The sequence below is a fragment of the Tenrec ecaudatus genome, chromosome 10 (genome assembly GCF_050624435.1).
Source record: "Tenrec ecaudatus isolate mTenEca1 chromosome 10, mTenEca1.hap1, whole genome shotgun sequence".
Classification (NCBI taxonomy): domain Eukaryota; kingdom Metazoa; phylum Chordata; class Mammalia; order Afrosoricida; family Tenrecidae; genus Tenrec; species Tenrec ecaudatus.
Genome location: NC_134539.1, coordinates 15,132,171 through 15,204,259, shown reverse-complemented (window position 1 = coordinate 15,204,259; position 72,089 = coordinate 15,132,171).

The window sequence follows — 72,089 nt, the reverse complement described above, 5'->3', positions numbered from 1 at the left end:
TCATAAATTCTACTTGACGGGGAAAGCCCAAGCAAGACGGAGCCGTACAATTCTACATCTGTTTTCCTTCCCAGATAGGCATGTTTTAGTAAAACAGAGGGAGGGGGAAAACATTTTATTGAGACAGCTAAAAATAAACAAGCATGAGAAGAATAAACTCGTGTGTGTGTGTGTGTGTGTGTGTGTGTGCCCGCGCACGGGGCGCGTGCGTGAAGGGCAGCCACATGCGTTCAGTGCAGTTCTTTAAAGGAGGGGTCTTCATGTCTTTTATGCCTGGCGATTTTGTGAGCAGCTTCAACCAAGAGACGGAGTCATGTAAGCAATTCAAACGGGCTGCTTATGATCCCACCAATGGCCTTGTTTCCAAATACCACTAAGAATGTATTAAGGCTATATTTCACAAATAGCACCGTTCCATAAATGACTGTTGACAATGTTATATGTTTCCGTCTTAACTACTGATGAGCAGGAATTCCCTGCAGCTCTCTGGGAGACTTCTCAGAAGTTCACTGTCAGTTGTTTGGAACTTCTGGGGAGCGAGTGTAGGCACCAGACAAGATCTTTCTCCTCTCAAGTTCTTAAGTCTAATCCTTTGATCCTATCTGAACCCGGCTGGGACAATTTGTAAGTGTACCGTAATCACGGAGGGTGATTAATTAAATATTAATCCATAAAATTAATTTTAAAAAAACCTCACACACACAAAACAACTCATTGTCAGCTGATGTGACTGGAAATTTTGCTCTCCTCGACTAATTCGGTCAAAATCAGCAGGCGCACAAACAGCGAAACAAAGCTAGATCTCATTGCCGGACGCAAAAGGTGATTCTCAGTGGTACACCAATTAGTCTGCTCAGAGTGGTAACGTGCTCTTTATTTTGTCTTAAGATCAAATGATCAGTGTAAGACATGACAAGATAATAATAATTTTTAAATTATCCAGAGTTCACGAGGGAGGGGTTGGGGCAGAGAGAGAGGGGGATAATGAGGAGCTGATACCAAGGGCTCATGTAGGAAGCAAATGTTTTGAGAATGATGATGGCAACACATGTACAAATGTACTTGACGCGATGGATGGATGTACGGATTGTGATAAGAGCTCCCAATAGAATTATTTTTTAAAAAATCAAACGATCTTCACTTTGGGGCAGGAGTTGGTGTGTGAAAGTATGGGACAGGTACTCTCTATAATTTTAGTATTTGGTTGATGGCAACATTTGTAAGTCACCAAGGAGCATTTAATTTGACTATTGTAACAATGAAATTTTGTTCTCATACTAATTTCAATTAAATGACCTAACAAGAAATGGTGAGTTGTATTCGCAGAGGCTGCTTTCACATCAAACGGTTCCCATAAGTCTTTGAGGAGTTGAGGGGAGCCGGATTTACAGTGGACCATCTTTAACTGCCGATCCTAAACTTAATACATGGCCTTACAGATGATGAAGCCGATATATGTTACAGCCTGAGTTTTATTTTACTTGACCAGAAATGACAATGTATCTAAGCAGTCTCATAAATAGATGAAAAACACACCCAAGGAAATTCCCACCTGACCTGATGGCCATGCAATCCCATGTTAATCTACCAGCCATGCAAAGACATATCAGAAAATCAAAATTCAATATTTACTTAATTAAAAATTCTATTTGATTTCCTCGGTAGAAGTGTAACTGAAACCAGTAGACACCATAGAGATAATAACCATGTCAGCTTGATGCCTGAAGATATTATGTCTATCCAGTGAATCTAGATCTAGACTGAGCAGTTGTGAAACGTACGTGTCATCCAACAAATATTTTGTAAGGATAGATTATATGCCAGGCACAGTTTTAGGAACAGGGAAGAGCAAGACTATCTCCACATATCCATGCCCTGGGGCTACCTGTGGGAGACACCTATCAGATGTACGTGACTTCTGAATTCTCCAGCATGTATATGTGTAGCTAGCACACTGGTAGATGTGTCCCTCAGAGTCAGAGGCAGTTAAGACACCGAAAAAATATTCTTCCTTACTCTCTCAGGTGAATGCTAATGTGCCATCATAACACCACCTGTAACATTTCACATGTGGATAAAGAATAATACTTTACATAGCTGTTCATGAGTCAATATCAACATGAGCAATGATGGGGATGCTTGCATAAATATATATAAATATATATGAGTTTAAGATACACATAATTTAAAGTATATAGATGACTTCCACCTCGGTAAGTAATGTTAATTATTTCAATACTTTTTGGTATCTCCATTTTCTTTCCATCGGCAGAGTGCATGTTTTAATTACACATCTTCTCGATCTCTGATCTTTAAGGACGCGTCTTTGCTTGTAATACCCTTGTAGCAGATGCAAATACAGATATACTGCAAGTGGGGAGTGGGGACTGGTAAAATACAATGATGTTTTTCTGAGACACTTTCTTCTACGGAAACTCTTCCTTTCTTTCCTCGCCCTTCATTTTTATATACCTGCTTGCACAGCGAATGTAACATATAAACTTGGGATGAGGAAACCTATCTCTTAGATCCTATCTTCATAAACAATGATTAGATGGTTATTAATTTAATCAGCGGCTAAGGAAACACAAGTGCCTGCCTATCCTCTTCTCCAGAGTCCCTTTGTGAAAGCGAAGGGTCATGTTCTCAAGGAGCGCTATCTCTCCCATCGATGGGAAAGCCGGTGTTGATTTTCCAGTTTAGAGAGGAGTTAACAAAGGGGGAGGGCTGATAGCGCACAGGCAGCCAAACGGCCTGCATGGTTCTCTAGCACCGTTACGTGATGTCAATCACTCCCTTTGGGGGGATATATAGATATTTTAAAAATTTTTTTAATTCCCTGAGATTGTGGTTACGTGACTTGGTCTACACTGAGATTTATAATATATATTCTTTCAAGAGGCTGAGAAAGTGAAATTGGATCCAGGAAAATATACCAATAAAAACATACACGTCCGATGAAAGTGCAAAACCAGGTGCAGACCTCGAGTGCAAACGGGCTTTTCTCAAGGTCTGTGAGGCAGGAGGGTATGTCGCTCTGCCCTCCTTCTGTCTACTGACCTCAAGCCTTTCAAGCTTTACTGCATTGTAAGTGCTGAGCGCAGAGCTGGAAAAGTCGAAAGGACCCAATAACTGTTGGCCGTGGCAATAATTGTTATTTTCCCTGGCAATTGGCATGCTTTGTAACGGGAGCGATTTCGGGTATCGCTTCCCGGGAGGCTTTCATAAGCGCTTCCTAACTGTTCTGACACAAATTTGAACTTCCCATTTCTCTTTAAGAAGACTTTCTTCAGAGGGCATTTTAGAAAACTCTCCCATACTGTGTTCGGTTGTGAGGTTTTCATAGAATGGATAGGCTTATGAACAAGGGGCTGGGTGCTGCAGATTCGGTGACCTCTGGCACATGAACGTGCTTCTCTGTGGGCTGTTCCAGCAGCTGGACCGTGCAGATAAACGGGCTCATTACTTACCGCCCCAACCTGTCTAAGGAGTGAGATCAAGGCGGAGGTAGGGGGCCACGATGGGGTTAAATACACACCAGGGACCAACGGGGACCAGGGGCTGGTTCCAGTCAAGACTGTTTACACAGACTCAAAGCTCAACACTTAGTATGTACTCACGAATTCTTTTGTCATTGTTGTTGTTGGGGTTTTTTTTTTCCGATGGGGCAGAATAACGATTTATTTTTATACTACATTGTTATGCCTCAACGATTGAACGGTAAGGGGAAAGGGTAGGGCCGTGAGGAAGGAGAGGCATGGTACCCCACAAGCTTGATAGGGAACAGAACACATCCTCCGTCCAGTAGAGTCCAGGCTTGCCTTGTACATTGGGGCATTGGCAGGTTTGGATGGGTAGGGCGGGGTTCGTCTTCTTCAGCTCCACCTGCTTTTTCTCGATGAAGTCCCTAAGGCCCTGGCCACCGCGGGTGAGCGCTGACATAAGGGGATGCGACACCCCCCACCCCCCAAGTGCCAGCTTTGCCCTCACGCTTAGAGCAGCAGAGGCCACTGCCATCCTTACCCATAGGGAGGCTCTTCTCTGTTGTTAGGATCGCTAGGTGGGTCCATTTCGATTCCCGGCATTCTGCACGGATGCAGAGTAGAATAACTGGGGCGGTGGAGGGGGCGGCTCTGGGTGCATTTGAACCCCAACCTTTCAAATATCCATTACTGACTTAGCATCGTGTGCGGGGAGAGTGACCCTAGCCTTTTCCATGGGCCTTTAGAACGATACTGACTTTTTTTTTTAAAACTATACTGACTTTTAAAAAACAATCTTTCAGAGAAGTTTGGGGTTTATAGAAATTGAACCGAAGGGACAGCGAGTTCCCATCCATTCTCGTCTTCCATCCCCACATCCCCCAGACTTTTCCCTAAGTGTGCAGCATCCTGCTGGGGTATGTTCATTGTCATTGATGAGCCAGTATTGATGCTTTATTATGAACGAATGTGTATGGCTCCCCTCAGGATTCCCTTTTTGCATCAGACAGTTGGTGAGTGTTTGAAAAATGCTTCATGCCCCGTGTCCAGAGCTGCAGTGTCATCCAGACGATTCATGAGTCCAAATTTCCTTTCTGCTCATGTAGTCAGTTCTAACCCTCACCCTCCACCACCACCCCACTGACATTTTGAATTCATGTAAAAATTTTTTGATAGATAATGGATATATATTACACAAATCTTAAAAAAATCACATGGGTCGTGACCCCTTTGGAGGTTGAACGACCCCTTCACAGGGGTTGCCTGATTCATAACAGTAGCCAAAGTACAGTGATGAAGTAGCAATAAAAATAATTTTGTGGTTGGGTAGGGGGATGTCACCACCACACGAGGAACCATATTAGAGTCGTGGCATTAGGAAGATGAGAACCACCTCTCTAGAATGTGCTCTGCTTCCTCCTCCGCAGACGCAATGGGCTATTTTGTCCCTATCACCTGGTTATGGCTAATTATTTGTGGCCAAGACAAGGTGTTATTTATTTGGCTGTGCCTACGCTCCCTCTCCTGCCTCTCCAGCTTCACCAATTGCCTTGTACAGAGGCTCGGCTCTCTCGGTCGCTGGAATTGGCCAGGTCATTTGCTCTAGATCAGGGCTGAGAATTGGAGAATTGGGAACTGTAGCTCTGGGCTTGGAGGTGGTTGAATTCTTTAGAAATGTGATTCCATTCATCTTTCCTCAAAACAATTAGACTCGCTATAGTCATAAGCCATCTGGGGGAAATTTGGGGGGAAAGAAATTGGCAAGCAAAGCATTTCCATTTTCAGGTTTTGATGGTATCTGTTTACCTCATGGGGCTCTTGTGAGGCTCCACAAAGATAATGCGGGGTAAATGATTTGAAAACTGTAAAGCACAAAACAAATCTAAGGCATACAAATTATTAACTGGTGGTGTGAAATTCGCTGAGGAGAAGAACAGCTTCCCAGGGTCCCATTCGGGTCCAGGGCTGTGATAGAGCGGCAAACACCCACCCGGCAAGACAGAAGGGTGTGCTGGCTCTCTCAAACATCGTGTGACGTGCTTTCAAATTCGAGCGATGAGCTCAGAACCATTCATCCTTCGGGTCACACTGACTACTAACTCACCCACATCCCATGCGGTTGCAGTGAACACCATCCCCACCAGCTCCTGTGCGTGAAGTGGGAAGGCACGGAATTTGAAAAGTTGCCTCAATGTCATCCGTATCATCTTGGCGTGGAACCCAGCATTTGTCCTCAAGGTCATGGTTGTTTGGACTGTTGAGTTGGCTCTGATAGTTACCCCAGGCGTGCACAACAGCACACAGCACCGCTTCGTCCTGTGCCCTTGACACCATCACCGACTCGAGCCCATCGTGATGGCTACTAGTCGATTCGTCCTGGTGAGCGTGGTCTTTGTCCCTGACCTTCTGCTTTCCCATACATGACGTCCTTCTTCAGGGACCGCTTCCTCCGGAACATGTGCAAAGTTGGGTACAAAGCATCTCCCCATCCTTGCTTACAGCCCCACGCTTGCTTTCTCCCACTTCAAAGAAGCCATTGGTAGCCAATTTGCCCACTGGAAAACTTCATTGGATTTCTTAACTGCAGCTTCCAGGAATGTTGATCATGGATACAAGTAAAACAAAGTTCTCGACCGCTTTGGTCTTTTCTCCATTTGTCAGGAGGTTCTTGCTGGTCCAGTTGGGAGGCTTTCCCTGTTCTTTATATTGAGGCACAGTCCTCCTGAAGCCTATAGGGCGTGATCTCCATCAGTAAGTTTCCCAGGGCCTCTTCTCTGTCAACAAACAAGGTTGTGTCATTCATTCATTGAAGATGGCTATTGAGTCTTCCTCCAGTTGGATGCCCCGTTCCTCATAGAGACCAGCTTCTCCGTTTATTTGCTCAGCATACAGCTTGAATCAATATTGTAAAAGGATCCAACCTTGGCATGTTTCCTGATTTGAAACAATGTGGGATCCCCATGTTCTACTCACATGACTGACTCTTGGTCCATGTAAAGGCTCCATGTGAACACAATTATGGTTTGGAAGCCCCATTCTTCCCAAAGTTATCCGTGATTTGTTGTGATATGTGTCTGCGTCCATACCTAGTTTATCTTCCTGGTGTATGCATGCCTTTGCATCAGAAATAAAACAGGAATTGAAATAAGCTTATCCTTTCATTTGTACCACAAAAGACTCATATTGGAATTATTCAGTGGAGTTATGATTTATACTCACACTCATCAGGTGCTAGAGTGGGACACATTTTGTTTATCATATAAGAGACAGCCCACTACATTGTACGTGGGATTTTCTCCCTCTTACTTTCAAGATGATTATGCATAACAAAATCACTGGGAATCGAACTGAAATGCCTTAGCACATTTGGTGATTTTTGTTGTGTATATGTGAACTGCGTATATGTTTGAATTGTGCAAAATAATAAAAAAATTTAAACTCATGGCCACCAAGACTGCACCTCTTTGTGGGAGTAGAAAGCCACACCTCTCTCCCATGGAGCAGCTGGTTGTTTCTAACTGATAACTTTGTAGTTAGTAGCCTGACATGTTGCCACTATTATGACATTTGTTACGGGCAGGTGTAAGATTAATCTTATATTATTTGTTTGTTACTTATATTATGGAACCAAAATTCAATTTCCCAGTCCTGTGGTCTTTTGCACATTAAAGACCGTTATTCAATCATTACAATTGTCAAGTCACAGCAAGGCATCCTCAGGAAAACCCTGTCCAGCTCTGTCCCACTCTGCCACCCATTCCTCGGGGTGGTCGGTCATGCGTGGTCAGAGCCAAGGCAGGGGCTTCCTTGAGTTTTGATGAGACGGAGAATTGGGAGGAGAATCCTGTATTGTGGAGAGACACGGCCAAGGTGGCTTTGGATGCCATGCGCTTTGCTTTTGCTCCGTTTCTCAGGTTCATTTCAGGGGAGCTCGGTCCCCAAGCTAATGTTTTCATTCCAATCCCATCGCCCTTCCCTCCAGGCCCCTGAAATAGACTGGCGAGGCTCAAGGTCTGTGTTGGCGAGCTCTTGCTTGGGGCTGACACCCTTTTCCTCAGCATTGTCCTAAAGTGAATTTGGCACTGTGTTTCAGAGATTCCTAAAAAATTCTGGGGCCCCCTCAGCCAGACAGTATCCTTCTAAGACAAGTGCATTTGAAGAAACCAACTATGGGACAACTGCGGGTGTTTCCCTCCCCCTCGCCCCTGCTTATTTTCAGAGCTTTAATGTCATCTGCTCATAGGCAGGCAGGGGAGGGAAAAGCCAGCTTGCTTCCAAACAGGGTTTCAACCAGGACCAGCGCACTTCCTTCTAGAACAGAGCCTCTGGCTTCCAAGAGCAGCAGGAGAGCTGCAAGGACAAGTTCAGCAGGCTTTCCCTTTAGGCCCCACCCCCAACCCCCCAAAGTACGGGCCATCATCATTCTCAGCAAGCTTCAAGGTTTAATGCTAATGCTGACTGACCACAGGTCTGGTAGAAAAGATGCAACGTGAAATAAACTTGCTTTTCTCCGATTGAAGCTTTGGGATAGATATAGGTAGAACAACAGGAGACTTAAAATAACAACTGTGTGTTGTGGCATGCATTGCATAGCATAATAATTTTTGTAGTCATGTGCAGAGGTAAATATTCTGAATCATAAGTACTTTGCCATTACTGGGAGAATAACGCATGCTCAAACACCTTTCTTTCACTTTCTCTGTAAAATTCCCCCAGCTTGCTCTAGAATGCTCTGTATTCTGGAGGAACCCCGCTGTCCTAGTGGGCTATGAGTTGGGCCGTTAACCTCAAGACCGGTGGTTCAAAACTACCAGCCATTTCCAGGGAGAAAGATGAGGCTTTCTGCTCCCATGAGGAGCTGCAGCCTTGAAAACCCACAGGGGCGGGTCTACAAGGTCTAGTAGGGTCACTGTGAGTAAGAATCGATTCAGTGGCAGTGATTGTGGTTTGGCATTTAGGTAGTCCAACTTGGGGGAGTTCTGCTCTGGCCTGTACGGTCTATGGGGGTCAGGTAGTGACCTGGACTATCAAAAGGACACCCACGCTTTTGTATTTATTTCACAAGTCCAGTAAGACCCGCTAAAGTCCAGTAAACCCGGTATTAAGCAGGAACCATCAGAGAAGGAAAACTCAAGGCTTTCCCATGAATAGAGAGCAACAGAAAAGTAGTAAGTCTGCCCCCAGACCAGTTCTCACAAGTTTCACTGTACAAGGAATACCACTAAATTGCCATTTTATTTTCCCAATAAGCTATTAATTATCCGATGTGGGGCTATTCATTTTACTGGCGCTGAAGATGTTTAAAAAATGGTTCATCACATAATACAGACTGTGTGTTTATGTTGCATGAATGTTCAATCAATTAGTTTACAGGCAAGGAATCTGGAATATTGATGACACATGTTAGCTTTTAGTGGGAAACAAGCCAACCGAGCTCACTGGAGGCATTGATCCTTGGGACATGCACACAGATGTGAACCTTTGACTTCATCCCAAGCCATTTGGCTGCCAAACAGTAGCTTGTAATTATTGTTGTGCCATCGTAAATTAATGAACAGATCAATCAGTCAGCGCTGAAGCAGCAGCGCCTCTATATTTGTCAGCCAGGGACAGACCCCTTCACTGTACCTTCCCCACTCCTGTGCACTTTTTCATCCATTGTAAGCATTCCCTTGTACCAGCTTGGATTTTGCCTAAGCTTTCAAAGGGAGCATGAAACCAGTGGATGTGTTGCTGATAGTTTGATCAATACTCGCTGAACTTCTAGCTGTAGGAATCTGTATAGGCTTTTTTTTTCTGGGTTAAATGAATAACTTGTGAACATCTCAAAGCTTTCCCAAACGTATTTGGCCTACCGCCCCCTTTTCAGAAAAAGGAAAAATTCAGCAGCCCCCCTGCCAGTTGAACACGTTTGCACTGTAGCTCCACATCCAGGCTAAAGTGTAGGTATCTGCTTATGCAGCACCCCTGGGTCATTCCACAGTCCTCCAGGGGGTGCTATTGAACACTTGGGAATCAGTCTAGGCTACCTTAGGCTGCACTTTAGGGGCAGGATGACTGCTACAGTAACATTCCCAACCTTGTCTCCAAACTGTCCTGCTTGATTGGCTTTCTGCTTGGACCCTTATCATCTGTTGTTCGTTGCTATTGCGTTTCCTTTTCCCCAGGCCTCACCAAGTATTGAGCACTCACGGGCCGCTTACTCTACTAGGCATTTGCGTCTTTTACATCATTCAATCTGGCAAAGACACCATAGAGGAGATGTCATTCCCATGTTGTAGTGCAGCAAACTGCAGTGTCGGGGGTTTGAGCAGTCCACGTTGGAAAAGACAGTAATGAAAAAGCCAGGTGGGCAGCCCTTCCGGCCACAGCAGGCTTCATCAAAGACACCGCAGAGCTGCCGAACAGCACCCTGAGCCCATGTTACTAAGTGGAATGGAGGTAATTCTAGCCCAAAGAAAACATATTTTTGACATTTTAGTTAGCTGGCAAAGCTTTGCTCTGGATAAAGCTACCATTTTAGAAATGCTTTATGAAACATTTAAAAATAGCTTCTGGCGACATGTCTCACATCTACTCTCAAGGAATTCAAAAGCCCTCTGGAGCATTCTTAGCCCGCTCACGAAAGCCTCTGTCTCAGATAACTTTGAAATGACTGCTGGGGTTGCAGGATGTTATTGCTTTCTTTAGTTTTACTTCATTTTTTGGCCTAGACTTAAGTGGGTGGGGTGGGCAGTGGAATGGCATAAGGGGCATTGGTGGTTCAGAGGTAGAATCTGTACCTTTGTGCCAGAACCCAGGCTCAATTCCTGGCCAATACACTTCATGTCGAGTCAGTGGGGGATTGTGTATTGCTATGATCATGAACAGGTTTCAGGGAGCTTCAAAATTAAGGACTAGGAAGAAATGCCTGGCTCTCCACATCTGAAAACGAGCTGCTAAAAACCCTCTAGAGCAGCGGTTCTCAACCTGTGAGTCACGACCCTTTTGGGGAGGGGTGTCGAATGACCCTTTCCCAGGGGTCGCCTAAGACCTTTGAAAAACACATTACAATTTACATTACGATTCCTAACAGTAGCCAAATTACAGTTAGGAAGTAGCAATGAAAATAAGTTTATGTTTGGGGGGCAATGAAAATAAGTTTATGTTTGGGGGGGGTGGTCACCACAATATGAGGAACTGTATTAAAGGTTCGCAGCATTAGGAGGTTGAGAACCACTGCCCTAGACTTTCCAGGATCAACTGCTTCCTCTGACATAAGACCGGAAGGACTAGATGGTGCCCAGCTAGTAGTAGAAAATCCCAACCAAAGGAGAAAAGACAGATGAGAATTTCAAGTTCTTGTGGGATCTAGATTTTCTGGAGCCTTCTGGGCTTGATGGACTCCTGAAACTATTGCCCTCGGATAATCTTTGAACTTTAAATCGCAAATATTCCCTGAAGTCTTCATAAAGCCAAGCCGATATATTTATAGCCCTGGGAATCCTATCTAGGTCACTGTGAGTTGGCGTTGACTTGAGATTGAGCTGGTGGTGTCTGTGGGGGGTTGGTGCAGTGAAACTAAAAGAATGCCTGCCTTGAGCTCTATCGAGGGAGCCCTGCTGTTGGTTTGCTGTGTTTTCTTCCCATCCGGTCAGTGTGAAAAACAAAGGAAATACAGTCGTTTCCAATATGAGGGATATCACATCGTCTCCTGACACAAATAGATGGCAGGAATTGATAGAAGGGAAACAAAAATGCATAACACGAGCCTCACTCTAACAAAATGCAGTTCTAACAGTTTTATTAGCACATTGAACAAACTATCTTTGAAAATGAAAGCATTTTTTAACCAAGCAGTTATCTTATGCTGGTCATATCACGATGCTTGTGTGTTTTAAAAACCACGAGTGATGGCATCTTCCCTGGAGATGTTAAATCCACGGAAGGGCTTTGAGACCTTGTGTTGAGAGACTTGTCATCATTTGAGCCTCACCTTTCAAAGGGGTTTTCATGCTTTTTGGAAGAGAACGATATGTTGGTGGCTGTGGTTTTGGCCTGGGGCCTTTGAAGGCCATTCTAGTGGGCTACCCCAAGGACACCTGAGTCCACTGGGAGAAGGATGGGCTGGGTCAAAGGAGGTCATAGTGAGCGGGGTTTGTGTTTATAATGTCCGCTTAGTTCAGACCCGCATCAGAGAAGCCACACCTCCTAGGGTAGGCCCTTGTTTTGTAAATACGATGATGGAATGGGATAAAAGAGTTTGAGGAGGGGAAAAAACTATTATCTTTAATGTTTAATTGCCCACCAAAAACATTTCTAAAAAAATAGCTTTTTTGGTTAAAAAAAAATCAAAGCAGGTGAATAGAATAGGTGTTTTCCTAAAGAGTTTTATTTGTTTGTTCTAGGTACTATGTAAGGCAACAAAAGTCTCATGCGCTCCATGTACATTTATGTGGATAAAGAAACGTTAAAACTTATATTTTCTTTGGAATATGGAGTCTTAATAGTTTTACAAATTTGCATTTTATAATGTAAAGCAGAAAGCTGGGGAGAAACTAAAGTACTAATATGACTGAATATCACCCACTGCCATGGGGTCGATTGTAACTCATAATGATTCTTAATTCTCTGTAATTATTAAAGGGCGCACACAGGCTCCAGTCCTTGTGGAGCAGTGGCTGAGTTTGAGCTGTGGGCCTTGCAGTTAGCAGTGTTTTGGAGAATTTTCAGAGTGTATTGAGAGACAATAATTTATTGGTTGAAAATTAAGCCTTCTAAGGCGAAGAGTGCCTGAGTTCAAATTCCAAATGTGGTACTAAGCAGGTGGAACAACTTGGGAAAATGATGTAACTTCCCTGGCCCCAGGTTCCTTGACTATAATATGAGAACAGTGGGCTCTGCTTGAGGTGCCCTGGTGGTCTAGTGGTTGAGTGTTGGGGTGCTGACTGTAAGGTCAGCAGTTCCAAACCACCAGCTTTGGTTTTTCGGAAACCATGGAGCTTTCTACTCCTGTAAAGAGTGACCGTCTCAGAAACCTACAAGGGCAGTTCTGCCCTGTCCTATAGGGTCTCTATGAGTCCACATCGACTCAATGGCAGCGAGTGAGTTTGAGGGTTTTCTTGGGAAAGTTTGTTTAAAATCATTTCATTGGGGCCTCATACAACTCTTGTCACAATCCACACATCCATTCATTGTATCAAGCACATTTGTACATCTGTTGCCCTCATCATTCTCAAAACATTCGCTTTCTACTTGAGCTCTTGGTATCAGCTCCTCATTTTTAACCCTCCCTCCCCACCCCACTTCCCGGTATCGCCACTCTCACCACTGGCCCTGAAGGGGTCATCTGTCCTGAATTCCCTGTGTTTCCAGTTCCTGTCTGTGCCAGTGTACATCCTCTGATCTAGCCAGATTTGTAAGGTTGAATTGGGATCATGATAGTGGGGGTGGGGGCTAGGGGGTGGTAGGAAGCATTTAGGAACTAGAGGAAAGTTGTATGTTTCATCATTGCTACACTACACCCTGACTGGCTCGTCAACTCCCCATGACCCTTCTGTAAGGGGGTGGATGTCCAGTTATCTACAGATTGGCTTTGGGTCCCCACTCTGCACTGCCCCTCATTCGCAATGATAATGATTTTTTGTTCTTTGATACCTGATCCCTTCGACACCTTGCGGTCACACAGACTGGTGTGCTTCTTCCATGTGGGCTTTGTTGTTTCTGAGCTAGATGGCCACTTGTTTACCTTCAAGCCTTTAAGAACCCAGACGCTATCTCTTTTGATAGCTGGGCACCATCAGCTTTCTTTACCACATTTGCTTATGTACCCATTTGTCTTTAGTGATTGTATCAGGAAGGTGAGCATTATGGAATGCCAGTTTAATAGAACAAAGTGTTCTTGCATTGAGGGAGTACTTGAGTAGAGGCCCAATGTCCATCTGCAACCTTAATACTAAACCTATGTATACAAACATTCCTGGCGTGAGATCCAAGTAGTAAGACAGGTTCCTGATCTGACCCTACCACACCGAGGGAAAGTGGTTTTAAGGATTAAATGATTGAATATACATAGGATACTTTGCCAAATACATAGCAAGCCACTGTGTTGACATTTACTTCTAACTGCAGATAAAGTGATTCGAGATAAATACTTTACAATAAATAGGTTTCAAATGAATGTGATTCCAACTCATATTCACACTTGGACAAAGTAGAACTGCCCAGGGGATTTCCTGCATGTCAATCTTGATGCATGTCTTTCTTTCTATTGTCCTAGCTCTCTCCTGTGAATCCACTGGTGCCTTCCAACTGCCAATCCTGTGGTCGGCAGCCGAGACATTTCACCGCAGGGTCACTGGGTCTCCTTTACAATAGTAAGATTTAAAAATAAGAACCAAAAATACATATACTGTTCAGAAAGCAAATCAAACACAAAAGCCATCTGTAGGAGAAATGATCCCCAATTGTGGAACCAGAGGTGTGAGAACCAATCAAGAGTCACAGAGACTTCGCCAACCTTCATTCAGAGGAAGGGGGTTTGTCCTAGCTTCTGACTGACTGCCCACTGACTCTGTGTACTGCTAATGCCGTAGACCGTATTTCCCCATTCTATACCTGTAGGGCTTCTAACTTAATATCAGCACTTCGAACCATGGGACAAAGAAAAGACTTGGTGCTCCCCTAAAGATTGACAGCCTTGGAAGCCCACAGGGGCAGCTCCACCCTGTCCTGTAGGGGCGCTGTGAGTCCCAGTTGAATTGATGGTGATGGGTTTTGTGTTTGGGGCCATAAACTTCTAGCGCCGTGGTTCTCAACCTGTGGGTCGCGACCCCTTTGGGGGTCAAACGACCCGTTCACAGGAGTCACCCGATTCATCACAGTAGCAAAATTACAGTTGTGAAGTAGCAACGAAAATAATTTTATGATTGGGGGCTCACCGTGACATGAGGAACTGTATGAAAGGGTCATGGCATTGGGAAGGTTGAGAAGCACTGCCCTAGAGAGCAGAGACCTTGTCTTACTTCCATGTCCTCTCCGAATTCTTCCCAGTCCGAATTCTTCCCAGCCCGCAATGCCCTTAGCCAGGAGTCACTCCTTAATACTTGCTGGATGAAGTTGAGCTTCAAATTCCACTTTCTCAGTCCATCCTTGGTGCTTTGAGAGTCTAGGATCCACAATGTCTGAGTCAGACATGACTTGATGGCAGTGAGTCTGGTCTTTTTTGTGTTTGTGCACTGAATGCTCACTGAAAGCCAGCAACGGACAGTTCTGTTGCATGTGCATTAGGACCCACCATGGCCAGTCTCGTTCGTCCACAGTGTACCAGGTGCAATATGCACCAGGTCCCAGCAACCTGGGCCAGGAGCAAAGCACCTTTAAGGCCTTTCCCATTGTGACAGTTACTTGTTCAGCCACTGAGCATGGACTCCACAGAGTCTCGAATTCAGAGAGGGGAGCTGATGGCCTGCGGCCCCAGGGTGTATAGAGAGGGTCAGCGTAGTACACAGCCTCTGCCCCTTCACTTTCTTTCTAATTGGCAAGGAGAAGACAGGGCGGTCTTGCAACTTTTGACTTGGTTTCCCTATTTCTATGGCTTCTTTTCTCTTTGGGATTTTTACCCTTGATCTTCTTAAGTCTAGAAGCTACAGGATGAAACCAGTGAAAGTTGCTGGTGAAGATCGAAAGAGGACCTAGCAGCTATCTCCTCCCAACTCCCCTTTCTCATTTCTACTCTGTTCCTCTTGTCCCGCGACTCTGTCTCCAACCCATCACTGTGTGCTAGATGATAGATCATGAGAACTTGGGAACTGGGGCTTGAACTGATGAGAACTTGGGAAGATGAATTTGAATGGTAGGGAGTTTGGATCAGTAAAATTCATACCAGCAGCGGCCGGATGAATGTGGGAGTATCGACGGAGGCCACACAGGAAAGTGGGAAAAGAAGGGTTCCTCATATCAAAATAAACCCCAAACACCCCGCTCCCAAATCACTGCCATCCAGTCGATTCCAACTCATAGTGACCCCATAAAACAGGTTTAGAACTGCCCCTGCAGTCTCTGAGATGATAGCTCCTTGCAGGAAAAGAACACCTCATTTTTCTCCTGTCCAGCAAACTAGAGTGTGGTAAAGCTGTCCGGGCCTGTAAACCAACCCATCCTTCCTTACATCTCTTGCCCCAAAGATGGGGTCATGAATTCAAAGGTTTTTAGTCTCTATCCCCAAACCGAAAACCAAACTCTCTGTCACTGAGTCTATTACCAACTCCTAGTGACCCTATAGGACAGGGAGTAACTGTCTCTGTGAATTTCTGAGACTGTAACTCTACCAAAACAAAAAGCCTTTTCTTTCTCCAGAGGAGTGGCTGGTGTTGAACTCCTGACATTTTGGTTAGCAGCCGAAGACGTAACCACGAGGCCACCAGGGCTCCTTTTCCATACAAAGCATAGGGGTGGTGACCTTGTAGTTGACATCATTTATCACGATAGGCATCTTTGCAATGCTATGTAGACCCAAACATTCCTTTCCAATCAACAGACTCCTGAATAAATCCATTCCGTCAACAAATTTTCATAGCACCCTCAGAGCAAGTGTTACCTGAACAAGGCAAACAGCGTCCCTCTCCCATGGAGTGCGCATCTCCTAGGGGCAAGGGAGCCCTTGGAGCACAGTATGATGAGTCTTCGATGGGTGAAGTGTTGACTGTCATGGAAGTACATGACAACGGGGGCTTGGGTCATCCTAGAGGCAGGGGGGCTGACACGTGCAAAGGTCCAGTGGCAGGGAATGCCGGGGCCTGACAAGAACATGGGGGAGAAGGGATCATGTGAACACACAGCCCTCTTTTGCTGACTGATATGAAGGCAAAATCACCCTGAACAGGGTCACAGCTTTGTAAAACAACCCGTGCACACACACCACCACCATGACCACATGCCACACATCCACTGCAGGACAAGGATTTCATTATAGGGAAGCTTCACAGACAGAGATCCAGTGACACAGGCCGAGGGGCTAAGTTCAGATGGCTGGCTACTGTGGCGGCCAATCTCTGGCTTGGCCAGCCTCGCAGGCCGGGGCCGGCTGTACTGGGTTACCTGCATAATCTTTATCGGCAGCTCTCCATCTGTGTCACCCAAGGAGCAGGAATTAGGCAGGCCCCTTCTGGAAAGTGGCCCAAAGGCTAGAGAAAGCAGGTACGCCTGGGGGCATGTGAGCCCTCACCCACCCCACCCACCACCCAGTCAGGAGGGAGGAAAGAGCCCCTGAGTTTCAGCCTCACTTGAAGGGCGCCTGCATTCCAGAGAGAGGCTGGTGGGGGAGACACAGAGGTTAGCTGTGGGCATGGAGGGATGATTACATTGTAATGGAACAAATTAAATTAGTATGTGAAATTTTAGATGCCTTCCCTCTGCCCTAGCGGCTCCCAATCTATTTAGGGGTAGTCAGGAAAGGGGGACCCTCACAACAGCTGCTTAGCTGCTGGAGCTCAGCGTGGCAAAGCGTAATTTGTCCGTAATCCCTAATGCCAACAGTTGCTCATTAAGAAACAAAACTAATGTAATCTTGATTATTTGCTCAGATTTCTACTCTATCATGTTTTGTACATCTGGCAGGCTAATGTCATTTTCTTCAGAAACCCAAAGCAATCTGGTGCTCAGACAACACCATGCAGATTTAGGTAAATTCCAGGCACAGATTAGCATAATACTAACTAATCACGAATATCATTTGCATTCATTAGAGTGTTGGGGAGGAAAAAAAATGGTTTCTAAATGGCAGAAAATTGAGAGACAGATTAAGGGCAAGGGCTTGAAAATCCTGTTTGGCCGACGCGCCTCTGTTGCAGATGATTTTTCTCGTGCACAGCCTAATATTTAATGTGGAAGTATTAATTAGAGTATTGGAAAAGATTGCATTTAATGGCAAGGAAACTAAGAGAGATTAAGGGCCGGGCGGATGGGTTTGCTTTTGCTTAATTCAAGTGTGGAGCAGCTAATTTCCCCTGCAATGCCAACGAGCTTCAAGGTATAAAGGGTAGGGTGATTAATTTTTCAGAAAGAACGGAGTTGTCCCCGCCTGCCCCGAGTTCCTTTATTTTCAGATCACAGAGAAGCATTGCTTTCCCGGGTGGGTGACAAATGTGCCGGCGCCTTTGTCTGTGATCAAGGAAGGAGGAGCAGGAGGTCTGATGGCCCCCAAATGAAGGTAAACTCCATAAAGCCCACACACTGGGCAAATTCAAAATCCACAGTAATACATCCCAAATGTTGTATGGATTAAAAAAAAATACCACAAGCCCCCTGCCTCCCCCCACCTCCTGGTGGTTAGCTATTTCCCTCTCCATTTCCCATGGCATTTGGCGTACGCGGAATTGGTTGCAGGCTGTGCGCTGGGGCCGCCCTGCCTGGGTGTGGGTGCTGGCAGTTGTCTGTGAAGCTTGTCTCTCAGCAGCCTGGTGGCTTCCTGAGGGCTCTGAGCAGGTGCTCGCCCAGGGCTCTGGCATCTCCCTCTGACAGATGAGCGAGGGGAAGCGCTCCCTGGGCGGGCGAACAGCCAGCGGAGCAGACATTAGCAATCAGGGCCTTTGAGTGGCCAGGCCAGGCCAGTCCAGCTGCTTGCAGAACCCAGAGCAGTTGGGGTCTCCGACTTTGGCCCCCAGCATCGGACAGGGAGGTGTGCCCTGGAGGCTGACAACCCAGGCAGCAGCTAGGCGTGTGGGAAAGGCAGTTCTCAGGCCCCAGCCTGGACCACACAGAATCTGCCTTTTCACATGATCCCCAGGATACCAGCAAGTGCCTTGATGTTTGAGAAGCGCTGTGGTGGGGTTCACTGAACCCCCCAGACTGACTACCCTGCCAGTGACTTGTTAAAGGCCACACATAGTCCTGGTCTTAAGATTCTGTTTCACGAGGCCCGCGGTCAGTGGGGTTAGGCCTCAGGTAACTGAAAGGAAGGGTTCCCTGAACCACAATAGAGGATTGACTGGCTAGGGCAGTGGTTCTCAGCCTCCCTAAGGCTGCAACCCTTTCATACATTCCTCATGTGGTGCTGACCCCCAGCCATAACATTATTTGCGGTGCTACTTCATCACTATCATTTTGCTACTGTTATGAATTGGGCAACCCCTTGGAAAGGGTCGTTTGACCTCCGAAGAGGTCGCGACCCACAGGTTGAGAACTACTGGGCTAGAAGAAGGAGCCTGGATTCAAAGTTATGTCACCTTCTTACCTCACCTCAGCTACTGAATGGCAAGGTGTCGCGTCACCATAAGCCTTGATTTCCTCATTTCCACCATGAGAAAACGAACACTGTGAAGCTCCACAGAACAGGAGCGAGCTTCCAGAGCCAAACTCAATGCCCTCGACTACAGTCCAGCTCACTGCAACCCTATCGGCCACAGAAGAACCTACCCCGTGCATTTCCAAGGATGACCATTGGTTGGGAGTAAAGAGCTGGGTGGGTTCAAACTGCCAACCTGGCGGTTAGCAAACGTAACCCAAACACCACCAGGGTTCCGAGGGCAAGCTCAGGAGCCTGATCTATGGTATAAAATACTCTCTCAAAGGTAACACAAATAGCAGATGTCAAGCTCGTCGACTGGACCTCCTATATAGAGTGGAGAGGGAGCCAGCACACCGAGGCGTGTTTGGGCAGCGACAGGCTGGGCTAGGGCTCACCTCTGACATTCACAGAAGCGACAACACACCACCAAATGCACACACACCGCCCACTGACCACAGGACTTTATAGATTGGTATCGGACATACGGACTAATATCGGACTTATGGACTTGATCTGGTCTGGGCTGGGTGCTTTCTTAACGTACAATTACTCTTTATATAAAGCTCTCTCTTACGCACATATTTGAGTGCCTTTGGATTTGTTTCTCTGGTCAACCTGTCCTGCCATCACGTCCTTCTCCGGGCACTGTCCAAGTTACCTGAGACGCAGTCTCTCCAGCCTGGCTTCAAAGGAGCATTCTGGCTGTACGTCTGCTTTTGCTTGCTCTTTCGGCAGTTCATGGCACTTTCACTATTCTTCGCCAGCACCGTAATTCAAATGCATCGGTTCTTAGCCAGTGTCCATCTTTCACGTGTGTATGCAGTGATTGAAATGACCATGCCTTGGGTCAGGCACACCTTAGTCCTCAAAGTAAAACACTCATGCGGCAGAGTTACCCAGCGCAAGGCGTCATTTGATCTCGTAACTGCTGCTTCCGTGAGCATTGATTGTGGATCCAAGCGAGACCAAATTCTTGACAACTCCAACTGTTGTTCCATTTTCCTGATGTTTCTGCTTGGTCCAGTGGTGAGGATTTGGGTCTTCTTGACATGGAATTTTAATCCATACTGACAGCTATCGTCCTTGATCTGTCAGCAAAGTGCTTCAAGTCCTCCTCACTTTCAGCAAGCGAGTATGTATCCTCCACTGGTGGCAGTTTATTAATAAGCCTTCCCCGAATCCTGATGCGGCGTTCTTCTTCATATAACCCAGCTTCTCTGATTATTTGTTCAGCACGCAGAATACTGAATACTGAGGTGGTGGGGGTGGGGGTGGGGAATCTTCATGCTATGAGGGAAACTCAAAAAGTAATGCTAAATAATATAGACATGTTTATTATATAAAAATGTCAAAGTGTGAGGCTATTATTTCTCAGCAGCATATCCTTTATCTAGTTTTATAATTGAAGGTAGTCTTTCCACTTCTTTAACCCTGTACTCTTCAATTTAATCCACTCCCCAATTTACACCAGGTCTGCCGTCCTCGGTGGACTCAAATCAAGTTGCATTTACGTGTTCTTTAGGTTTGGGGAACAAAAAAACTGAAGGGTCAAGATCAGGGAAGAGAGTGGATGGTGTGAGGCGTCTCAGTGAAATTCTCATAGGACAGCCCTTGTCACCCTTTAAAGAATGAGCAGGGGCATTGTGACGATGGAAACATTTCTTGGTTCAATTTTCCTAGCCTTTTTCTCACCTGTACAAATATATTTTTATAAATCATTTTATTGGGGGCTCTTATAATATTGCATACATCAATTATATCAAGCACATTTGTACATATATCGCCATATTTTTTTTCAAAACATTTTCTATCTATTTGAGCCCTTGGTCTCGGGTCCTCTTTTTTCCCTCCCCACAGCTCTCCCATCCTGGTGACTCCTTGATAAATTATAAATTATTATTATTTTCATATATTACACCGTCTGCTGTCTCTCTTCACCCACGTTTCTGTTGTTCATCCCCCTGGGGGTGGGGGTGGGGCAGTGGTTATACATCAATAATTGCATTTGGTTCCTCCTTTCTCCCCCTTCTCCCACCACCTTCCCCATACCGTCATGGTATTGCTACTCCCACTACTGTTCCTGAGGAGTTTATCTGTCCTGGATTCCATGTCCTGGATTCTGAATGCTCTTGCCTGTACCGGTGCACATGCTCCGCTCTAGCCCAATTTGTAAGGTAGAACTGGGGTCCTGATAGTTGGGCGGGGGGTGGGCGGAGGATGGAGCATTAACCAGTGCAATTTTCAATGAAAAAAAAATCTTCTGAATAAGTTCCCATGATCACACTGTGTCCTTTGAGAAAATCTATCTTCATTGCTGTTAGGTGCTATCGCTTAACGACCATCCCACAAGGACCTTCTGCACAAGCGAAAGAAACACTGCCCGGTCCTGTGCCATCCTCACAAATATCGCCATTACTCCCTGAGCTGACATCTCTGCATGGACTGAACTGGCCCCACATCGTCCCTTGGAAGCCACAGTTTTGATTGGACCTTTTTTTTAATGAAGGCATGCCCAGAGCCTTAGAAAGATAAGCATCTTGCTGATTGTATTTGTCCGGGTTGACTAGAGAAACAAACCCATAGACACTCTCATATGTGTATAAGCAAGTCAGTCAGTGCTTGTGTAAACTGGAGCACCAGCAATAGTACTTTTTTCCTTAACCTAGTTGACTTCCAATAAGTTAAAAGAAAAGGTTATAATTCAGCAGTTCAGTATGATCGCTAGAGAGAGACAAAATCACATTCGCCTTCAAAGACAGAAGGGCTTGTAAGCCGTATACCAAATATGTAATAGCAGTTTTCTAAAAATGGGCTATTTTTCCAATGTGATTTAAGTATTTTGGTGCTTTCTTGAATTTTCCAAAGTTACACAGTGAAAATGTATTTCTCTTTTAACCAGAAAAAAAATGTATATGAAGGCAAAAGAGCGAGTAGATGAACCAACACTATGGAATGAAACTGATACAGCGTCCTAAGCACTTACGATAGGCATCATAGGTCCAAATGTGAAACTTCTAACCAGTGACTCTGAGGTTATCAACGAGTGCCTTTCCAAGGCTCTGGAACAACCTTCCATGGCAAGCACACCCACACATTGTAGCTACGGAGCTCTTGGAGAGCACGGCCACTCTGGGGCCTTTATTGAACACTCTCTGGCCCCAGTGGTTTTGGCCGAGTCCATGTGCGTCTGCACGAAGATATCCCTTTCTTCTGTCGGAGCTCTTGTTGCTCTTGGCGGAGAATTCAAAGCCTTTACCTGCGATCACTCACATCACAGATTTGAAAGGAGGCCCTCCAACTCCCACTGACAGAAAAGGTGCTGCTCCACAGGCTGGGGGGCTCCTGCACCTGTTGGGTTTTCACTCGGAAACCCCGACACGGTGTGGGCCGAACCCCGTGGCATTCTGTCTCTTGACTTTTTCTCGTCCATTATTTCTCTTCATGGGGAGGCGGCTTTCACCATTCTCTGGGCTTTGACAGATGAAATCACTTCCATATTGAACCAAGAAAATGAAGTTGGTCAGAGAAGGAGCAGGGAGCAACTCGGGTGAATTTACTCCCGAGCTAGAGCAGGCTCACACAAACCAAACCAAACGCATCGTCATTGAGCTGATCCTATAGGACACGGTAGCCCTGTCCCTTTGAGTTTCTCAGACTGTAGCTCTTCATGGGAGTAGAAAGCCCATCTTTCTCCCATGGAGCAGCTGGTGGTTTTGAACTGCCAGCTCTGCGGATAGCAGCTCAATGCATAACTACTATGCCATCCGGGGATCCTCTAGAGCAGGTTATGTTTGGAATTTTCCAGATGACTTCTCCATAAGGGTGTCAGTGACATTGATTTTTAAAAAATGTTTTAGTCCAATAAAATGATTTACAAAAACAAAATACAAATGCTTTAGGAAATACTAGAGGGAAGAGATCAAGAAGGGAAAGCTTTACTTTTCTATCATTTGTTTGCTGGTGGATGGAACCCAATTTAACAGAGGAAAGAAATAGTGTAACACTGTGGGGCACCAAGATCAATTAACATAACAGCGCACTAAAACAGTGTTCTCCATCATACATGGGTGAGTGGGGACTAGGCTCTTAAAAGGTCCTCAGCAGCCAACTAAGGTACAGCTATTGGCCTCTCCCAATGTGAGGCACAGAGGAGGGAGGAAAATCGAAAGACACATGGGACCTGTCTAATGGATCAGACAAACACCAGGCCCCAACTTGCGACCAGAAGAAGGAGATGGCATCTGGCCACCACTACCAACTGCTGGGAAAGGATCCCATGTGAGTTCCTAGCGAGCGTGGGAAAGAAATGTAGAAGAAATTCCAGATCATAAAAGACACCAGGTTTGCTCTTTGGTGGGAGACTGGTGGGCCTCCCCAGGATTATGGCTCTTAGTCACCCTTCAGGTCCAGAACTGAACTCACCCCAGTGTTAGAAAAATCCACCCTTTACTATCCCAAGGGCAGCATTTATGCATGGATGGAGCTAGAGGGTTGGGAAAGAGGAAGGAATGGAAACAGGGAGCACAGAGAGGAAGTGGGGTAAGTGATGTTGGGGGGAAGGGATTGCAAAAGAGGAGTTCAAACAAAATGTGTGTACACTGTTGAGTGTAAAACTGACGGTATGCTCTGTAAGCCTTCGCCTAATTCATAATGGAAAGCTAAACGTAAAATAAAGGAAAATAAAAAGCAATAAGACAGCCCCGCCCCCCATTCTTCGCTGTTAGAACTTCAGGATCTAATTTTTGCCCTGTTTCCTTGGGTGGGGAGAGGGGGTGGAGGAGGCTCCTTATCACTCACCTCCTGTAGGAAACATGTAACTGCCCACCAACAGAGATGTCTTGGCTTCCCAATTAATTCGCACACAACTCACTGGAAGTGTAACTTATCAGAGAATTCCTGAATTCCTCTTGTAGGAGACAGATACAAGCTCCACCAGGGTAGGGACTTGGGACTATTTGGCTCATTAGTCATGTTCCATCACGAAGAACAATGCCTAATGCAGAGTAAGCACTTGACAAAGTTTTGCTGAACAAAACAACTTATTTGCCGAAAACAGCTCATGTCCAACAATTGATTTTAAACAGTTCTTTCCCCTGGGGTCGATACGATCCGTGTCTATGACACCTCCTGTTCTGCATCACTGATGTGCAGCATCGCAGCTCAGAGCTAACGCGAAATCATCCAAGAAAAAGTCAATGCGCTCAGCGCCTTCCATCTCCTATGACTGGAAACCAAGTGACTGCATTCTGGGCTGTGGACAAGGACAGAAGCTCAGAGGTTTCAACTCTCCATGAAGACAATACTCTAAGACAGTTGTTCTCAGCCTTCCTCATGCCGCGACCCTTTCATACAGTTCATGTTGTGGTGACCCCCCAACCATCACATTATTTTCGTTGCTACTTCATAGCAGTGATTTTGCTACTGCTTTGAATTGGGTGACCCCTGTGAAAGGGTCGTTCGATCCCCAAAGGGGTCGTGACCCCCAGGTTGAGAACCGCTGCTCAAAGAAGCAGCATATTAGACAGGACTTTTTTGCTCACCCACCACCTGATGTTTCATTATTTAGAATTGTGACATACCACCCCTGAGTGACTAAGAGTATACAGTGCTGCAGAAACATTAATAAATTTCAGCTATAGCATGTGGACCTTGACCCATTGGTAGCAGGACACACAGAGCATATGGTCATTCTGGAACACATCTGTCCCTAAGGACTTTCGATAAAGGATTGGAGCCTGTACTTGAATGGTCAGTCAGTTCTAAAGTAGAGACTTCACCATCTCATTCAGTTTGAAACGACTTCCACTGGCTAGGGCTGCACAGGTCTGATCCATGGGTTCCTCCAGGAGGGCAATGGAGAAGAGACGAGGAAATCTGGCCTGCTTCAGAATTGCTCTTCTGTCTTGTTCTTCCGTGCATCCCTCTTTACCTTTCTCAGCAGCCTCTGACCTCTCCAGGATGGAGGGAGAGGGATAGGCAGGATAGCCGCTTCCCTACTGTAGTGAGGATGGGGGGCAATGTCCCCTGTGATTCTTTTATTTAAAGACAGTCCTCCCTTTGGATGCCTCCTTGCTAGGATGGGAAACGGCCTCAAGGTCACAAAAGGGTTGAGGCAAATTCTGCCCATATGATCCAACATTTCTATGAATGAGGGCATTTGCCACCTATTGTTCTCAGCTTTGGAATTTCAACAGAACAAAGAAAGATCCCCTTAAAAGCCCTTTTTATATGTCTGTTATCTGATTTTTAAAAAAATCCTCACAAGTAACCTATGAAGTAGGTATAGTCAATTTTTCATGATATTCAAAAGACAGGAAATTAACATGTGAAGATGAAGGGAGTAATGGGCACAAGGAAATTATTTTAAAAGCCAGAAGGGTGGATCTGAAGGAATTTGGAAGGGAAATAGTTGTCTCTTAAGAGCATGTGCATAGGAGCAGAAAGAGCTCAGAGTCTGAAGAACCACTGTTAGAAAGAAGTGAAGAGGACCTGATGAACAGAAATTACACGACTCTGTTTTCTGGAGCCTTCTGTTCCCACTCACCACTCATCTAAACCCAGAAAATTCTATAATTTTTAAAAGTCAGAAGTGGGTTTGAGATCCACTGGGATGAGTTTAGAAGCCTCCATTGTGCTCAGAGTGGGTCTAAATTTGGAAAGAAACTCAGTCCCCCAGATTCATTATACAATTGGCACCACTAGGAGAGGAAATGAAAACTTTCCTTGTCTGAATTTCTCGCTTCTTTTGAGAAGGAGACTTCACGGGAGAGGCTGACATTTCAGAGACATAGCTTCGCTGAGTTTAGAAATTGGGGAGTAGGCGGTGTTCAGAGGCACCTGTAAACACCATGTAGATTAGCCGTGGGAACTGCGTGAGAGTCCCAAGATGACATGAACAGAAACAAAGAAGACATTCTCCTCCGGCAAGGAGGAGAGGGATGTAGGACTCGGAGGCAGCGAGGAATGTTTCATTCACTCATTCGTTCATTCAAGAAATATTTATGGAGTTGGGTACGTATTTATTTATGCTGCCCGTTGCTTGGATGGGTGGGTTGGGCTTCTTCCTTCCGCCCAGACACTGGAATCTCCAACAAATAAATCACAGAAAATGGGTGGACATGATTATAAACGGAGTTGAGTGTTCCATGGGGCAGGCGGACCTGTTATAAGAGGGTGTACCAGGAGAAACAGATTCAGCCAGGAAACGGTGCGAAGACCATTCCTCAGGAACTGGTACTTGAGGGAAACCTGCACAAGGAGAAATGGTCGTGGGTAGTTTGCGGTGGTAGAACCCATTTCTGCTATTGGCTGCTAACCCAAAGTTCGGTGACTTGAGTCCATCCAGAGGAGCCTTAGGAAAAAGCCATGACATTTTCCTTCCAGAACACCAGCCCTTAAAGATTTTAGGCTGGGGGTGAAGTGGTGGTGGTGGTGGTGGTGGAGGTGGAGGTGGAGGTGGTGGTAGTGGTGGAATTCTGTGGGGCACACAGTTCTCTGACCTACATAGAGTCACTATGAGTTGGAGTTGACTCAACGTAAGTCATTAAAGTTCATTGAGCTGAGAATGTTCTAACTGCTTCCGTACAAGGGGACTTTAAACAATTCATGGGGAAAAATCCATTATCTTTTCATTCCAGTTTTCCATGGACAATTTGAAGCTCCTGAGTGTAGAAACTCATACAATCCTCACGATGATACTAAGGGACACTACATGCTCTCACCTCTAGTCTCTTTTCCTGGTCATCCACTTAGTGCGTCCCAATGCGCCAGTGGGGTGGAGTGGAGGCATCGAAGCCCAGCTTTGAATTCCAGAGGCCTCCCTGACTTGTTAGGTGCCGGTGGTCTAGGTAGTTAACCTCTCTACATGTCCTCTTCCGTAGCTGAAGTACTGGGATAAAGAATTCAGCTCCAGATGTCAAGACTGAGTGTGGGGAATTTAAAGCAGGCCAGCGTAACTGATAGGAAGGACTGGGAGGTGTGGCTGGAGTTGTAGGCAGGGTGCTGATCTTGAACTTAACAATTAGAGTGACTACCGTGTGTCTGGCAGTGGTTAGGCACTTTACATGTTTCCTTGGTTGATTGATTATGTTCAAGAAAATGTTCATTAACTAAATCATGGAAGGAGAGAAAAAAGGGATTGTATTCTTTTAAGGCTGATTGGGTACACTGTTTTTAGTGAGAGCTCTTATCCAAAGAGAACTCCTGAAAATTAGCCTCTTTTTTCAGCTAGTTCCAATGGCAGAAACGTGTGGGTTGGAGCCGAAGCAATGAGTGTGGTTAGTTAGAAGACATGAGATTTGACTGCAAAAGACTGGCACTCAAGTCCCATACCTACCAGGTTTTAGACTTTGTGAGCTTGAGCAAGTCCATTTCCCTCGGCAATTCTCATGTCCACATCTGGAAAATATACAGCAGTTGAAGCTGCCTCTCCAAAGAGTTATGAAGATCAGAGGAGGCAATGCACATGAAAAATCATCTTTGTGATCCAGGAAGTGTGGTAGTTACACAATCTGGTGTCAACTTGAGAATGTCGGGGTGGAGTCTAGCCTGTCAATCGGGATATAGACAATGAGGCCTCTGTGTGGGCATGGCCTTCCCCTGAGAATTCTGGGAACTCCTGTATTTCCTCCTTGGAGGTGGGAGACACTCCCTGTGAGACATCCCTGGGGAGAAGACACATGGTGAGAGGCCAATGGAGCCAGACCTGTCACATGGAGACCCTTGCCAGGCCTGAGATGTTCACAATGCCACTGGATCCACAAGACTTCCCACCCACTGGCCTGCATTTGGCATCATTGCATGTGTTACATGAGTCAGAAAAGGACTTTATAGATTGGTTATTGGACATGTGTGCTAATATGGGACTTAATGGACTTGATCTGGACTTGACTGGGATGGTTCCTCAATATCCAACTGCTCTTGTCTCTAAAGCTCTTTCTTAGACACATATGAGTGTCTATGGATTTGTTTCTCTAGTCTCCCCAGACTCACCCAGGAAGAACCATCCACTGTTAGAAAATAACCAGCTGTCTTCTCCTGCCTCCCTATTTCATTAATTGTACCTGCCCATTCCGTTTGGTTGATCAGGTAGTAGCTGAGCTGTTCCTTCAGAAAGGAGATGCGAGGGGTTCCGCTGACTTGGATAGCCTTCTCATCGCCCAGCTTGCTGTTGGTTTTGTAAGATGCCATCAAGAAGCTTCCGACTCAGTGTGTGACCCTTTGTACAACAGAATGAGGAATACTGCCCAGTTCTGGGCCATCCTCACAATTGCCATGTTTCAGTCCTTGTTGCAGCCCCGGCGTAAGTTCATGTTGTTGAGGGTTTCCTTATTTTTCACTGACCTACTTTACGAAGCACAACACCCTCCTCCAGGGGCTGGCCTCTCAGATAACGTAGCCCAACTACAAGAGATGAAGTCTCGCCGTCATTGCTTTCAAAGCATACATGATCCATCTTTGGGCAACTCATGGCATAATCAGCATTCTTGGTCAGCACCATAAATCAATGCATCAGTTCTGAGAGCCTCCCTATTCATTGTCCACATTTCCTGTGCCTATGAGGAAACGGAAAATACCATGGCGTGGGGCACATGCATTTCAGTTCTCAAAGTGCCAGCTTTGCTTTTGAATACTTGAACCAGGTCTTTTGTGGCAGATCTACCAAATGTCATAAAGCCTTTGATTCCTTGACTGCTGTGTCTACTGGGTGTGACTCGACATAAAATGAAGTCTCTGACAACATCACTCTTATCTTCTTTACATTGAGTTATAATCCATACTGAAGGATGCTGTTCTTGACCTTTCATTAGCAAGTGCTTCAGGTCCTCTTCGCTTCTGGAAAGTGGAGTTGTGTGAGCTACACATCACTGTCTGCTAATAAGCCTTCTCCGATCCCGATGCTCTATTCGTCTTCACTTAGTCCACTTCTGGAAGTAGTTGTTGAACATACAGATTGAGTGAGTATTGAAAAAGGATACCACCCTTACACAATGTTTCTGATTTTAAAGCATGCAGTGCCCCCGTGTCTTATTCAAATGGCTTCTTGGCCTAAATATAGGTTTCACAGAAACATAATCAAGCCTTCTGTAGTCTCCATTCTTTGCAGTGATATCCATAATCTGTTGTGCTAACTTTGCATCATCGATAAAGCACAAGTAATAAGTCTCTACTTTGCTCCAGCTCGTTCCACAGCCTCTTCGGAATCTGGATGGAGTTTTTGGCAGCTCCCAAGTCAAGTACTGCTGCCACTGTTTTTAAATGATCCTCAGCAAAACTTTGCTTGCATGTAATATTAATGATACAGGTCAGTCATTTCTGCATTCCATCGAGTAATCTTTCTTTATAATAGGCACACATCAATCTCTTCTAATCTGTTGGCTAGGTGGATATCTTCCCGCCCCCGCCTGTTGTTCAACAATGTTAATTAAAAAGCAAAACAAAACAGACTTGACAAACTATCAAGTGCTTGCATCATACACTGTGCATTGGGATTTCATTTATCATAGATTTCTACACCCGCATAAATTAATAATTTGAATCTACTGAATTCTCTTGCATTCACTTAGAAGCGCAAACATGTTTCCTTCAGCATTTTTATAGTCCAGCAAAGGAATGCGCCCGTATTAAATGGTTGCCTGCCATACGTGTGGATGTTGAAGCTATGCTTTTTTGTGGGGTCTGTTTACAAAATGCTACAGAAATCACTTTATACGTGTAAATCTCTTTAGTTGGACTATAACCCAACTGAAAATCACTGTTTTGTGGGGATGCTTCCTGTGGGCGGAGTCTTTATCCATTCTCTTCCCACCCGAACAGCAGCGTCAATTCCTGAAACCATAGCAGGGTAGGAGTAAACCATTTTTTCCCTAACTGTACTCATTTGCTATTCCTGGTACTTAAAATAGTTGCTTAATGAACTTAAGTTTACAATCCCAGTGATTTTTGGTTTGGTTTGGTTGTTTGGACTCTCCTAGTGCATTGCAGTATTTCTCCATGTGTTTGCTTTGGCCATTTTTGGTGATGCTTGCTTATGCCTTATACAACAACAATAATCACAATGACCTACATATCACCCCCTCCCAGAGGGATGGACAACAGACAAGTGGGTGAAGGGAGACATCGGTCAGTGTAAGACATGAAAAAAATTATAAATTATCAAGTGTTCATGAAGGAAGGAGTGAAAAATGGAGGAGTTGATACCAAGGGCTCAAGTAGAAAGAAAATGTTTTGAGAATGATGATGGCAACAAATATACAAATGTGCTTGACACAATGGATGGATGTATGGATTGTGATAAGAGTTTTATGAGCCCCTCAATACAATTATTAAAAAAAATAATAAACAACATTTTAAAAATGCTTTTCTGTGATTGATGTGTGTGTGGGGGGAATGCTACTATCTTTTATTTTAAAAAATATAATTTTATTGGGGGCTCTTAAAACTCTTATAACAATCCATACATCAATTATGTTCTAAACATTTATATTCTATTTGAGTCCTTGGTATCAGCTCCTATTTTTACCCTCCTACTCCCACCCCCACCCTCCTGACCCCCTTAATAAATTATAAATTATTATTATTTTCACATCTTACACCAGCCGCTGTCTCCCTTCCCCTGTGGTTTCTTCCCCCCTCCTCTCCCCACTTTCCCTCTACCCTCCTGGTATCACTACTTCCATTTATGTTCCTGAGGGGTTTATCTGACCTGGATTCCATGTGTCCTGAGCTCTTATCTGTACCTGTGCACATGCTCCAGTCAGGCCTGCAGTGAAGGGCAGGATTGGAGTCATGATAGTGGGGGATGAGGAGGCCTCAAGAAATCAGAGAAATATTGTGTTTCTTCGGTGCTTTTCTGCGCCCTGATTGACTCATCCCTGCCTTGTGACCCTTCTGTGTCCCATTGTCTACAGCTAGGTTTGGGTCTCTGCTCCAACCCCCCTCCTTCTCAACAATATGTATGTTTTTGTTTGTTTGGGGTCTTCTGGTGCCTGTTTAGATAGATATCTGTAACATGTCTTGTCATTGATTAGCATGTGCCTCCAGTGCTGCTTTCACGTGTTAGAATCTCTTTCCTCCTGGGACTGTGTTCTCCTCCTACCTCCCCACTATTCCAAGCCTCATCACCAAGCTTTCCTGCTGGCCATTGGAAGTCTCCATACACCAGGTGTGGTTGACTAAGGAATTACACCTGTTAGGAGCATGCGTCTTGACGAAATCAAACCTCAACCAACATAACGGATGGTTTTACAACATCACTGTCTACACTCCAGGTTTCTGTATTGACTAGCCGGTCTCCCGGCCATTGTTAGTGCATTGTCTCTTAGGATCACGCTGGCTCAGACTTCGTGGGAGATCCACATTGGACGCTTGTCTCTTTATTGCTCAGACTGTAGTTCCTGGAGAATTAAGACAGCTGGTAAGAGCTGCAGTGCGTCTCCTGATGTCTCAAAGAAGCATCGGTGTAAGAAGAACACAAGCTTGGAGGACAACAAGATATGCATGAAATTCCTGCTCTGCCACTTTGAGGGCCAAATAATTTTCTTTCCCAAACTTTAGTTTGCTCAGTCATAAAAGGAATATAAAGGCTCTTTAATTTGTCTAACATTCTTTTGGTTGCAAGTGATATCAACCCAATTCAAGCTGGTTTAAGCCAAAACAAAAGCAATGCAGTAATAATAACTCAAAGCAAATCTCTAAGAAATCCGAGGCCTTCTAACTGCCTCAGGCAAAGTTAGATGGAAGGCCTCGAACAATCTTTCAAAGTCCTGAAGCCATCTCCATTCTCTCTGTTCCACTTCTCTCTATAAGTTCCTATGTTCTGAGCCTGGCTACCACCACAATCCCAAGCTTTCCCCCTAATCCAGGGATCAGCAAACTTTGGAGATGGAAGAGCCAATCCCATCCCTCACAACAATCTTAACATTATTTGAGAGTCATTAATATATTTTTGCAAACACACGAAACAACCTTTATCTGAATCATATCCTTTAATATTTTTCAATTGGACTTCAGAGGCATAAATTAATCCCCAAAGAGGCACCTATGGCTGGAGAACTGCAGGTTGCAGGCCCCTGCCCTAACCTGAAGTCCCTCAAGAAAGAGTCTCTCTCTGTGCAGGTGAAAGACTCACAGAAAGACTGGGCTCCATCCAACTTAGATCAAATCGCTAGCACTTGTCCAATGATCAGCTCATGTAAGATTCCCTCAAAATCAATTATGTGGCACAGACAGTAATTAGCATGGAATAATCTGGAACAAAGTAAACCTTTAGCAGCGTTCTTCCTTCTGGCAAGATGCAAAACAGGAGCTTAGATACCTGGAGTAGGACTTAAGGCTCCATTTTGCAAAGTAATTGCCTGCAAATTTTGGCAATTCATCCAAGCAACGCTGCCTGGGCCAGGTTAACCCTATGTGTCAGTCTGGGTAGACTAGAGAAACAAATCCATGGACACACATATGTGTATAAGAAAGAGGTTTATATACAAGAGCAATTGAACATGGAGAAAACATTCCAGCTCAGTCTAGGTCAAGTCCATAAGTTTGATATGAGCCCATATGTCCGACACCAATCTATAAAGTCCTCTTCAGACTCATGGAACACATGCAATGACGCCAAATGCAGGAAAGACCACAGGCCAGAGGGTTGGAAGTCTTACAGATCCAGTGGCGGTGTAAGCATCTCAGTGCTGGCAGGGGTCTCTCTGTGGCTTCTCCAGCTTCTGAGGTCTGGTCACATCCATGTGGCTTGTCTTCTGCAATGTCTCCTAGGGAGTAGCAGAGAGAGAGAAGTGTCTTCCGCCTCCAAGGAGAAAGTACCAGATTTCCCAGAAGTCTCAGGAGAAGGCCATGCCCACAGACGTCTCATTGACTATCTCCAGATTGGCAGCCTAGACTCCACCCCTACACTCTTAATCCTTAAATTGACACCTGATTAGGTGACTCCCACACCCTGCATGCAGATGCCCAGGTCTTTGTGGGGCCCATGTTGTGTACCGGACTATAGCGCCTCCGAGTGGGTGAACTGTGTGCGATTGTTCCTGATGGAGGACACTGAAGTAAGCTTCATTGAGCTGATGAATACCTTCACTTGTAAGCAGGAAATACCTGAGGCTCATGAGCATGTGTCCCAACTGAGCAGGAAGGGCAGGTCATTTTACATACACAGAAAACAAAGAAGAATCCAATGGCTGGTACTAGCAGGCAAACATTGGGGAGCAAGCTGACTCTGGGAGGGGAAGTCCCGGGTGTTTCGCATTAGACATTTCCCTTGCAGTAGATTCCATGGGAATATGTTAGCAGCTCACTCCTTCATGGCATATGGAAATGGCCTCTGTGGGCTATGAAATGCAAGATGCCTGCGTTTCCCAATCAGCTCAAGGAGGAAAGAGATGGAAAGCACACGGATTCTGAAGCTGATTTCACTTCTGCCGAAGTTTGCACAAACCACCCAAATGAAGCAACGATGCGTTGGAGCTCAGGTTCTCGACGACCGCAGCAGTCCTCGACATAGTCGGGCCGCCACTCGAAATGTGGAGGGCATTTTGCATCCGAGCTCGAACGGAACCTCGGAACCCGACCGGACGCATGTGCTTCTTGTCAAGAGAGCAGTTGTCGGTCACTCGGCCTTCGTGGGCGTGGTCAGTACGCGCTGTTGAAACCGTTTGCGGCTGTGCGCCAAGTGGTTTGCTGTAATTTTCTTAGTTTTGTGGCTTTTTGTACTGTTCTTAGATTAAAAAAGATGGGTCCTAAGAAAGTGTTTTGAAAAGAATCATCATGGTAAGGAATTGGTTAACCGTGTTATCAATAGGGTAGATGATAATTTAGTAAACCCTTTTAGAAAACAATTAAGGAAACACCAACAGCAGAGCACAGACAGACCTTTTGTTTTTGTTTGTTTTGAGAAAGCCAGCCAGGTCCTAGTGAAAAAAGGCAAAGAAGGAAAAAAACTCTTGAAAAGCAGCTACCAGTTGATTTTATGGAAGGGGATTCCCCTTTCCAAACAAGGACTCTCTCTCCATCTCTCCTCTCCACAGCCACATCCACAGATCCAGATCCTCATCCATCTCAAGGTATGGGCCATCCTGTAGTTGTTAAAAACTTTTTAAATGAAAAAAAAGATAAAACTTTTAAAATGTTCTGTTTCTTATTTAAATGATGTTATTTAACTCTGAACTCAGTATTTACTTTGAAATTTTTGTGTAATGTTTGGTATAAAAAGGCAAGGTTCGGATGAAAACTTGGTGGTTCCTAACAGCTGACTCCACTTTCAGTTGTTTCTTATGGGAAGAATGGATTCAGAACTTGACGGCATGGAACCTCGACGCCTCCTTCTGGAACAGATTAGTGTCCAGGTCCAGGGTTCTGCTACAGATACTGTTCATTAAATGCTTAGTGCTTGCCAAGAATTGAGCTAACAGCAGTGCCTCTGGGGAATGATTCACAATGCTCTCCAATAAAATAGTAATGCTATGTCTACTGATGTGCACCAGGGACATATATAAACCATAGGTGTATGAGTGGCCTTTGAGCTCCCCCTTCATTGTAGCCCTCATCGAAGAACAATCCGTTCTTGTGACACGGGTTGGCTCAAGGCTTGCTCTCGTGAAGAGATCATTGAAGATATGGGTGCTGTAGGAAAGTGTGGTGAAGCAAGCACGTGATACCTGGCTATTAGTAAGCACAGTGTCTGGGGTCTTAAAGGCTTGTCTTAAAATGAGCAGCCATCTAAGGGAGGCATCAGTTAAGTTCACATGGAAGAAGTACAACAACCTCTGCGCTCTGAGGACCGTACAGGATAAAAACAAAATCTGGAGGGAGGACTAGCCGCACAGCGAGGTTGCGCATACCTGATACAGCGGAGTAAGCCTCCTGTGAGTTCCCTGTGACCACGGCCAAGGGGTGGGACGGGCCTTGTTATCAGATGGAGTGCATCGTCGAGTGGATTCTCGCAATTGTAATTAAAACGTGCTCTCATCAGTTGCTCTCCCTGTTGATGCCATGAGTATTTGCTCCAGTTTTTAATATCTTCTCTTTTCCTTTAGATTGAAATGCTCTGTTTCAGTCTGTCACGTTGTTGGGTTGGGTCTTTCGTTTTTTTCAGTTTTATTTTGGATGTTGTTCTGTACATGAAAGAAGGATCAGTGAATCCATAGAGACAACAACTGCATTGAGGTTCCGAGGGACGTGGCAGAGTTACATATTGGGCTGCAGCCGTCCGCAGCTCCTCAGCAGAAAACAGTTAAAATCAATTCCAGTCTCGGGAACTCACAGGATGCCCTTATGTGTCAGCGTTGACTTGATGGCAGTGCGTCTGGGTTGGGTTGTTTTTTGTTTATTTGTTTTTTTAGGGACATGGCAGGAGAGGGTGGTAGGGACTGGGGAACTAACAATGATGACAAGGAAGCAGAAATGACCTAAAATTGATTGTGGTGATCATGCCATAATGCTTTGGACTATGATCAAACTATTAAAATGTGTGATGTTTGAATTATATGGCAATAAATGTGTTGCTTTTTAAAAATAATTAAGCCAAGCACTTTAGAGACCTTGCCTAAGTCTGACAATAGTCCTGTGAAGTAGCTTTTATTGTTGTAATTTTATAGCTGAAGAGATTGAGACAAAACAGGTTAAATAACTTACCCAGTATTAGTTCCACAATTAGTCAATCAAGGATCTGGAATGTAAATTCAAGCTCTTGATCTTGGAGTTATACTCCACCATAATCATTTCTGTATTAAAGCAGCAGAGTTTAAAATACCCAACCTGTGAGAAGAAATTAAATGCAGGGAAGTATATTAATAATGGAGTTTCACAAGCTCTTTCATCTATCTTTAAGTATAGTTCTGGTCTAGGAACAGACTTTTCTTGTCCACTAACTCCCATGGTCTCCCCATGTGTGTTTTTAATAAAGATAATTAGGGTCACTTTGGTTCAACCAGACCTTACGTATAATTACACTGCACCTGGAAACCTGAAATAATGTATGGATTCAGCTTAGCCCCCAGCCAGTGCTGAGAATGGGGCTTGCTTTGCCCTCCCAAGACAAGCACCCCTTAGTGAAGAATTCAGGAAACAGGGCCTTGGACCATCCAGATAGTCCAGCAGTTAGGCTGGTCTTTCGCTCTCCATCTCTCACACAAAGTTCATTTCTCTTTTCTTCTCCCCAATAATGTTGACAAGAAACAACGTGTAACTCAGCTGATACTGGGATCACGCGGTACAAGTTTGGAATGTGTGCGCTTAGCTTGATTTCTCCTTCATTTTCACCCCTCCCTGACTTCCTGGCATCGCTCAGAATCAGGAGCAGGGCATCACTTGCTGCCATGTTTACCACACAGGTTGTGCACACAGGATTCCCAGCGCCCCACTGCCTCTCCAGCATTGCATTTCCTAGGAAGATGAATGGGAACAGGTCTACGGTGAAGACTACAAAATCTAGATAGCAATTATTTTGTCTGTATCCCAAATAACCCTAAATAGACTTTTGTTTACTCAACCAGAAGGAGTTCTTTTTTTAAGATCCAGCCGCAGTCCCCCTCCCTAGTGAAAATCCAAGAAGAATGTGTTTGGAATAAGAGGACTGATTTACTCTGGCTTTTAGGAAGTAAAAACAATCTGGACCATTGTAACCGTTAGCAAAGAGGAGACAGAGAGGTACGGGACTGCTGGCGAGACCACTGTAATCAGTGAACGAGTCCGGAGTGCAGTGAGTGGGGAAAGGCCCCCAGTGAATCATCTCCTGGTGGTAGAGATGGGGGGGGGCAATGGGGACACTGAGTATAAAGAACCCCAGAGATCTAGATGCTCAGGTGAGAAACAGTATGGACTCATCCCCAAAGGATATGGTCTTTGGGCCCACGTGGCCTTGGTTAAGGTAAAATCACTGGGTAGCAACGTGGGCGGGTGGGGGGCTTGCACTCTTCTTTCCGAAATTAAAGCAGAAACAAAGGTCTCCAGAGATGTCAGAGAAGGAGTGGAAATCATGGGTTGTATTCTGAGAACTTCTATTTTGCTAGCTCTGTGGTACTCCAGCCCAGAACCAGCCCTAGTATGAAAAGAAGGCCATCTCTCTTGAGCCTGTGAAAAAGAAGAGTCCTTAGAAGGCAGGCCACACGCAACCGTTACAGATCCTCCAGTGACCCACAGTGCTGGTGGTGGAACATCTGTCCCTTTCCCAGGCAGCCTGGTCAAGAGCCACGGCGCGAGAAGAACAGCTCTGACAATGCACCCGGCCTTCAAGAACATCAAAGTTCCCGAATGTGAGCGTCGAAGATATTGAACCAAATAGGCGCTATTCATTACCCTGGAAACAAACTTCGTCCCTGGCCAAAAGGGGTTGTGGGGACTGTTGGTGAACGCCACTCTAGCATGCCACCAGGAGCGATTAAAAATAAGAGACCAGAAAACCCCAGGCCCAGGGGCAGGGGTGGGGGGGGGGAGAAAAGCCCAATTTTTCATGTGTTGGCCCAGGTCCCTGAATGATTGCGAAGAGGTGGTACTTTTCCAGAGGTTTTATTTCACTGCTGGTGCCTTTGATTGATGTGAAATTTGATCGAACATAAAAGAACTGATCTACTTCAAAGAAAGAGCGAGTACTTTCTCATTCTGCCACTTTCATTAATGAGATATAAATAATAATCTTTTTTTGCCTCAAAAGGCTTCTTCATATTGTGAAATCAGCTTTACCTGCAAGGTGGAAAGGTGAGGAAGGAAGAGGCCTCACATGGAGATTAAAGAAAGGCTTTCATGGTTCGTAATTTGTGCTAGGCACGCTAAGGCACATCCTGGCCCGGGGAAGGGTCCGTTCTGCCCTATCCTCATCCACGATCCAGTATGCACGTAGGGAACATTTATTAATGCCTGCTTCTGGTTAAGTAGGCGCATGCGGGTGATAGACCAGCTATCTCGCATCAAGCTGCATCTGAACTGAGGCGTGCGGATGAAAGGAAAAGGAAGAGACATATACAAAGCATGGGGCTGGGAGGACAGCAGTCTGATGGACTGAAGCACCGAGTATATTCGAAGCTTGGTTTTTATACTCTTCTTACAAGGGAATGGTTACAAAACAAACATCAAAGAATTTGCTTTAAAAAATATTCTGACTCTCTTATCTATGCAGATGTTACTTAACTGGGCACACTTTCTAAACACTTGAATAATAACTGCACAATATTCTAAGATAAGCACAGGGCATGCAAGGTTCAAAAGAATCTTAAAGAGGTCTTAAAGAACTGAGTTATCTCACACTGCTTTTAGCTGCTGGGTAAACAGACGCACAGGGGACTAATTAGTCACCCACCAATAAACACCTTGACCAGCAGACCTCCTACAGGAGCGCACAGTGTTTTCAGTGTTGGAACAGAAAAGAAAGTTGTGCCATCCTTGTCCCCAGCATCCTTCATTCATTATCCAAAATGATCTTGAAGTTCACGCCTGAATCGTTAAGGTTAAGTTACGATCATGACCGTGGGAGAAAGATGCGGTGATCTACTCCCGTGAAGGTCCTGGGGAACTCACAGGGGCAGTTCTGCTCTGTCGCAGAGGGTCTCGACGGAGTCACAGTCAGCTCGACGGCAGTGAGCTGGGGCATGGGGGTTCTTGTGGGAGATCTGAGCAAAGGCATATAGTCAGGATTCCGTCTTTTCAAAAATAAAACAATCGCCATCGTTCCTACTTTGTTCCTTATTGCCTTCTGTAGTGACATTACTTTATCCTGGAGTTGACTCAGACTCCCAGCGAGCTGATAGGACAAGGTAGACCTGCCCCGGTGAGTTTCTAAGACTGTAACTCTTGACAGCAATAGAAAGCACCGTTTCTCCTGTGGAGCGGCTGGGGGTTTCAAACTGCCAACCTTGTAGTTAGCAGCTCAGCACACGACCAACATGCCGTCAGAGCTCCCTGAAATGACCTTCGCTGTCGAAAGACGATTCCTGCCTCAATGATCAATATTTATTCCTTGTAATCAGAAAACAGACATGAAATCTGTAACCTCTGTCCATTTCTTATATAACAGGATATAATCAATCAGATACACCATCACCATTTCCCCCCTGAAACTTGCTAGAAAAGTACGATCCCCAAGACAGGGAGCCTGATCAGTCATTTCCCGTCTTAAATGAGGATTCTGGTTAGGACCTCGACACCAAGCCTTCTGGACTCATCTTGTTTTAACAAAGATTGCCGGCTGGAGCAGCACAAGCCCAGAGGTTATGCCTGGGCTCTGCTCCCTGGCACAGTAATGACAATCCCTGTTGTTATTTAGTGAAGCTCCACAAGGTCAGCAGTTCAAAACCACCAGCTGCTCCACAGGACAAAAAAGGGGCTTTCTACTCCCGTAGGGAGTCCAGCCTAGGAACTCAGAGATGTAGTTCCATCCTGTTCCCCAGGGTCGCTGTGAGTCAGCAAAAACAAAGAAATAAAACACATAGCGAGAGTTCTCATGAGCTACACGAGTCTGGTGGCACAGCGACTCAAGGCTTGGCCGCTGACCCAAAGGTTGGCAGATTGAAGCCACCCAAAGGGAGAAAGATCTATCAATCTGCTTCAGTAAAGGTTTCAGCCTTGGAAACTCATGGGGCAGTTCTACTTGTTCCTATAGGATCGCTAACAGTCAGAATTAATGCCACAGCCGTGGCTCTAGGGCTTGGGGTCTGTGATAGGGTGAGGGACCCTGGATGAGTCCATGGTTTTCCATGCGGGAGGTCCGTATGTGACTCCCAGGGGGTGCCCTGCTGCTTTGGGGTAGCTAGGATGCTGAACAGGTTTCAGCATAATTTCCAGGCTCAAGAGGGACTAGGAAGAAAGTCCTGGTGAGCTCTATTCAAAGACCAAGTCTCTCTAGATCACAACACGCCTCCCCAGATCACAGCAGTCTGATCCCTCACCAGTCGTGGGGTGGGCACAGGGCCTGGGCAGGGTTTCCTTCTGTTGTGCATGGGGTCATGAGTCAGGAACCTATTCTATAGCAGCTAACAAGTCATCACAGGCTAAAAACCTTATTGAAATTTTATAATACTCTGCGAGATGTCTTTGATAACCCAGTCAAATTTGATAACCCAGAAGTCTCAGGTTCAGAGAGGTTCAACAGTTGACCCAAAGTTCCCAGCTGAGAGGTAGCAGAGTCATGGATTAAAGTCAGAATTGACTGGGTTCAAAGATCCTTTCGCATCCTGCCCTCTGCCCTGACTGGTAAAATGGACCTGGTGAGACCTAGCTCACAACAGCATTGTCAGGGAGGAGGGGCTTCAATGAGGTAATGAACTTGTAAAGTATGAAGGTCCATGACAAGTATGAGATGATGAGACTCTTTCGTGAAGTGAACAGTGCATAGAACGTGGATTTAGATGCAAAACCATAATTTATCTCATCATATTTCGAATATTTTGTGTCTCCTTCGAGGGGGCAGGGCTGGTGGTGGTGGTGGTGCGGATTTCAAAAACACACTGGTGACTCATTATTATGGAACACCACCACCCCCACCTCCAAAATAGACCTTTGAGTTAATAATGAAATTTCTGGTCAGTGCCAAGAGGACAATGTAAACTTCAAAAATAAGAAGCGATTTCCACCAAGCTAAGGAAAAACTTCTCTGGAGTTGCCGGAGGGCTTTGCCTCCGTCGGCATACAGAAAACCTTGGGTGTCTTGAAAATGCCACCATGCTGTGATCAACCTCTGGCTTTTTCTCCACGTGATCCTCTTACCACTCCTCCTCTTGGGTGAGCCTGCCTGGAGGAGTGATCCAGGATCCCTATGATGCTGCCCAGCAAATCACCCAGTGGGAGTAGCGATGATGTAAAGCTTCGTCGCCGTCGCAGGGAGTCTGGTTTGTCTGCTGCGTGGAAGGGAGAGGAATGGCGGTGTCTACAATGGGCAGGGGTGCCTCTCCCCATTTCATTGAGAACGGGCCACAGTCTCTTCTGCAGCGGAGCATCCAGGAGCTATTGCGATAATTCAGGCAAGGGTGGGGCTTAAAATGGAGAAGTGCTCCGGTGCTGTATTTCTTCTTATTTTGAAAGGAACTAGGATGATAGGCTGACTGGCTGTGGCGTAGGACAGAAGGAAAGTCACCAAGGATCATGGCATGATCTGGGAGCTGAGCTTCTAGAAGTAACACTCTTGGATGAACAGATTTCGAGGTGGGGGGGGGATTGTAAGCAAGGAGAGGGTCAACAAAGAAGAGAAAGGCCCTCCCGGAGGTGGATGCTGTCCATGGACACTCCAGATGCCGCAGAGGGCCACAGTACAACCGTGGCGAGCGTGGTGCTTGGCCAGGCAGGGTTTGGTTGTGGAGAACAAAGGGTCGCTATGAGTCAGACCCAACCTGATGGCACCTGACAGCAGCAGGCAAGGAGACAGAAGGACATGAATGGGGCATATTGAGGTTGTGATGTCTGTTGGATTCCCCAGGGAGAGAGCTCTGGTTTTAGGAGAAAGTATGGGGAAGAAATGGAACAATTCTACCTTATATTAAATAATTTGATCATGTCCTCTAGGCCAGCAGTTCTCAACCTGTGGGTCGTGACCCCTTTGGGGGTCAAGTGACACTTTCACAGGGGTTTCCCGATTCATAACAGTAGCAAAATGAAAGTGATGAAGTAGCAATGAAAATAATTTGATGGTTGGGGGGTCACCACAACGCGAGGCGCTGTATGAAAGGGTCGCGGCTTTAGGAAGGCAGAGAACCACTGCTCTGGGCTATTGCTTCTTTCTGGTTGTCTTTAAATCGTCCTCTAAAAGGGGTTTTCTTAATGCCCAAATGAGAAAAGATGAGACGCTGCGATTCAGATGAGAGAACGGGAATGCCCCAAATTCAGTAACAAAACACAACAGCCTGTTTTCACTAGGGATCAAGGGTGAAAAGGGCAAGAAGAAACCTTCCACAGAGCAGAAGCAGACTGGGTGCCAGGCCTATGGAAGATATGCCAACGTCACTCATGAAAGACCAACACTTTGCCGCGTAGGTTACTAGATTTGGTAACACACCAAATCACATGGAGGGTGAATATTATGGCTGGCAAAGAGTAAATTGGTAAAACTTTAGTAGAGGTTGCTTCAGCCATCTCTCTGAAAATGCCACATGGCCTAGTACTGCACCCCTTGGGATTTACCCCCAGTCTGCACAAAGGCGTGTGCACAGGGATGCGGTCTTAGCATTGTGTGTAACAGTGTAGCAGTCACAGAGCATATGACTCCCACTCACCTCATGTCCAAGTCAACCATGACATATAACACCCAGAAAGAGGGGAGCTGAGATATAGCCGCTAAAATACAATGCTCTCTAAACTATAAAAATAAAAACTATATCATATATATATATATATATATATATATACACCTACACACACATCTCTCTGTGTGTATAGAAATAGAAAATGTATAAAACATAACATGGAAAGAAAAAGCACTAAAACCCACATGTGATAACTGTTTATTTTTCTAAGTGTGAGTTCTTTGCACAGAACACTTCTGGGGAAGTAAGCAACAAACCAGGACTAATGGCTGTCCCTCGGGGTGGGGACTTTGCATCGGGAAAGTCTCCTTGCTATTTTACAGAGCAAACCCGGTCTCTGTCCCAGACTTACTGGAACTGGACCTGAGGGTGGTGATGGGGAACTAACCTCTGTGACAGGTTTTGTCAGAAAGGGCTGTGTCCGTTACATCCAGATGCATTTCGTCTAAGCGCTTTTGAACCCCGCGCTTTTCTCTGAGCCTATCCGCACACCTGGCACCCCCACAGCTGCTGCAGGGCACCTTCTCTGGGCTTTTCCCAGCCTCAGCACAAAGGGTTTCAGACTGAACCCGGCTCAGGGAGGCCGGACCCGCAGCAGCCCTGCCGATGCCTCCTGACGGAAACGCAGCCCTCGATCTCATTCAATACACCTGACAGGAAATTACAAAGGAAAAGATTTGACCCGGGATGTGTCTTAAGTAATCATTATCTGAGCACAGTGGGCTGCTGATCCAAAGCTTGGAGGTTTGAGTCCACCAACGGGCACCTCAGATCAACTTCCAAATGCTCAGTGACCAACTTCCCAAAGTCAATCATCAAACAAACCCTTTATGGGAATAGAAAGCCCATCTTTCTAGTGTGAAGCAGCTGGCGGGCTCGAACTGCTGGCCTGATGATTAGCAACGCCCCCTAAGCCACTGCGCCTTGAGGACTACCAGATATTTAATTTCCTTAAACGTTGTAATTGAAAAAGGATTGTTCTGACACACACTGATCAATTCTCTATTCTTTTGCCAATTTTCGTGGAAACCCAGCAAGGCAAATGCCACCTTCACAATTACGACTCCCCCTCTCCCCGCTAAGTTCCAGTCCTGCACGAACAGAAGAACAGCAAGGGCTCTTCTTTTGTGTGTGCTCAAAGCTCATCTGAATCCAGGGCAAATTTTCAAAAAAATAAGTGGTCCAAAATTGGAAAAAATCTTTCCCTGTTCTCAAAACAGCTTGCCTTGATTCAGGCAGAATTCTCCCTGCTATCCAAACATTGTTGTGGAGGGGGGAAAAAAAAGTGAGAAAAAGTACTTGGGTAAATTCACAGGGAAGTAAAACTGCATGCATAGCGCCATCCGGCACCATAGCCATGCCCCCTGCCGTGTGTCCAGTGGGGAAGCCCATTTCTAAGATTCGTTCTCTTCTATCATTGCAAAAATCATAGGTGTTCCAAAAATATAAAATGTAGAAAAGAATAAAGAAGTAAGCAAAAAATACCCCTCACCCAGAGATGCACATCACGTGTCACTATTTTAGATTATGTCCTAGACATGTGTGCATATACACACATGTATGTACACATATACACACCGCTACTACAAACAACTCCAGAGAGGGTCTTCTCTGGAGAAAGCATGGTAACTTGTCCAATTCTCATGCATGCAACCAGGGCAATGGGGAGACAGAAAGGTCAGCCCCTCTCTTCCCTTGGACTTAATCTAAAAGGGTTGTTTCCTCCGACTCAGCAGCCCTGGGTGCCACTCACAACTCCTTCCGTTTGGACTGGTCTCCTCTCTTCTGGCCACCATCTTGTTCATGGTTTTCCATACACAACTGCCACGAAGCTGATTCCAACTCATCCAAAAGACCAAACTCACTGCTGTGGAGCTGATGCACACTCAATAAGACCCTACAGGACACGGTAAAACTGCCCTCTGAGTTTCTCAGACGACAGCTGGATGGGAATGGAAAGCTGTGTCTTTCTCCCATGGAGTGGCTGCTGGTTTCAAACTGCTGACCTTGTGGTTAGCAGGTCTACTCATAACCACTCTGCCACCAGCATCCTTATCCCAATTCTGCACTCCTCTATTTAGGGTTTCTAGGGCAGTAAATCTTCCCAGGCACTGCCAGCCTTGTCTTCCTCTCCTTTGTTGATGAAATTGCCCATTTTTTCCTCTCCCACAATTCTTTGTCAAGGATTGTGACTTCTGGGAGGCAAACCCTGGACTCCCCTCTCCTCACTCACTCACCAGACATCCTGGACCATCTTTAGCTCTGCCTTTAAGCCTTCTTATGCATATACCCTACCCTATTTCTAGAACAAAGGAGCCCCTGGCGGTGCTGGGGTCTAGATAGTAGGCTGCTAAGTACAAGGTCAGTGATTCAAACCCATTAGTCCATCCGAGGGTGGGCTATTTCTAGAACACGACTTCCCAACCCTCCATTCCCATCATATATATATACACCCACACATGTTTTATGGGAATTATTCTCTGTAATCTTTAAGATACTGACTTAGGCATCAGTGCATTTGGAAAGACTTTCCTGACCACCCCTCCCATCCTGCCCGCCCCTCCCCCGAGTCAGCATACTTTTCTGTGTCCATCACCTCTCTCTTTTCCCTTGTCCTAGCACTTACAGCACTATTTTGTAATGATCTATTGTCTATAGCTCCTCTTGGAGCCCTGGTGGCATCATGGGCTACGAGTTGGACTGCTAACCACAAGGTCAGCAGTTCAAAGCTGTCAGACCCTCAATGGGAGAAGGAGGATGAGCCTTTATATTCCATAAAGATTTACATTTTCAGAAACCCACCCAGGCAGTTCTGTATGAGTCAGAATAGACTTGATGGCTGTGAGTCTACAGGTCCTCTTAAGGAGTCCCTGGGTGGTATAAAGGTCTAACATGTTCATCTGCTAACCCAAAGGTTGACGATTCAAGTCTACCTGGATGCACCTTGTAAGAAAGGGCTGGCGATCAGCTTCTGGAAAACACGCCCTTGAAGCTCCTATGGAGCACAATGCTATTCTGTTACAGTGGAGTCACTGTGAGTTGGCATCAACTCAGTGGCAATTGGTTTGGTTTGGGGGTTTGTATCCTATTAATCCTTAAGGACAAGCATCATATTGATTAGTTTCCATTGTATCTCTAGTTACTAGCAGTAGTTGGACTTAGTAGGCTTGAAATATTTAAATGCCATCACAACTGCAAACCTTGTGGTGTCCCACCTGTGAAGACGGATCGATCTTACGTCAGCTACATTCTCTCATCATATGACAAACCTTTGATAAAAACATAGTTAATCTTCTCTGAAGACAAAAGAAGGTAAAGTGGCCCTTCCCTGGAACCTGAGGGTTCATGTGACATAAATGTACTAAGCAGTGAGAAACTTTTACTCTAATAGCCTGCCATGGAATGGACTTGTGATGTCTCTTCCCTGACATCCCTTGAATATTGGACGAATCTTTATGAGGTCTTCACATAGGTCCTGGGTGCAATAGGGTTTCAGCGCAGTCTTTTTTGGTAACCACTTAGAGTTTGGCATGTCTGTTAAATTAATGAATGCACCCCAATGACTTGGGTTGAGACTGGAGGGGACAGGGGCTAGAAAATGAAAAGAGATGCTCATTTAAGATCTAAGAGGTTCGATTTCTTGATTTGAATCTGCCTAAGTCTCTTGATATTGCATGGCATTTGTTTATTCATTTTCTCCATGAGTTTATCAAACCCCCAGCAGGTATGGAAGTAGCTTAAAGAAACACATACTTTGTAGCAGAACAATAAATCAATAAAATGGAGGCAATGGCAAGACGAATTTGGCATAAAAGTAGCTGTGGTACTTATATAATTGTCAATTTGAGAGGATTATGAGTGAAGGGGTGGAGTCTAGTCTGTCAATCGGATCATAGCCAATGAGGCATCTTTGTAGGCATGGCCTTCTCCTGAGAATTCTGGGAAAGCTAGTATTTTCTCCTTGGAGGTAGGAGACTCTCTGCTCACATCCTGGGAGACAGAGCAGCTGACAAGGCACGTGGACCCACCCTGATGTAGCCCTGGGTGCTGGAGAAGCCATGCAGAGACCCCTGCCAGCACTGAGATGTTTCCAATGCCACTGGATCCAAAGACTGTCTACCCACTGGCCTGTGATCTTCTACATTCGACGTCATTGCATGTGTTTCGTGAGTCTGAAGCGGACTTTATAGATTGGTATTGGACATATGGGCTAGTATCAGACTTATGGACTTGGACTGGGTTGGGATGCTTTCTCAATGTTCAATTGCTCTTGTATATAAATCTCTTTCTTTTACACATATGTGTGCCCATGGATTTGCTTCTCTAGTCTACCCGGCTGACACAGTAGCAAACAAAGAGCAATCCAGAAGAGCCTGTGTCATTTGACTCTTAAATACCAACCTTCCTAAAAGCCAAGGACGAGAGGTAAACTGAGACCATTGGAATGTTTGAAAACAACCCACTTGCTCAGAAGTTAGGATGTTAGCTCCGACTCTGTGCAGGGCTTCTGTCTAGTAGACTCATTGTTGTATCTCCAGTGCCAACACCACTGCCCAGGAAAGAAAACGGAGTTAGCAAGAGATGAATATTAAGTTAATTAAAGAGGATATAAATTTTCTTCTTTTAGGGCTAAAGGATCTTCCAAAAGACAAAGACAGGGGATAAAGTAGACAGTATTTTTAAAACATTTTATTAGGGGCTCATACAACTCATCACAATCCATACATGTACATACATCAATTGTTTAAAGCACATCTGTACATTCTTTGCCCTCATCATTTTCGAAGCATTTGCTCGCCACTTAAGCCCTTTGCATCGGGTGCTCTTTTTTTCCCCTCCCTCCCCGCTTCCCCTGCCCTCATGAGCCCTTGATAATTTATAAACTATTATTTTGTCATATCTTGCCCTATCCAGTGTCTCCCTTCACCCCCTTTTCTGTTGTCCACCCCCCAGGGAGGAGGTCGCATGTAGATCCTTGTAATCAGTTCTCCCTTTCCAACCCACTCACTCTCTACTCTCCCAGTATCTCCCCTCACACCCCTGGTCCTGAAGGGATCATCCACCCTGTGCCTCCAGTTCCTATCTGCATCAGTATTTTCAAGACAGCTTGATGGCAAACACAATTTTTCATTCCTTACAACGATTTCCATTTCAGCCTTCAATGTAAGCAGATGCCAAGAAATGGTAATCCTGCAAAATGAGTAATTTGATAGCCACTCATTGAATTCTGTCAGTTGTAACTTTTGGAAAGCCTGTCTTAAGGCCATGATAAAATGTAGACTGTCTTCAGACAAAGGCCCATGAATATTATTTCTCATAATACAGCAGTTCTCAACCTATGGGTCGCGACCCCTTTGGGGGGGGTTGTCAAATGACCCTTTCACAGGGGTCGCCTGATTCATGACAGTAGCAAAATGACAGTGATGAAGGAGCAACAAAAATAATGTTATGGTTGAGCGGTCACCACCACATGAGGAACTGTATGAAAGGGTCGCGGCAGTAGGAAGGCTGAGAACCACTGTCGTCATAGCTGAGAAGACACGGGTAGCAGAGGGTTTGAAATAATCTTCAGCAAGATGCTCGCATGCAGGTTCTTCTGGTTGCTCAGGAAGGATGCTGTCGTGAGGTGCCATCGAATCAGCTCTGACTCGTCGGAACCCTGTGGACCACGGAATGACATACTGCCTAGGCCTGCACCTCCTCACAACTGTTATTAAGCTTGAGTTCATCGTTGCCGCCACCACATCCATCCGCTTCATTGTGGGTTGTTCTCTTTGTCACCCCCTCTCCACTAGAGGACAAGCAAGCATCCTGTCCTTCTCCAAGGACTGATCTCTCCTGGTACCCTGCCCAAAGTCCATATGATGAAGTCTTGCCATTCTCCCTTCTGAGGACCATTCTGGTTGTACTTCTTGCGGGACAGGTGTGTTGCTCTCAGAAGAACCAGCTTTCAGGAACAGCCACGATTCCGTGATTCAGGAGCACGATGCTCCTTCCATCTCCTTCATTCATCCTCCGGCTTTCACCTACAGGTGAGGCCATTGAAAATGGCCGGGCTTGAGTCAGTCGCACCTGAGTTTTCATGTGACTTCTCTGCTTTTTAGCACTTTGATTTGCCAAGTGAAATACATCATTGGATTTGCTTTTGGGGGTGAAGGATAGCCATTATGACGGCAAACAACTGCCTGTCTGGAAAGGTAGACATTCTGATTGGTTAGACATTCTGATCGGTTAGTTCCTACGTGCCAGATGCTCGGCTAAGCATGTTACACTTATTATGGCTTTTAATCATCATGAAAACTCAGGCAGGTTCTAGCATGAAATCACCAGTTTACCCATGGGCAACTGAAGCTACGGGAAGATAAGAATGGGAATTACAGAACGAATGGGGTGCTGTGGGTTGGAATCAACTTAATGGCAATAGTGTGTGGGAGGCATATTCAATCCAGAAAGTCTGATCCCCAAACTTGCCTGTGGGGCTGGTACCGTTCGTATATACTCATCTATAAGCAAGTTTTTCAGCACATCTTTTATGCTGAAAAAGGCCCCCTTACACTAGCGTGAGGGTCCCCACCCACCTGTTCTCCGGTGCAGTGCGGATGTTCTCCCATCTCTCCCGCTCTCTGTGGACACCTGCAGCTTCTGTGGGTGGTCGGATGACTGCTGATATCACTGCTTTACCTTTCTCCTGCACGCCGGCAGCCTCCGTGTTGTCTGTGCCGTATTGGCAAGAACCTGCCCGCTTCTGTGTGCTGGCACCTGGGGCGCACCGCATCCTTGTCAGATGAATGTCGATGCTGTCGCTCTTCTTCTCCCGCTCTTCCCAGGGCTGGGACCAATGACGCAGCCTTTACAGTCTTACCTGTGCCTGGTCACACCCCCTTGCTCCGCCCAAGCACTGCTGAATACAAGTACCGGTATAGCTCTGGTGTTGGATATATAGTACACTTATTTACAGTATTAGTCTGCTATATTTTATTTTTTATTTTCTCTTTAACCCCTATCTGGACCCAGTGTTAACTGTGCTTGCATAGAACAACCTGCATCGGGGCTTCTAATAAACACACTGCATTGTGTACACACTGCTACTGCCCGTGTTGTGTTAGCACTTAGCATATGTATGCGGTAACGTGTGTGCAGTAACGCAGTGCATACAGTAACACAGCGTGTACAGTTACTGTTGATGCCATACTGGTTTTGTTGAGCCTCTTTTCTACTTACAGAGCTAGTTTACTGTTTTGATTATTTCAAATCAATATTCAAAAATATTTAACCTACTGATGCCTCAATTAATGTAATTTTATTGGTATCTATTTTTATTTCGAAATTTACCAGTTGCTGCTGCATTTCCCACCCTAGGCTTATACGCGAGTCAATAAGTGTTCCCAGCTTTTTGTGGTAAAATTAGTTGCCTCGGCTTATATTTTGGTCAGCTACTACTCAAATATATACGGTACTTTGAGAACATTTCAGAATTTCCCCAGGATGCGCTAGACTAGCAGCCCGTCCTTCACTCCCGTCTTTCAGCATCGACAGACCCGGCCAGCAGTCTCTGTAAGCAGAGCTAGGATCTCCTCAGCAGTCTGATATATGTTCCAAGCAGTGCAGCAGTGAGTTAGGTGATGTGGTAGCGATGTTGTTGTTAGTCGCTGTGAAGTCCACTCCAAGGCATGGAAACTCCATGTACAACAGAAAGAAACGTTGCCCGATCCTGCGCCATCTTCAAGACCAGGGGCAAGCTCATTTCCATCGTTTCAGTCACTGTTTTTGTTTGTGTTGTTGTTGAGTGTCTTCCAACCCAGGATGCTCAGCTTCCACCACTCTAGCAAAGGACATGCTGTTGTGGTCCATAGGGTTCATATTGGTGCATTTTTGGAAGTAGAGCAACACGCCATTGTTTCTAGCCCATCTGAGTCTGGAAGCGCTGCTGAAATTTAGCCACCATGAGAAGTTCTGTTGACATAGCTCCCAGCATCCGAGCAACATACAAGCGACTGAAGCACAACAAATCGACAGCTAACAGGCGAGGAAATCCTATGGGGTGGTTCTACCCTGTCCTATCATATTGCAGTCGTGTCAGGATTAACTCGTACACACACAACAACAGATTTTTCCTCAAGCGACGGATTCTAAGACAGTCTGCTGGTCTCCCACAAATAAGACTGCTCTGTCACTGAGCTGAACGCGTTCTTCTTCTTAGTTCTTGTATGTGGTGGTCAGGTGCTGCCACGTTGATTCCGATTCATATCAACCCTACGGACAGAACAAAACACTGTGGTCCTGTATGATGGGTGATGATAATAAAACCACCAACAACCAAACTTAGTGTCACCAAGTCAACTCGGGCTCCTCGTGACCCTGTCAGATAGGATGCAGTGGCCCCGGAGGGTTCTGACGCTGCGTATCTTTCCAGGAGCAGTAAGCCTCTTCTTTCTCCTGCGGAGTGGCTCGTGGTTTCAAACTACTGACACTGTGGCTAGCCACCCAATGGCCGACCCAACATGCCACCAGGGTTCCTGTTGTGAAAAAATAGCATATAATGAACTGTGTGTCTTACCAGCCTCTTAAATGTGTTTTGTGGTCAATGTTTAAGTAAGTGTACAGTCCCTGACAGCACCAGCAACTACCACTGATGGATGGCTAGGTACCCTTGTCATGCGTCCTTCCAGACAGCCTAAGCAGGACTTTAGGATTCAGTTTGTAGCAGTTCCAAAAGGACCGTTTCCCTGCGTCTTTTCCCGGAGTAAATAATGCACAAGATGATCATTGTCTGTGTGCAGTATCGTAAGGGGTTTTATTTTTGTTTGAATTTTCATATATTGATTTTGTTTCTCTTCCACATGAATAATACATCCTTTCCAAAGGCATCCAAATTTGCATTATTTGGCCTGGGAAATAAAAAGCCCTTTCTTTCAAGCAGTTACAAATACAAAGGATGGAGTCAACGTGTTTTTAAACTGTTTAAATATGTATTTACCGGCTAAACGGAGGCATGGCTGGAGTTGTCTGGGTACCAAGAGGAGTGCAGTTTACAATGGTCCCAATATCCGCTCGTGATAATAAAATAACTTTCAATGAGGCGGTTGTGGTGCATTTGGGGAAAAGAACATCTTTAAATATTGATATAAACAGTGTTCTCTGTAATGGCTTGAAGGGGTCCCAGCCATTTAGGTAAACAATGCAGAGAAGGCTTTGCACAAATGGGTTCCCTTGAGTAATGTGTCGCATCAGTCTTTGCGAGAGCGCTTTGCTTTGTGTTCAATATGTGCCAAAAGGAATCTAAATAAATCTAAGCCATCCACTCTCAATTCGTCTCTCGTCCCAGAGCATTACCTACGGGAGAGTTACTATTCAAGGGGTTAGTGAAGGAAGAAGGCCGCACCCCAGAGGGAGACACAAGGTTGAGGGTGGAGGGAACGGGCAGTCAACCCCACTGCCGGACTGCCAAGGTCAGCGGATCAGACCCAGCAGCCACTCCGAAGGCGGAAGGGGAGGTTTTCTGCTCCAGTAAAGATCCACAGCCTCGGAAACCCACAGAGACTATTCTACTCTGTTCTACAGCGGGGTCCCTGAGAGCCGAAATCGATTCCGCGGCCGTGAACCCCACTGCATGCAGCATGGCATTGGGACAGAGATGTGGTGATTTCATGGCCGAAGACTCACTGAGCCACGGCACTGTCTTTGGCAGGGACTTTGTTTGAGGGAAAAGAAGCCGAAGATGTTTCTGGTACAGATAAAAACGTTTAGCCGAAGAGAAACCGGGGGTAAGAAGAAACATCTTTTCAGCTCAATGGCAGAAAAAGCCTTGTTTATACGAAAACGGGATTATCTCTTGGAATATGGGGCTTGTGAGTCTGCTGTGGTGGTATCGTAGGTTCGGAGTTGGGCAGTCCAAGCTCACTAGCCACTCCTTGGGAGAAAGATGACGTTTTCTATTCCCACAGGGATTTACCACCTCCGAAATTCACAGGGGAAGTTCTCATCTGCCCCCTAGGGTCACTGTAAGTCAGAATCGACTGAGTGGCAGTGTGTTTTGGGGTCTGTTTTTGTTTTATGCCTTTGAATTCACCCTGACTCATAGTCACCTGTTAGGACTTAATTGGACTGAAATAGAATTTCCCCACAGAGTTTCCAAGGCTGTAATCGTTACGGAAGCAGGTTCCTACTCTCTTCTTCTATAGAGCATGACATGGACTAGAACCAGTAACCTTTTGTTAGCAGCTGAGTGCTTAACCAGTGCACCACCAGTGCGCTAGTGACCACTTCCCCTTGGAGTTGTCCCAGTATTCCCACCCGCAGAAGACGGGACTAAGGATCACAGGGACAGAAAATACGGGTGTGTATTGGGAAGTTATTTATTCCAGCTGGTTACGGTGGGGATCTTGATGCACACATGTAAGTGCTCCATGACTATCTCAGAGGTTGGAGGGTCCAAACTATCCAGAGGCACCTTGGAAGAAAGGCCTGGGGATCGACTTCCCAAAACATCAGCTCTTGCAAACTCCGTGGCACTCTGTTCTACTCTGTAACACCTGGGGCCAGGCCCCCACGAGTCAAAATCTGCTTGTCAGCAACTGATTTGGTTTGCAATCTTTGCTACTGAAGGCAACATGAAGTCCAGAACCGGAGCTGTGTCTGAAGAAGGGTCAGAATCCTGCATAGCCCCATGGGTACAGAAACCCAGGAGTGTGATTGACCTCAGCTTCCTTCCAAGAGTGTGTGCATCCCATGTGGAGCCTTTCAAGTGGGAACATCCGAGACTTCAGAAACGACTTCAGCTGCGAGGGTAAGGTGATCGCGCTGAATTCACAGGTGGTCAGCAAAACCTCAGGAGAGTGCGACATTGATTATGGGAGGGAAAGTTCTAAGGGTGAAAGAAATCCAAAGTCAACAGGAGGAGCAGTGATAAAGGTCTAAAGCAGTGGTTCTCAACCTGCAGGTCGCGACCCCTTTGGGGGCGGTCAAACGAGCCTTCACAGGGGTCGCCTCATTCATCACAGTAGCAAAATGACAGTGATGAAGTAGCAACGAAAATACTGTTATTCTGGGGGTCCCCACCACATGGGGAGCTGGATGAAAGCGTCATGGTGTGAGGAAGGTTGAGAACCGCTGGTCTACAGCCAGTTTTCCTAATCATCAGTTCCCTTTTCATCTGGAGGTGGTTTTCCACCGTGTCTTGGTTTGGTCCCCCCTGAAAGAGACCCTGAGACAAACGTAAGTCTTCTTAGAAGAGAGGATACCAAGAAACGAACAGCAAGACAGGGAAAATGAGACAGGGACAAACAAACCAAAAGAACCAAACTCCTTGCCAGCTCACAGCGACCCTGTGGAGCAGGGTAGAATGTGCCCTGGGGGATTCTGGGAGTGGAACACTTTGCAGGAGTAGAAGGGCCTGTCTTTCTCCCGAGAGTGGCTGGTCAGTTCAAACTGCTGACCTTGCAGTAGAGTCCCTCACATAACCACTACAGCACCAGGGCAAGGAAAGAAGCCAATAGAGGGAAGTGTTATAACCCAAGGTCGGATGTTCAAGTCTTGGCAGAAAGGGCTAGTGATCTGCCTCTGAAAACCCACACTCTACTCGGACAGACCTGGGGCTGCCGTGGGTTGGAATCAACTTGGCAGCAGCAATTTTTTTGTTCACGATACGTCAGAATTGACTCAAGGGCAGTGGTTCTGGACAGTAGTGTAGGACATGCGTTGGAGTTACCCCAGCCACAGGCCCAGGATGTCGTGGCAATTATTTATATCTAACAACTCAGTCTTTGGCTTTTTATCCGTCAAATTATTTACCCATCAACTGAGTCATTGGACCAGAGCTGCTTCTGGGGGTGTTTTTTCTCGGTCTTACTCTGCAGACAGAGCTAGCGTGCTCCCCAGTAAGGCTCAATGCGCACTCCGCGAGTCACAGTAGCGTCCGAGGGGTTATGTGTGATACACCAACAATACATGTGATTGTCTTCTTCTCCTCTTCCTCTTCCTCCTCCTCCTCCATCATCGTCAATTTAGAAATCTGGATCTGAGAGTTCTCAACCCCTCTTTTCATAAAGTCATCCCAAGTCGTAGAGGGCACTGGAGGGAGAGGTATGGTTAAAGGTCTAGGACGTCTACAAAGCCGATTTCTCTCTGTCTCCGCAGGGGAGAGCCATGCTTCTATGTGTTGATTACACACACACACACACACACACACACACACACACACACACACACACCCTACCCCCCGTACCCCACCCCTCTTGGTGGTTCTCCTGTTTGTCTCACTGAAGTTCTCTTTTACATCCCTTGGCTCTGGAAATCGCCCTTGGGAAACTTGTGTCGGCCTCTACCCTGATTAGATACAAGCTTATGTGAAGCAGGAAGCCAGTAAGCATTTGGCCAGGCATCTTGGGGGCTCAGGGCTCACTCACCTGAAAAAGGATTTGGGACTAAAATGCAAATGGTTCCCAGGAAGGTCTAACTATTAGATGCCTAATGAACTGTCCTCAAGAGGGGACACCTCCCTTAGCTTTTGAGGTTGCCATCCAGGAAAGCCTCCAGGTCTTCCATGCAGTGTTTGCTGAGGGGAGATCCAACAGAAGGGTCTGAGGTTGCTGACAGACTTGCGTTTGCTTTGAGCTCCTGAGGAGGCTGGGAAGTGGAGGGCACAGTTGAAAGGACTCGGGCTTAGGAGGAGAGAGAGACGGAGAGGGAAATGGAGAAGGAGAGGGAGAGGGAGATTTTCAAAACTTGAGCAAGGTAAGACTCCCCAATTTTAATTTTAAAAATTGGGCAACAGTGTCTACTTCTCAGAAAATAGAAGTATATAATTTCTACATTGGGAGGATAAAATATATAAAGAACTGAAGAGGGTTTGATGCACAATGTTCTAAAGCCAGAATGATGATTCCTCTAGGCCTTCCGCTGCCTTTGCAGCTTAGGAAGCTGCCTTCCTTCCCCACTGCCTGCCTTCTTTCCACTCCTTCCTTTCTTCCTTCTGAAAACAGCTCAGTGGCTTTGAGTATATGCACAACGCTGTCCCAGGCATCACCGCCGTGTTAGTTCTGTATCTCTGCTTCTCCGACTCACTGGCAGTATGTTGGGGCCACACTGGTTATCCGGGGCAGCAGGGGAAGTTTCGTGACTCACAAAACCTTGCATCTGGACCCCACTCGGGCGGCAGACGCATTCACATGTGTGATCGCAAGTGGTCTTTTTCTGGGGGGAACGGGAGGAATTCATAAAGCCCCTTCACAGGTGTGGAAAGTGAGACTGATGAGAGGTGACCTACAGACAGTGAAGGTCAGCCTCTGAGCTATAACACAGCCTCCTGTTTGCACGTCTTCCATAGCCCTCGGTGGGAGCATTTGACCCACGAGTCCTCTCGAGGTACTGTCCTGTGGGCAGCTGGTGGCTCCCAGGATGAAGATCTCAGCAGCATGGATAAATGATCAGTCAGAATGTGGCCACAGGCACCATGGTCCCAGATTTAAGGGTGGCCCTCGGTTTCCTCTCTCAGCACGGGCATCCTTTGTGAAATATGAGAGTCCGTCTGCTAACAAAGAGGAGAAGGGGTTGGCTCCACTGGGCCTGCTGGAGAGGCTACACAGACTGCAGAACCCCTGTGATCATGTGTCTTTCCTCTGGTTCCAGATCACTGTCACCAAGATCAGCTCTCTGCTCAGACTCTGCTCGGGTCTACAGAGTCTTTTCCTTCGTCTGGTCAAGGATCTGTGATGTCTGCCTACAGTTGTTTCCAAGCTTCCTGCTGTGGTTGGTGGGTTTGCAGTGGGGGCAGTGCTTCAAAGCCAGCCTGGAGCTTACTCCTTTGCATCTCCCAGGGTGATGTAATACGCTGGTGATGTTTAAAACTGATATAAGTAAGAGGCTTTAAAAATATCTCTTGAGAATGTGCATCCTGGTGGTGGGAGTGCAAACCCATGCTTTTTTGTGTGAGAAATTTAAGAATCTATCAAAAATTTAAATGCATATATCTCTGGGCCCATAGTTCTATTTTATGGTTTTTTTAATAGTGATTATAAATGTGAAAGTGTGTGTGTGCAAGGATGGGCATTGAAGAGCTATTTTAAATGGAAAAATGGAGAGAGAAAAAACTAAATATATATCAATGGGGAATTTTAAAAGATGATGAGCTATGGAATATCGAGTCATTAAAAGAAATAGAGATTACTTCAATGACATGATATGCTACTTATGATATGCCAATGAAATAACAACATAAAACAAAACTGGAGAGGAATATATACTATAAAATTCCATGTTATAACCATATCAAATGAAATATGCATAAATGTAACCTTTCTTCTTATAATTATAAGATTATCTCACTCACTCTCATTGAGTCAATTCTGACTCCTAACGACTCCACAGGACAGACTAGGATGGCCTCTTTGTGTTTTCTTGACTGTAAATATTTATGGAAGGAAAAAGTCTCATCTTCCTCCCTGAGAGAGACTGGTGGTTTTGAACTGCTGACCTGGCAGTTAACAGCTCAGTGAATCAGCCACTACATACCAGGACTCTTTACAGTACCGGGAAAACAAAATGCATTGTCTCCCAGCTGATTCTGACACATAGCGACTTTATATAAGGTACCAAAGGCTGCAAATTTTAATAAAAACAGCCTCCTCTTTCTTCCAATGGGTGCCTGGTGGGTTTGAACCACTGACCTGTGGTTAGAAGTCCAACACATAGCTCTGAGCCACATAAAACCAAAACCAATATCATCAATTCAATTCTTACTCACAGTGACCCTATAGGACAGGGTAACACTGCCCCTGTGCTTTTCTGAGACTGCAACTCTTCATGATAGCAGAAAGCCCCTGGTAAATGGTGGCCTACTCAATACTTTAGTGGATTTGGAGAACTTTTATAGAATGAGGTGAGAAAGTCCAATTGGTCCTGCGTGTTTGAAGTAGAAGCTTTAATATTCTCTGGACAGTTGACCAAGGAGGGAGTAGAGAGGGGAGAGAGCGAGAATCAATGGGAGGCTGATGACAAGTGAGATGCTCCTGGGGCAAGGTGGATGACAGGATTGGTAAGAACCAAACCAAACCAAAGTCACGGCCCTCGAGTACGTACAGACATACTTTTATTGTTTACCTTAAGCTGTTTGCTGTTACTTCATAGTAGGAAGTATGTCCCACAAGCCACAAACCATCAATAAAGTCATCATTACTTTGTGTGATCATGTGTATGCATGTGATGAGTATGTGATCACATGTGTAGATGTATGTACATCCCAGAAGAAGCTAAGTTGTCTCTATGAGAAAGAGCAGATATTGAAGCAAGAGGACAAGTTGGCTTGGATCCAGGCTGCTCCTGTGCAGAGTTGCAGATATCTTGGAGAAGCTACTAGATATCCTGAAATCATGGAGTGAGGAATTCTAAGCTCTGTAAAAAAGGCCATGTGTAGCTCTTCTATCTAGAAGACATCAATCAGCTAACAGCAATATTATAAATATATGAGACTTTTTTTGTCAGTGCATCTGAATATGGCCAGACTAGGTCAAGATATAAAAGAACTCAATGGGGAAAAAAGCAAAACCTAAATCTGATCCCAGCATCTTCTAAATACTTGCTCTTGGTTTCTCCTTCCATTATGTGGATGACGGTTACGAATGGGATATATAGTACATTTGTACAATTCTAATGCAGTTACTCAGTGTTATTACTGCCGATTCAGAAAAGTAACCCCAACACATCTCAAACCATGCATCAGCAGAACACCAACCTCCCTGAATAAATCTCCATGGCAACTAGTTTGTGCACCCCCACCACATACCACACAGGAACTTACTCTTTGATCATTGCTTGGCATGATAGTTTAAATATGTAATCATTTTAAAAATCCCTTCAGACCAATTTTATTAGTTGGGTGGTGTTGTGCTTCACAATCTGATCAGGCAACACTCTACTTGTAAACACCAGGAGGCTTCGAAACGTCTATCAGAAAATGCCATTATCTTTTCATTCCATTTTTCCATCGATTTTTGAAGCCCCATGGTATATTCACTTGCATAGAAATGGAGTGGAGTATTCCCTCCCACCATTTCAGAGGAGTTTTATGACGTACATGTCCTATAGCACCCCTGGAGCACAGAGTGGAACTGCCCCTGTGGGTTTCTAAGGCTGCAAATCTTTACAAGAGCAGAAAGCCTCTTCTTTCTTCCAAGGAGCAGATATTGGGATCAAACTACTGAACTACAGTGTTAGCAGTCCAACGCACAACACCCTAGACCACCAGGGCGCCTTTATTACCGCATGTACTTGTATAATAAGTACATATTATTTTACAACAAAAGTAATTAGAGCAGAGGGTGAATTTTTCTCTCCAGTGTGGCTGGCAGTGACTCCTCCATTCCCTGTCATATAGTGTCCATCCTATCGCACCTCGAGGAGCAGGGCAGCTCACGTGGGGCGGGCGTCAGCTGCAGCTACATGCCATTGATGGAAAACATTGATGGAGCCATCCTCTGCTTTCGTATGAAGCTATTAGCACAAGCACTACCCATAACAATTACAGAGATCTCTAGAAGCCAGGGCAATACACGTGCACATATGAATATTTATTTAAACCGAGCTTCGTGTACGAAGAGATTTCCATTATGTATTAAGGAGTACTGCTCATCTCTAACAGCTTAAATATGATGAGCCAGGATCTACACACAGAGCTGTTTTTAAAATAAAAGTGTTTATTCTTCCTAACATTTTTGCACTTGGGAATAGCATCCTTTTTCTCCAGAGCCTTTAGAATTGGCCTTGGCCTTGAGTGTTTGAAGAGATCATAGGTACTTACGCCTTCAGTGTGCTGCAGCGGGATGGTTTGCACGCAGCTATAATGCTGGAAGGGGTGCCTGTGATATTTCAAATACCAGCATGACTGCCCATGGTGGACAAGTTTCGGCAGAGCGTACAGACTAGAAGAATGGCTAGATAAACGACTCACAGTTCACAGCCAAACATTGCCTGACCGGTTTGTTGAGAGCACGTATCAGAGGGGATCCATTGCTGAAGGACATGGAAGCCAGTGAAGTGAAGAGCCTGCAATGGTGGGGCAGACGCTCCGAGAGGTGGAGGGACACAATAACTACAAAGATGGCCCAGAACATGCTGGTGATCGTAGAATGACACAGAATTGGGCAGCCCTTCTTTCTGCTGTACAGAAAGTCACCATGGCTCAGAGCCAACTTCATGGCAGCTAACAACACATGTCACTTCTGCACCACACGCAGGGAGTTTGGGTTTTCTTGTCTTTCGGTTGGTTGTTGGCTATGTTTTGCAAAACCTTAAGTCCTTAACTTTTGTAACAAACCGCACCCACTGCCACTTAGTAACTTGGAAACTGTAAATCTTCATGGAAGCAGATGGCCTCATCTTGCTTCCAGAGAACGGCTGATGGGTTTGAGAAGCTGGTCTTGCAGTTGGCAGCCCAGAGCGACCCCTACAACACCCACAGACCTCCTTAATGGTGGGGGCGGTGCCTATAGTTCCTTCCTCATGTTCCTATGAAGAAGAAAGGCGATTAGGCTTTACACAATGGTCTTCAAAGGAGAAAGAAACCTGGAGGCAGTAAGAGGTGTCCAGAAGTTAGCCGGAGGGGTTATTTATATCAGCATATGGGGATTTTGAGTCTTGCCCTGCAATTTATTAATCCCACTCATTAGCAGAGATTATAAGAGGCTGACAAGCAATATGAGACTGTGAAACACTCTGGTGTATACCATTGTCCAACTTTGAGGGGGCCCGTCATGTTGACTTGGTTGGGTACCGTCCCTATCCCTTGCTATGTAGTAGATACAAAGTCATCAAACATTCAACTGAACGGCTGTGATTTTACTTAGATAATCCAACTTCAATTAAGGATTAGCCTCTCCACCCCCCCAACTGATCTTACTGGGCCCAAGAAGGAAAACAATGAGTTTATTAGCTGTTTGTATCTGTGTCGTTTGCAAATCCATCAGGAAGAATATGGTAATTCATTCTCTCTCTCTCTTTCTCTCTCTCTCTCTCTCTCTCTCAGCTTTTGATTTGAGCAGGGCGGGGGATAGTGGGGGCAGGCAGGGGGTGTTCAAAAAGGTTTGAAGAAAACTCCATTATCTTTTCACTCCATTTTTTCCACCGACTTTTGGAAGCCATTTTATATGTAGTTTAGGGAGGGTGGTCATCAGATATCTGTCATTAAATCGAGAATCTATATCCTTCTGTCCAAGCTGCTTCCCATAGACCCACCCCAAAGCCAAGCTCTCAGTCAACGAGGTCTGTAACTGCTTACAGACCTTGAAAGCCTCCTCTTTCCCCGGCAGAGCAGTGGCGACTTTGAGCTGTTCCCGAGGGCGGTCACGAGCTAGCAGATCAACTCATAACCCATCTGGCCCCCGGGCCTGGACAGGCGACCTCTCATTGTCCTGACATTTCAAGAAGTGCTTTTCCTGAGCTGAGTTTGGCTTTGTTCAGTCTGGTTTTCAGTGCTGGAGACCTGCCGTCATGGTGGGTTGGTGGCCCAGGGCCTTTAATACTCGAGAGTAAGATTCAGGGGGAGTGGGGGCGGGAGGCAGGAACAATAACATAACAGCTGGCTGGGAATCTCTTTCCCAGGAGTATTCTAGCTAAAGGAAAAACATTTTATATCTTTATTGAATTCTAACTTTGTGTAAGGAAAACCCAGATTCAGTTTCTGCCCCGTGCCCCCTGCTTGCTAGGCGGGCTAATCCACATGGAAACATAGGTGCCTCGTGGTGTTGGCGGTGTCTGGGAGAGGGAACTTTTACTGAGTGGGAAAGCAGGGAGAAATTGGAGACTATCTGAAATACAGGTAGCCCCCAATTTGTGACATAACTTGGACTGCACTTACCACCACCTGCTTTGTTTATTTTGTTTTTCACGTCATATTGGCATTAACCCATTAACCTGTATTAAATCCATATGTCCAAAGTAGTGCATTGTAATAACAATCCATGAGACCAGTCCTGGAGAAGGACATCATGCTTGGTAAAGTGGACAGACAGCGGGTGAGAAGGCCCTTAACAAGATGGATTGATGCAGTGGCTGCAACAATGGGCTCAAACATCAGAACAATTGTGGGGATGGCTCCAATCCAGGGGGTGTCTTGCTCTGTTGTACTTAAGGCCACTAGGAATGGAAGTTGACCAGATAACATCTAACAACAACAGTTGTTGAATTTCTATGTCCCTCATTGGTTCTATTGTTATAAATGCAAAATGCTGTTTTGCATTGGTTCACTGCATTTATATATGAAACTCTGGGTTTCGGAATGATTTGATTCTTCATATAAAATGATGATACTGGGTCACAGGATCATTTGTCTCAAGGAGAAAGTCGCCATAACTAACCAAACTAGCTTGGGTGCCTCTCACCTAACAACAACGACAGCATGTATATTAATATGTACTAGGAACAAAGGGAGCAGTTGGAAACCACTGGCCACTCTCAGGAGCAAGAAGAGGCTTTCTACTCCTGTCCAGAGGTACAGTCTCAGAAACCTAGAGAGGTAGTTCTACTGTCCTACAGGGTCACCATGAGTCCGAATCGACTCGAGGTTTCGGTTTTGTGAGTACAAAATACTACCATACAGCAAGCTATGATCCGCTGTACAATAAAGTTGGTGCCGGCAGCAGTCACAACGGATCAGAAACTGGCCATGTTCAACTCTAAAGATGTACGGCAATTGTGCTCCCCATCCCCAACGGCCATCCTGACTCCTCGGCGGACTTCGTGGTAGACCAGGGCCTCGTGTGACCTGATTCTGCATGATCAATCCAACTGCTCATCTGAAAGGAGGCACTGTATTCAGTTTCCATTGGAATGCCCTGCTACAGAGTTGTCAGTAGAAGGACTACGGGGGATTCGAGAGGAGTGCTTCGCCCACTCTCTGGGACGAAATACCAGTTTTGTCTTGTTTTGTTACTGTTTTCCATATGTTGCAGGCTGATAGTTTTGTAAACTGTGATGCAATTAAACAACTAGAAATTTGAAATTCAAGGGAGGAAAAGGCCATACTTGAATTCAAGTTCAAATTTTTACTGACTAGATTTTATTGTAGGAGCGCTAGTGGCCTAGTGGGTTACGTGTTGACGGCTAACCACAAGTCCAGCAGTTTGAAACAACTAGCTACCTCCAGGCTGGGGAGAAAGATGAAACTTTCTGCTCCCCAAAAGATTTACAGTCCCAGAAACAAACCGAGGCCATACTCTCCAGTTGATATAGTTAGCGTTTATTGTGCCAACCTGGCCGATAAACACATGTGGGGCTAATTGAAGGGCAGAGAGATAAATGGCTCAGTGAGCCTCGCCTTTCTAGTTCTCTGGTCTCTTGCTTTCTGATGGTCGCACCAGGTAGCAGCTGCCTTAGCCAGTTCCCTGCTTCAGCTGACAAGGCTCACTTCCTGCAAGACATCCCTGAGAAGCCACATGGACTTATCCCAATGCAGCCCTGGGTGCTGGAGCAGCCCTGTGGAGACCCCTGCCAGCGCTGAGATGCTTACACGCTCACTAACTCTGCTTTCCTCTTGTAGTCGGCGTCATTGCGTGTGTTTTGTGAGATGGAGGAGGACTTTGTGGATTGGTATTGGACATATAGGTTAATGTTGGACTTATGGGCTGGGCAGCACTGGGTTGGGATATTTTCTTGATGTGCACTTACCCTTTATATAAAACTCTCTCTTATACATGAGTTTCTGTGGATTTGTTTCTCTAAAGTACCCAGACTAACACACCAGTCTTTGAGGATTACTGTAAGTCAGGATCAACTCAAAGGCACTGAGTCGAACGAGAGTTAGCACACATACAATGACTGTGTCAAATGCCACACTATCTGGAAACCCTTGCTCTCAGTGGCTCTGATTATCCCACGGTGGGCCTGTGAAAAACATTTCAGCTACCAACACCAATTCACGGATCACTACCCGGCTAGAGAGTGTCACAAGCAACAGATTTTCACACACATAGTGACAGGTGCCTTGTTAGCCCTCTTTTAAATGACAGCATCATAAAGATTGGTGGTGATGTTAATTGTCATCGTCAGTTCCAATCCTGGAAACCCTTGAGATGGCTTTAATTCAATGCTGCCTGGTCCTCACCGTTTCCACGGTTATTGTGCTTGTTGTGTCGTGCCCTCCACGTTAGGGTCTCATCTTTTAGTCGTGTAGCAAACAATGCTCTGCTGTGATCCCTAATGTTTCAAATTGACTAATTTTTGGCAACAGATCACCAGACCTTTCTTCCTAGTCTCTGTTCATTTGGGAGGTCACTAAGACCAGCCCGCCGCTGGTAACCTTGTGAGCCTTTGAAATACGGACATCGTTTCCAGCAACCTGGCAATACATAAGCCACTTCAGGACAGCCAAGTGTCAGGTGGGTGGTGGGTGGTAAATGTACCATATTGGAAAGGTTACTTTGACACCAGACATAACATCTAGCTGAAAATTTCCACCAGCGGGATGAGCAATGTGTAATTCCTTTACTAACACAAAAGGTATGCTTGATCTTCCATAATTATTGTTTTGATATTTGGAAAATGCATATTTAAAGGCGCGTTGGCGGTGATCTGAAAGTCAGGGGAACTCACGGGATGGGCAATGTAACTGGCAAGCCTGGGATGAAGGCTGGGAATGGAGGTCTGCCAAGTAGCTAGGGGCAGCCAGACCTTGACTCCCTGCCTTACCGGTTTGGGTATTTTTTGGTTTTGCTTGTGTGTTGGTACTTTTCTCATCAATATTGGACTGGTGACTTCAGGGCCCTAAGGCAATGGCACATTTTTGTCTCATCCTGGAGATTCACCCAGATTGGAAATAACTTTGATGTCCATCTGGGCCACCCAGAAGGGCTCCAGGCCCTATGGGGGCGGGGTGTAGGGAAGAGTTGCTAACCTGCGAAGCAACAAGGAGCCCTGGGAAGCGCTGCAGTCATCCCCATTCCGCAATGGGAAAATGAGCTCTGTAGATCGGAGATGTCCACCAACATGCAGCATTAGTCACGTCAGCTTTCTTCCTAACCAGTAGCCATACTTTGCATAGCGTTCAAGTCTCCTACCAGCTTGATGCCCATGGTTGTGGCAGTTTCAACTCTTATCTCACTTCAGGGCCGCTGGGAAGCCCAGGGTTGATCCCCTGAGGCAGAGATCAGCCATATCTCCACTCTCCAACCTCTTTACCAATTCCCATAGCTGCCGTCCTCCTGACACCACTTCACCACTTCTTACTTCTCAGCTGGGATCAATCCTTCAAAGCTGGGCGTTGAGCCATCCACTCTGTGTAAGTGGAAAATTGGATCAGTGGCTGCAAGTTTGTTGCTTCTCGTGATCAAAGAAATGTGTGTTTCATTTCCATAGCATGTTTATAGCGGTCGCATGCTAATTCAACATATGCATACTGTAGAGATAGTTCAGTCACCAAGACTATCCACATATAGGGAAATTTTCCTGGTAATGAATGCATCAAGCTCAATTACCTAATAATATCTGGTTCGAAGTCAGGTTTTAGCTACTGAGCCTCTTTCTTTTAGTTCCCATTTAATCTCAGAACTGGAAAAAGACGAGTGGTCATCCACTTAACCCCACTCTCTTTAAAATGAAGACACTGGGGCCCACGGTTGTGGAATGAGTCTACAAGGTCTTGAATCAAGAAGATGGAACATGGCACCATTCCCTCAGCTTCTGGTCGGGGTTCTTTAAATATTCCCTCCTGGTTTCTACAGAAACCAGAGACTACCAAAGAAACTCTAACTAAGGTGGAATTCAATCTTGAATTTATACTGCAGCTTACTAATCATTGCCTGTCGGGCTGCCTGCCCATACTGTCTGAAGGAAACTGAACTATCCTAAGTCCCCAAGAAGTCAGTTTTTGTCTCATGTAAATCTCCTATCATGTTAATTATCCCAGAGAAGACCATGTGGCCCTATGGGGTGCACAACAGATAGGTCAAAAGTAAGAGGGGACAAGGAGATGTTCTCCCTCAGGAGGGTGAGCCAAGAAGCAGAGGGATATTGCCATACGGAAGTGGGATGGTGAAGTTGAAATAGGAGTCAGTTCATAGATCCTAACATGGCAAACCAAACCAGATGCAATTCAGCGTTGTAGCAGAGCAGGTAGTGTGAGCAAGCAGGGAACGCCAACGGATAGAGAGAACAGAGATTGGAACCCACTGCTGCGACAGGGCCCAATGGTGACAATGACCAACATGCTACAAGCTCACTACCATCAAGTCAATCCCAACTCCTAGTGACCTTATGTAGTGCTTCTGAGGCTGTAAATCTTTCCCTCACAGAGCAGCAGGTGGTTTGAGTTATGGACTTTGCAGGTGGCAGCCTGATGCCCAACCCCAAGCACCAGCAAAGCTCCTTGAGCCAGCACCCCATAAGCACCCATATCACCTCCCAGCATAACCCCTATGGTGGCATGACCACCATCTCCGTGTTCAGACCAAGCACTGAGGCATGGAGAGGCATGTGAGGTTGAGCCTCCTTCACTGCTACCTGCCTGCCCATCTGTTTGGACCCCCTATGGTAATCTTTGATAGTGTCTTTAAAAAAGAGAAGAAAGAAAAGAAAAGAGAACATTGTAGTAGCTTATTTAACATTAACAAAAAATGAAGTATTTGGTGAATTTTTTATTGGAAAATTTCAATTAAATGATAAAAATTGACTTAAACCAGTTGCTCCGAAGTTACATAATTCCAACTCATTGTGATCCCATGTGACTCGGAGCTGGACCTGGCTCCACAATCCTGTCAATGGCTAGTGTTTCTGGAGATAGATCACCAGGTTCTGAGGAGGTGATTCTATGTAGGCTCCCAACTGAGTGAATTAATTTGGGACCCTAAACCCCACAGAGGAAAATTACAATAATATATTTTGGCCTTAATATTCTTTGTTCTCAGTGCTTGATTTCCTTTGAATGGGAAGCCTTCATGGGAAGAACCAAAAAAAGCTGCTACCCACAGAGCTACGGGGAAGACCTTTCCAAAGAAGTCTGGGGGATAATGGCTGATGAGCACTATACGACAGAGGCATACAGGGGACGGTTAAACAGGAGGGTCTACAAGTTAGCGCCTAGCAAATTAATCATGGAAGCCCGCTCAGTTATTTTAGGGGACACATGCTGGGGGAAAAAAAACAAAATACAGACGATTCTGCCCTCTCCAGATGTGGAAGTGAGGAGATCTCAGGCTATACTTGCGGGCTTGTTTCCTGAATCACAGCAGTGAGCGGATACGAGAACCCCGAGAGAGGGCCAGAAGTGAAGCGGTGATCTTGAGGAAATGGGCCTTTCCAATGATACTCCAGAACAGTTATGAAAATAAGCAATTAAGAGCACATTCAATTTAAATCATCGAGGATGGGGGCAGTTAGTCACAAAGGAAGGGGCAGAGAACATACCCCCACCCCCACCACCATCACCACCATCACCCCCACCCCCACCACCACCACCACCACCCACCACCACCCACCACCCCCACCATCACCCCTACCACCACCACCCACCAGCAAACCCTCACACCACACCCCCCCTAACGGCCAGCCTATCATACCACCCCCACCATCACATCACCACCACCACCACCACCACCCACCACCAGCAAACCCTCACACCACACCACCCACCACCCACCACCAGCAAACTCTCACACCACACCACCCACCACCCACCACCAGCAAACTCTCACACCACACCACCCACCACCACCACCAGCAAACCCTCGCACCACACCCCCCCTAACGGCCAGCCTATCATACCACCCCATCGTCACACCACCACCACCACCACCACCACCAGTTGCTAATATTTATTGAGCACTGAAAACAATTTCCCAAAGCTTTCTATTTTTAAATATATATTAAATATATATTTTTAAAATTTATTCTATTTTAAATAGATATATAAATTATCTTATTGGGAGCCTCTTACACTCTTATTACCATACAGCAATTGTATCGAGCATATTTGGACATCTGTTGCCATCATCATTTCAAAACTTTTTTTTTTCGATTTGAGCCCTTGGTGTCAACTCCTCTTTTTTCCCTCCTTCCCCAAACCATATATAATTGATTCTCTGTATTCACAGTAGCTGTGTTCCAGAAAGCCGCCACATGTACTGAATTAGTGAATCCTGAGCCCATTGCTCCTATGGGAAATACCGAGTGACATCCTGTGAGCCTCTGGTCACACATATTTCATCAACCAACCAATCAATTTATAACCTTCTTTTATGTATTTCTGTTTCAAGCTATCTTATTTAATATCTATTGTTGACTCATTAACATTGAGCCCAAGGTCAATTTCCCTCTCACCCATGCCTGGCTAAGCCTATCTAGCATGCATTGTCTCTGGGAGGTGTATCACGGCCTTCCTGTGTTCAGAACACTAGACAACGTGACAGCGCTACACTTGAGACCATTTACCCGGAGAAGCCACTAACAAAACAGCACAAAAAATTGTGAGAAACCTGTGCCCTGGCTATGAAATAGGCTATAAAGGGGCACTTTTCTAGAACCTAAGAACCTAGATCAGAAGACAGAAGATCATCTTGCTTGATCTCAGTAGGGAACGCACGTATATGGGCACTGAAGTTGCTCACCATTGTTACGGACTGGACTCTGCCCCCTGAAATACCTGTTGTAAACCCTAACCTGGAGGCCGGTGGTTGGATTCCTCCTTGGGATGTGTTTTCTTTGCTGTGATATTGAGGCAGGTGTGTCCTGAGTCAAACTCTTCTGAGATGTGGAAGAGAAGCAACAAGCAAAAAGAAATAGACCGAAGCCAAGTCACAGGCAGGTGACCCGGGAGCAGAACTCAGAGAGAGACAAGGAGCTTCCCCCAGAGATGAGAGAGCGTTTTCTCCTGAAGCAAGGCTTCCCTAGCCTCGAACTCAGATGGATGCACCTACATGATGAGAAGATGAGTCTCTGTTTGCTAAAGCCATCCCTCGGTGGTCTTTCTGCTACAGCAGCCTCAGAGGACTGACACAGAGGTTGGGATGGGAGAAGCTACCAGGCACGGCTGAGGGCTGCTGATCCCTCCGCGAGGAAGCAGCCTGCGAAATCGGCCATCCAAGGACGCGTTTGTAGCATGCAAGCACTTAAATCAGAAGACAGACTATGTCACCTTGCTCCACCTCCACTGGGGCTGCGCGTAGACGGGGAGATCGCTGCTTTCCAGTCACTGACAGGGTGGCGGGAGGGACGTGTCTTCAAAAAGCATTTCAGTAGAAAGAGGTGAATTCTGGCCCAGAGAGGAAACATCTGGTTTCTAGGAGGCCCAAGGAGAGGCACTGGAGAGGTTTCTGGAAGATGGTCATTCCTGGGCTATGTCTTAGAAGGAGTGGGGGCAGTGAGGGGGAAGACAGGACTCCAGGGAGAGGGAAACCTTGAGCAAATGCAAAGAGCACTGGGCTAACATCCGGGTCAAGTCCCTGGAGGCAGGCAAAGGAAGACACCCCAGTGGGCTGTCTTTGAGAGAATTCTTCATCCCAGTGCGAAGAGGCCTCATTTCATGAGGTCAGATAAGGCTGTGTAATTTTGGGGGGCTACGAAAACAAAAGAAGAGGAGTTGGACCTTTCTTTTTGCAGTGACTTCTACTTAGATGACAGATTGGTCAGAGCCATAACTTCCTGTCTAGGTGACTGTCATCAGACCCGCCTCTTGAAATTGGAGGGAAATTTGATGAGATGTGCACGCAAAGTTCCTGGCATACACAAAATTACCTGCAAATGTTAGCGCCTTCCTTGGCAATGAACTTGAAATTGTCAAGGAATTCATCCTTTGACCAACAATGAAAACCCATGGAAGCAGCAGTCCAAAATGAAATAAAATAGAATGATGGATTGGACCGGGTCCATTTGCTGAAAAGGATTTCTTCATGATGTCCAGAAGCCAGGATGTTGCTCTAAGGACTCCGGTGCACCCGACCTCCGCCATGGTGCTGCCAATCTCCTCGTCTGCGTGCGAGAGCTGAACCATGAGAAAGGAAGATCGAAAGATCATGGCGGCCTGTGACTTTGGGTGCTGGCGAAGACCACCGACTGTGTCCTGGACGAGCAAATGAATGTCTCCTTCTGTCTTGGGGTGAGCACGGCCAGAACGCTCCTGAGAAGTAAGGATGGTGACACTTCATTTTGGCCACCTTGGACGCTTTATCAGAAGGGAACAATCCTCGTAAAGGATTGTTAAAGTAGATGGCTCATATAGAAAGTCAGTGAACAAGAGGAAGACACTCCATACGATGGATTGGCACAGTGGTTAAAACAATGGACTCATACAAAGCAGAGGCTTGTAAGAGGGCGCAGGACCAAGCCTGGTGCCACTGAGCTGCGCGTAGGCTGGCCGCCAGTCAGAGTCAGCCTGACAGTACCTAACGGCAGCAACTTCTGCCAGCCTTCCACCCGGCCCTGCCAGTGTGTGTTAGTTCGTGTTGACTAGAGAAACAAATCCAGAGAAACTCATATATGTGTAAGAGAGAGCTTTATATCAAAGAGAAATTGCATATTAAGAAAACATCCTGGCCCAGTCCGGATCAAGTCCATAAGTCCGATATTAGCCCATATGTCTGATAGTGGGCCATAAAATCATCTTCAGACACACGCAGCACATGCAATGATCCCCAAAGTAGGAAGATTGCAGGCCTGTGGGCTAAAACGCTTGTGGGTCCAGTGATGGTGGAAGCATCTCAGGCTGGCACGGCTCTCCATGTGGCTCCTCCAGCTCCCTGAGTGTGTCTCCTCAACAGGAAGGTGAAGAAGAAAGCGTTCCCTACCTCTCGGGAGGAAGAGAGGCATGAGGAGGCCACGCCCATGGAGCTCCTTCTGGCTGTAACCCGGTTGACAGGCTAGATCCCACCCCTTCATTCTTATTTATCAAGTTGACTTGAAATTGTGTAGCTACCATACAGCATCTCACCAAAGTGGCCCCGATCTTCTTTGGAAAAAGCACAAAAATAGGCATGAAGTGAGAGTTTCTCTGTCAATACTCAGAACTAGCCCATGGAATGAAATGTCCATCAACAAATGGAATAGCCACTCCCATCCCTCTAGCCTCCCTGGGTCCTGGTTAACCAGGAATCTCTGTTTCTACAGGTACCATGTTCCTTGTGTCTAGACTATGCTAGAGGTTGACAGTGGCTACATCATTGCCATAGAGCTGCTTTATCTCTTACTGACAAAGGTTTCCAATAAACTAGCTTCCCCCTGCTACAGAGAGAAAGACACTTTTCTTGCATTCCTTTAGGGTAAATTTGGCACATCCCTTTAAAAACACCTTATTCATTCATTCACCTTGAAATCTCACTACAGATTATATTACACAGCTAAGACCTACTGTCAGGCTTCCTAGGGAACGCATAACCCTGGGCATGCCATTTGCTGAATTAGTTGTTTTTCTGCATGTGGCACGTTGTGGCTAAATTTACTTTGCTTCCCTCTCAGGGGCCCAGGAAATATGCTGGTCGCAGAGAAACATGACGCACATGACCTGGGGTCTCAAAAACCAAACCAAACCCACTGCCATCAAGTCCACTCTGACTCCTACCGACCCTACAGGACAGGGTACAACTGCCCCTTTGGGTTTCTGAGACTTTACATTCTTCATAGAAATGGACAGCCTCATCTTTCTCCCACGGTGCAGCTGGTGGATTTGAACTGCTGACCTTATGGTGAGCATCCATGTATAATCCACTATAACAGGAGGACTCCTCCTTTGAGTACAGGAGTAGCCTTTTCCTCAAATCCAGACAGCCCCGTAGTATCCTGGCTGACCCAACTGGGGGGGGGGGGAGAGGGGGACCTGCCAAGCAGTGGATTCTATTTAGATTCTTAACAACAGTTACACACTCTACAACCCCTAAAAGACTAATTAGTATGGGGAAGGCTTTGGCTGGTTCTGCCACCCCCTTCCCATGGCATCCTGGGATTCCACAGCCACCCTCTGTGCCTCAAAGCAGTAAGACTTCCCTTCTAGCTCCTGGGGGTGGGGAGCCATCATGACTCTGGGTTTAACTTCCTAACCTGGATGAGATGCTATGGTCTTGGTGTCTTGGCTTTTTTTCAGGCTAGGTGGAGTTCTGCCTGCCTAGTTTTGTCTCAGTAGGGCTGAAAGTAAGGTGGCCCTTGGAGATTGTCAAGCTCTGAGGCCAGTTATACTTCTTGGGTCCTTTGTCACCTTGCCCCTCTCCCGCTCTCCCCACCCTCACCATGTTCCGCGCATTATTAGCTGGTTAAAATGAACATGAAAGACAGCTGTACAGGGGACTAAGGAGGGAGGAGGACTCACAAAAGGAGGAGGGAGAAGAAGAGGCAGGAAAGAGGGAGTGCTGTGTTGTGGGGAGCAAGAGGGAAGAGTCTCAAGCTCTTGGAGGGTGGGTTTTTAAGCTGGATGCCCCACGTCACTCACTTTGTGGCTGCCTTCCCGCAGTCCCTCACAAGCAGAGCTAGGAGGGGGAAGGGACGAAGTAGGTCACCTTTATCTGCATTCCTGGGACCCCCCCCAGATTCCTCTGTGTGCTTTCCCCTGCCCCCCCCCCCCCCCGCCATGTCTGGTAGCCGGTGTCAAATACGGAGCGACACATCCCCTGTTTTAGCATTGCCTGCATGTTACCACTTGGCAGCCCTTCAGGATTTTATGACAAATGGCAATGAATAATTAACAAATCCTTTGAGCCGCTACCCAAAACCCGTAGAGAGCAGCGTCGCCTCAGCTTGCACAGACCCAAGACAGACCTCGGCAGTGTGCCCTCTCCTAAGAGGGCCTGGCCAAGACCAGGGCTCTGGTTACACCCGGGCGGCTGGGGTCAGATCAGAGTCCCTTCCTGCTGCAGAAGTCTGGCCTCGCCAGGCCTCTCTGTTCACGGTCACGCACACGCTTCTCTGCCAGAGGCCAGCGTGTTGCTTTGTTGGCTTGTTTGGGGAGGGGAGGGCTGTGAGATCCCTTAGAACAGCTTCTCAACAGTGAGAGGCATTCACCCTCTCCCAGGGGCACTTGGCAATGTCTGGGGACGATGTTGATGGGCACGACTTGGGAGAGGGCAGAGGCTAGGCTGGCAGCTAGAGAGCCGTGAGACTGCACACGGAAGGATCAGGCCCGAGCCCACATGGAGGACTGCAGAGGAGTGGAGA